Source organism: Bos indicus, chromosome 17 (assembly GCF_029378745.1).
Source record: "Bos indicus isolate NIAB-ARS_2022 breed Sahiwal x Tharparkar chromosome 17, NIAB-ARS_B.indTharparkar_mat_pri_1.0, whole genome shotgun sequence".
Classification (NCBI taxonomy): domain Eukaryota; kingdom Metazoa; phylum Chordata; class Mammalia; order Artiodactyla; family Bovidae; genus Bos; species Bos indicus.
In genome coordinates this window covers 70,407,571-70,471,653 of record NC_091776.1, presented here as the reverse complement: position 1 = coordinate 70,471,653, position 64,083 = coordinate 70,407,571, and the positions used below count along the sequence as shown (strand labels likewise).

At 49.6% G+C, this 64,083-nt stretch overlaps 1 protein-coding gene and 1 long non-coding RNA gene across 2 annotated transcripts; one reads left to right on the top strand and one right to left on the bottom strand.

Moving 5' to 3' along the window:
- Positions 1 to 30,693: 30,693 nt before the first annotated feature.
- YWHAH (tyrosine 3-monooxygenase/tryptophan 5-monooxygenase activation protein eta) lies at positions 30,694 to 40,515 on the bottom strand. The gene is made up of 2 exons (XM_070769905.1): positions 40,224 to 40,515; positions 30,694 to 32,138 (listed from the first exon to the last, which is right to left on the bottom strand). Exons 1-2 carry the CDS (start codon positions 40,308 to 40,310, stop codon positions 31,485 to 31,487), a joined length of 741 nt encoding a protein of 246 aa, XP_070626006.1. The 5' UTR covers positions 40,311 to 40,515; the 3' UTR covers positions 30,694 to 31,484.
- A 141-nt stretch (positions 40,516 to 40,656) lies between these two features.
- LOC139176784 (uncharacterized) lies at positions 40,657 to 53,796 on the top strand. The gene is made up of 2 exons (XR_011561242.1): positions 40,657 to 50,257; positions 51,274 to 53,796. It is a non-coding gene; the product is annotated as an uncharacterized lncRNA (long non-coding RNA).
- Positions 53,797 to 64,083: the final 10,287 nt, after the last annotated feature.

The following is a 64,083-nucleotide window of genomic DNA, read 5'->3' as shown; positions in this document are numbered from 1 at the left end:
GTGTCTCCTGCTTGGCAGGCAGATTCTTTACCACTGAGCCATCTGGGAAGACGACATAATTTTCTAGGGAGCATTTATCATGTGCATATGGCTTTGTAGCCTACTTTTGTTACTTAGTACTCTTTTATAAAGATTTTCCTTGTTATTAAACTTTATTTGAAAATGGGGGAAAAGCACACAACTATTCTTACAGTTTTGGCTCCAAGGTCAGAAGTCTAAAATTAGTTTCCCTGGGCTGAAATTAAGCAGGACTGCACTGCCTCCCCACTCCAGTACTTTTGCCTAGAAAATCCCATGGACAGAGGAGCCTGGTGGGCTGCAGTCCATGGGGTCGCTAGAGTCGGACACGACTGAGCGACTTCACTTTCACTTTTCACTTTCCTGCATTGGAGAAGGAAATGGCAACCCACTCCAGTGTTCTTGCCTGGAGAATCCCGGGGACAGGGAAGCCTGGTGGGCTGCCGTCTATGGAGTCGCACAGAGTCGGACACGACTGAAGCGACTTAGCAGCAGCAGCAGCACTGCCTCCAGGAACTCTAGGAGAGAATCTGTTTGCTTGCCTTTTCCCCTTCTAGAATTACATGCCTGTGGCCCCTTTGTCCACCTTCAAAGTCTTCTGTGTCAAGTCTTCCTCTGTCTCTCTCTTACAAGAACATTTTTGATGACACTGGGCCACATAGGTAAACCACGATAATCTCCCCATCTTAAAATTCTTACATGCACATCTGCAAAATCCCATATAAGGTAACATTGGCAGGCTCTAGGGATTCAGACATGCATGTTCTGAGGGACCACTAATCAGCCTCCCACCACAGGGAATCCCCCACCAGCTGACGAAAGGAGACATGTCTCAAACACACCCAAAGAGGAGGAGGCAGCCAAGCCAGCTGCCAAACTGGAGTCACATCCCACACTCTTCTGAAAAGTCATGAGTTGAAACTCTCGGCCACCATCCAATCTTGTGGGTTTGTGATTTAAATAAATGCTCCCATGGACCCCTACCTCACCACCATATATTTAAAGCACAAACTTGGGGAGCAGAGTCTCAGAGCCTGGAAAACTTTGCTGCCCATTCACTCCTGCAAAGGGCCCACTCCTCCTAGGGTTCCTCACAACACTAACTGGAAACCAACCGTGAAGCCCACCACCCTTGATTTTTTTTTTTTTCCACTGCTTCAAGACTTAGTTACGGCATTCAGGATTTTTTGTTGTGGTGGCATTCGGACTCTCTAGCTGTGAGGTATCATGTGGGATCTTAGTTGCCCTACCAGGAGTCGAACCTGTGCTCCCTGCATTGCAAGGGCAAATTCTTAACCACTGGACCAACAGGGAAGTCCCACCTGCCCTTGATTTTAGACACTTCTCATCTGCCAGAGCTCTCTTGCCTTGCCCACATCATAGCTGACTCTCACCAGGCTGCCCTGAATAACGCCCTACACATAGCTCAGTACCGGGGAGTCCAAAGATAATCAGACACTGTCTTCAAGCTCACTGGAGAGATGCCACTTACATAACTCACTGTTGCTTCCTCAACAGTTTTACTTCTACGCAGTCTGCCCTGCCCTGTAATAATAATATGAACGATAATACTAACACTGCCGTGTTAATATTATGGCAGCTACTCACCATGTACTAGGCACTAGGCTAGGCATTTTTCAATATATTGGCTAGTTTAATTTTCATAAGAATCTGATATAAGGTGAGATCTATTACCAGGTTTCATAGATGAAGAAACTAAGATGCACAGAAGTGAAATAAATGGCCCCAAATCAGAAGTAGTAACAGACAAAGCTGAAATCTGAAATTTATATCTTAGTCTGTGCCTTTGGCATAACCAACCATCATTCAAGTCTTCCATAATTAACCACACCCAGCAACTATTCTACCCTTTCTCTGGCATCTCAAAGCCAGATAATAATAATAAAAAATAACCTGATTTTAAATTTCAGCAAAGGACCCTAAATAGACATTTTTTCTAAAGAAGACACACAAATCACAACCAAGTACATAAAGGTGCTCAACATCACGAATCATCAGAGAGAAGAAAACCAAAACCACAATGGCTATGGAAGACTTCGCCTTCCAATGCAGGAGGTATGGGTTCGATCCCTGGTCAGGGAACTAACGCTCCACATGCCTTGAGGCCAAAAAAACAAAAACACGTAATGGAAGCAATGCTGTAACAAATTCAATAAAAAAATTTTTTTAATGGTCCACATCAAAAAAAAAAAATCTTGAAAAAAAAACTGAATGAGATATCAACTCGCACCTGTTAAGAGGACTGAGTCTAAAGTTTGTAGGGGAACTTCCCTGGTGGTCCAGTGGTTAAGAATCCTCATTGCGGTGCAGAGAATGCAGGTTCATCTCTGATGGGGGAACTAAGATCCCACATGTGACAGCACAACTAAGCCTGTGCGCCACACGGAAAGATCTCACACGATGCAGTGAAAACCCCCTGTGCCACAACTAAGACCGGATGCAGCCAAATAAGTATTTTTAAGAATAAATAAAGTTTGTATGCAGGCAAAAGTCCCAGGACAGACAACACAGTATTGAAGATGAGGAACAAAGTTGGAGGACTGACACTATCCAACTTCAATAGCTATTATAAAGCTACAGTATAAAGACAGCGTGTATTGGCAAAAGAACAGACAAACAGATCAGAAACAGGCCCAGAAAGAGACCACATAAGCATAGTCAACTGATGTTTGACAAAGGAGCAAAGGCAATATAACAGAGAAAAATAGTCTTTTCAACAGAGGCTGGGAGAGCTGGACAGTCATGTGCAAAAAAAAAAAAAGAAAGAAATTAATCAAGACAAAAATCTTACACCCTTCACAAAACTTAACTCAAAATGGATCACAGACCTAAATGTAAAATGCAAAACTATAAAATTTCTACAAGGAAACACAGGAAAAAACCTAGGTAAACTTCAGTATGGGGATGACTTTTTAGATACAACAACGAATGTATAATCCATGGAAGAAATAATTCATAACCTGGACTTCATCAAAATTAAAAACTTTTGCTCTGAGAAAGACACTGTCAAGAGAATAAGGAGACAAGCCACAGACCAGGAGAAAATACTTGCTAAAGACACATCTGATAAAGGGCTGTTATCCAAAATATGCAAAGAATTCATAGAACTCAACAATAAGAAAACGAACAACTCAATTTAAAAATAAGTCAAAGACATGAAAGCACATCTCACTAAAGAAAATGTACAGCTGGAAAATAGCATATGGAAAGATGTCCAACATTGTATATTATTAAGGAATTATACAACTTTTTAATGGTGCTGAAAATAAAAAAGAATGCAGGGTGTCAGCCACCCTGCCCAGAGCTGCTGAAGCAGAAGCTGCATTAACAGATCCCCAAGTGACATGGGCTTCCCAGGTGGCTCAGTGGTAAAGAATCCACCTGCAATGCAGGAGGCCCTGGTTTGATCCCAGGGTTCAGAAGATTCCCAGAGGAGGACATGGCAACCCACTCCATTATTCTTGCCTGGGAAATCCCATGGATAGAGGAGTCTGGTTGGGCTGCAGTCCACGGGATCAGAAAGAGTGGGACACAACTGAAGCGATTGAGCACAAGTAACGTGCATGAGAAGGTCTGGAAAGTATTGAGAGAGAGGAAGGCACAGTTGGGACACTGGTGCTGCTCCCTGCTCATCAGACAAATAAAACTTATTTCTTCTTGACTAAAAAAATTAGGGACTTCCCTGATGATCCAGTGGCTGAGGCTCCATGCTCCCAATGCAGAGGGCCCAGGTTCAATCCCTGATTGGAGAACTAGATCCCTCAAGCTGTGCTTAAGAGTTCACATGTAGCAACAAAAGATCCCTCACGCCACACCTAAAGAACCAGCATGCTGCAATTAAGACCCGGCACAGACAAATAAATAAATGCATATATTTTAATTAAATTTTAAAATAATAAAACAGTGCTGGGAAAATTAGACATCCTTACACACAGGTGAAGTTCAATCTAAACTTCGTACCTTATATAAAAGTTAACTGTCATAGACACAAATGTAAAATGTTAAACTACAAAACTTTAAAACATAGGAGAAAGTCTTCATGATCTAGAGGTAGGCAGAGTTCTTATACTTGACACCTAAAGCACACAGGGCTTCCCTGGTGGCTCAGATGATAAAGAATCTGCCTGTAAGGTGGGAGACTTGGGTTCGATCCCTGGGTTAGGCAACTTCCCTGGAGAAGGGAATGGCTACCCACTCTAGTATTCTTGTCTGCAGAACCCCATGGACAGAGGAGCCTGGCAGGCCACAGTCCATAAGGTCTCAAAGAGTCAGACATGACTGAGCGACTTTCACTAAAGCACAATATCAAGCATCGGACAGGATGTAGGGCAACTGGAACTCTCATATGTTGCTGGCAGGAGCGTAGAATGGTACAGCCACTCTGGAAAACAATTTGTTGTTTTCTTCTAAAGTCAAACATATAATTACATGTGCCCCAGCAATTCCTATTCTTAACTATTTATTCAAATAAAATGAAAACCTACCTTCACACAAAAACCAGTCATGCTAAAAACTGGAAACAATGTCCCTCAACTAGGGAATGGATAAACAAATAATAGTATAGCTATAAAATGGACAATTATTCATGAGTAAAAAGTAACACATTACTGATTCATGCAACAACACTGATGAATCTCAAATGTGTTTTGCAAAACGAAAGAAGTCAGAGTCAAAAGGCTACATGCTGTATTGTTTCATTTATATACATTCCGGAAAACAGAAAACCATAGTAATGGAGAACTGATCACCAGGGCTTAAGAGTGGCGGGGTTTACTACAAATTGACAAAACGTGGGAATCTGTGGGGATGATGGAAATTTTCTGTATCTTTATTGTGGTGGTAGTTCTATGACTCTGCATTTGCCAAAATTCATAGAACTAAACACTCAGAGAGTGAATCTTATTCTATATAAATTTAAATTAAAAATAAAAAACTGCCATGAGGGACTTCCCTGGTGGCCCAGTGGTTAAGATTCCACACTCCCAATGCAGGGGGTTCAATGTGTGGTCGGGGAACTAGATGGCCCAGGCTGCAACCTGACTCAGGCAAATAAATTTAAAAATAAATAAATTTTTTAAAAACTGCAATGAAAGATCTGTGATTTACAATAAAGTGTAAATTAATAAATTACCTTTTTTTTTTCAGTTCGGTTAGGTCACTCAGTCATGTCCCACTCTTTGCAACCCTATAGACTGCAGCACGCCAGGCTTCCCTGTCCATGACCAATTCCCAGAGCTTGCTCAAACTCATCTCCATTGAGTCAGTGATGCCATCCAACCATCTCATCCTCTGTCGTTCCCTTCTCCTCCTGCCTTCAATCTTTCCCAGCATCAGATCTTTTCAAAATGACTCAGTTCTTTGCCTCAGGTGGCCAAAGTATTGGAGCTTCAGTTTCAGCATCAGTCCTTCCAATGAATATTCAGGACTGATTTCCTTTAGGACTGACAACAGTTCAAGGGACTCTCAAGAGTCTTCTCTAACACCACAGTTCAAAATCATCAATTCTTCATCGCTCAGCTTTCTTTACAGCCCAACTCTCACATCCATACATGACTACTGGAAAACCATAGCTTTGACTAGATGGACCTTTGTCGGCAAAGTAATGTCTCTCCTTTTTAATATGCTGTCTAGGTTGGTCATAGCTTTTCTTCCAAAGAGCAAGTGTCTTTTAATTTTATGGTTTCAGTCACCATCTGCAGTGATTTTGGAGTCCAAGAAAATAAAGTCTCTCACTGTTTCCATCGTTTCTCCATCTATTTCCGTGGAGTGATGGGACTGGATGCCATGATCTTTGTTTTTTGAAACTTGAGTTTTAAGCCAGCTTTTTCACTCTCCTCTTTCACTTTCATCAAGAGACTCTTTAGTTCTTTACTTTTTGCCATAAGAGTGGTGTCATCTGCGTATCTGAGGTTATTGATATTTCCATTTTTTATTGATATTTACTGATGACCATTTTTTTATAATGTAATAAAGGAAAAATCCCCCAGATGGTTCCAAAATGGTATCAAGGTTAAGAACCATAGCCCAAGGTAGTTATCTTCCCACATAGGTGTGTACATAGCTCCCCTAGGGCTACCTTTTCTTCCCAGTCTTCTCAAGAGACGTCAAGTCTCCCCTCCCACCCCAGTGGGTCATTAACAAAGACTCACTGAGTTGTAAAAGATGACCCATGAAGGCTTTCAGAATGAAAGTGGAGATTGACTGAACTAGGAATATTTCATCTGGTGAAAAGGAGACTCAAAACACACAAGGTTATTGTCTTTAGGGTGAAGGGTGGGTCACCCAGATAAAGGGTCATCCTTTATCTGAAGGGTGACTGGGTGGAAAGAACAGAAATGCTTAGTGTTTCTAGTGGGAAGCCAGGAAACAATGGGTGGAAAGGGGGCAAAGTCCAAAATAAGGAAGAGATTTCTAACAACCAGTTAATTTGAAAATAGAATGAGATGCCTCGTGCAAGAAGTAAACTCAGCCTCAAGGACTAAACAACAGAAGTGGGTTGACCGCTTATCTAAGATTTCATACAGGGGATTTCATCACTGTATTTAAGATTAGAATCAATGGCATCTTACTTCTAGGTCAATTCTAAAATTCATGAAGTTCCAAGCACTGCACAGCAGAAGCTGAATTCCCCTAGACTCTTTAACTTAGTAAAATCTGAGAAATACTATGAAGTTCTACTGCCCCAAATCTCTCCTCTGCCTGAAATTCCCTCTTACTTCCACAACACTAAATAATGCTCAAGTGGAAGGTAATGTGTGGAAAAAGTGTTGCTAGGGAGATAAACAGAGGAAGAAGATATGGCCCAGTTCCCCAGCTGGCTACCTCATCCCCCAGGAACTCAGATTAACTATCACTTCTAAGGAAGCCTCCCACTGCACCTAAAATCTGGCTTAAATATTCTCCCTACGTGTCTTTAGTTCTGGATACTTCTCATAGCACACATCATACTTTATTTTCCACTCTCTTCATCTGACTGTGAAGTCCATGAGGACAGGGAATAAACAGATGCACAAAATAAACACCCAGAATATCTAAAGAGCTCTTATGTTTACACTCTCTTTCTGGAAAGCTCTCCACAGGCTTTAAGAGCAACCCGAAGACTAAAGCGAAAGTGTTAGTCGCTCAGTCGTGTCCGACTCTTTGTGACCCCACGGACTGTAGCCCACCACGTTCCTCTGTCCATGGAATTCTCCAGGCAAGAATACTGGAGTGGGTAGCCGCTGTTCCCTTCTCCAGGGGATCGTCCTGACCAAGGATCAAACCCAGTCTCCTGTATTGCAGGCCAATTCTTTACCATCTGAGCCACCAGGGACGTCCATAAAAGTGAAAGTGAGAGACTAAGCCCTGCCTTTTCATGTCCCCAAGGCATATACGCTAGTGTCTTTACATAGACTAACTAGCTAATAAAAAGATAGAATGAAAGCAATGTCATCTAAGGAGCAAGAGGGTCCATGGGCTCCTAGAGTTTTGCAAGAAGGAAAGACCAAATTATTGCCTCTTTTTCAGAGAACTTATAAGAAGGAATGTAGCAGAAAGTTCTGGAAAATCCATATGTGTAAGGTGAGAGTTAAGGTTTCAGTTCAGTCACTCAGTCGTGTCCGACTCTTTGCGATCCCATGGACTGCAGGGCACCAGGCTTCCCTGCCCATCCCCAACTCCCAGAGCTTGCTCAAATTCATGTCCATCGAGTCGGTGATGCCATCCAACCATCTCATCCTCTGTTATCCCCTTCTCCTCCTGCCTTCTATCTTGCCCAGCATCAGGGTCTTTTCCAATGTCAGTTTTTCACACCAGGTGGCCAAAGTATTGGAGCTTCAGCTTCAGCATCAGTCCCCCAATGAATATTCAGGAATGAGTTAAGGTTTGGAGACCCTCTCTTTTCTAGTGTAACGCCATTATCTTAAAAGCACAGCAAAGAAACAAATTTATTTGTAACTATCTGAAACCTAATAGAACATGAAATAGGATAGTCGATTAAATTATCTATTTAAATTGTGAAGCCACCCCTTGGTCACAGTTCTATTTGTTGAATGACAGTGTGCAAATTTAGACATTTTCCATCAAGATAGAAACTAAAAGCTAAGAAGGATATAGCGCCATCTTGCAGTGAGACCCAGCATTGCGCTGAGATGGTTCCTCCCCAGCTGTTCTCTGGCTGTATGTTGTCTGGGTGTGGAGTCACTGGAGACAGGTGGGAGTCCTCAGAAGCTACTGCTGCTGCTGCTAAGTCGCTTCAGTCGTGTCCGACTCTGTGCGACCCCATAGACGGCAGCTCACCAGACTCCCCCGTCCCTGGGATTCTCCAGGTAAGAACACTGGAGTAGGTTGCCATTTCCTTCTCCAATGCATGAAAGTGAAAAGTGAAAGTGAAGTCCCTCAGTCGTGTCCGACTCTTAGCGACCCCATGGACTGCAGCCTACCAGGCTTCTCGGTCCATGGGATTTTCCAGGCAAGAGTACTGGAGTGGGGTGCCATTGCCTTTTCCGCCTCAGAAGCTAAGAACTAGAGTAAACAACAGACATGACTAGGAATCAGGAGAACCTGTTCTGGGGTTCCCTTGAAGGAATTGGAGGCCTGGAGGTCTCCCTTCTTCCTAATATACTTCAGGCAAGATCAGGACCACCTAGATTAAGCCTGAAGGTGAATGAAACAGGGGAAGACAGGAAGAATAAATAGTATATTACCACTGATGTTCCCAGGGGGTGAGTGAGCTGGTATTGGATTATCTATGAACCTCAAACCTTCTTGAAAAATAAGTTAACCTTTTGGGACTTCCCTGGTGGTCCAGTGGATAAGATTCTGCACTTCCATTGAGAGGGGCAGGGGCTCAATCCCTAATTGGGGAACTAAGATCCCACATGCCTCGGGGCAACTAAGCCTGAGAACACAACTAGAGAGAAGCCCACGCACCATACAGAAAGAGCCTGCATGCTGCAACCATGACCTGACACTGCCAAGAATAAATAAATATCTTAAAACTTTTTATTTAAAAAAATGATAGGTGCTATGAAAATAGTTGCTCCTTCCAAGCTGGATGATGGCTGCGGACGATGTCATGTGTTGCTTTTTAGTAAACATTAATCTATGTTTCTTCTCTCTGTCACTATTATGGACATACAGACAGATAAATCCTAGTGGTGTACACTTAGAACACGACTAAGTTCACTATTTGCATCTGTGACTTACCAGTTGTATACACTCCTACAAGCTATACCACAAGGCATCCAGACTTTGATGAACGTATAAACCCCTGGAGCATCCAGACTTCAGCACAGCCTCAGCCTCCCAGTGGGAAAGCAGGGAACGCTAAAAGGGTTGCCATGGAGATTAGCTGAAACAATACAATGTAAAGTGCTTAACACAATCTCCAGCACTTGGAGCTCTCACTGAATGGAAGCCAGTATTACTATTCTTTCATTTAGTCTCTGTGCTTCCAAACTTGAGGCATCTGAAGGTTTTACGTGTGTGCGCGTGTGGTTGTTTTGATTTTTGCCATGTGTGCAGAATTGCGTAGATAAGAGCCCTTGCACACAGGGCAAGTTCCTCACAAGACAGTTTCTGTTCCCAAGAGTATGTGGACCAGTGCCCCGAGAGTACGTCCCGATAGCCACGTGTTTGGGTGTCTGCAACTGAGCAGTGCATGCACACATACATATGTATACACATATTGTGTATACATAAAACACTGTTTCCTCTGAAGACTTTTGTTGTCAAGGAACAAATTCAAAAGTCATTTCCTTGTGTTTATCAGCATATCAGCCAAGGTTAGTGGGCGGCCAGACAATTAAAAATTGATTGTTCAAAGGGGCAGATCTTATTTTAATTGAAGCCTCTTAGAGGCTTAGATTGGAGAAGGCAATGGCACCCCACTCCAGTACTCTTGCCTGGAACATCCCATGGACAGAGGAGCCTGGTAGGCTGCAGTCCATGGGGTTGCTAAGAGTCAGACACGACTAAGCGACTTCACTTTCACTTTTCACTTTCATGCATTGGAGAAGGAAATGGCAACCCTCTCCAGTGTTCTTGCCTGGAGAATCCCAGGGACGGGGGAGCCTGGTGGGCTGCCATCTATGGGGTCGCACAGAGTCAGACATGACTGAAATGACTTAGCAGCAGCAGCAACAGCAGAGGCTTAGATATATATAATATATATCTATATCTTAGGTATATAGATACCTAAATATCTCCTAGATAGTGGAGAAAAATGTGATGACTGGTTATAAGCTTTCTGGTCTATATGTTGGTGTGGGTCACCAGGCTGTAGACATCACAAGGCCCTCTGCCCAGGCTTCCCGGTCAGAGTAGGAACCCTATTCTGCGGTGCCCCCTTGTCTTGGGATACCCTTTCTGCTGCCCTTCCACGAGGTCCACTCAGGCTCAGGAAGGCTAAAGTCTAGGAGACAGGATTCCAAGCTCTGATCAGCCTCTGCAGTCAGCTCCTTTGACTGTGCCAGGACTCTGGGGTCACCCCTGCAGAGGGGTTGCTGTGTGATGCGATGGTTTCGTGCACCAACATCAAAGCCAGACAAACCTGGGCTTAACTCCAGTGCCTCCACCTCCCAACTGGTAATTCAGTGATTTTCTCTTCCTAAGCCTCCATTTCATGTTTCAACTATGAAACATGGATTTTTTATATTTTTTTTAATTTGTGTATTTGAAGGTCTTTTTGTGGCACGAGGGATCTTTAGCCTAGTTGTGGCAGGTGCGATCTAGTTCTTCAACCAGGGATGGAACCAAGCCCCCTGCACTGGGGGCAAGGAGTCTTAGCCACTGGAACACCCAGGAAGTCTCTGGATTTTTGGAAAATAAAATTCACCAGGTTATTGAGAAAATTAAGAACTTGAAGTGAAAAATCCTTAATAAAGTGCCTGATGTAAGTTGATGTTAATTTAATTATAGCTAATATTCATTGAATATTTACTCTGTGCCTGTCTACACAGGCATCATTTCACTTAATCTTTACAACAGTGGCAGAGTAGTAGATAAAAGTATTATAATCCCCATTTTACAGGTGAGAAAACTGAGTCACACAAGTAATAAGAGAGAAATCTGAGCCTGGGTAATCTATCTCATACACTGTCCTTTTTAATATTATTATTATCAACAAAAACAAAAATTCAAAAAGGATTCCAGTGCCAACTGTGGCGGGAATTGCTCTGCCATCAGATTCCCCTCAGATTCTTTTAATGTTAACGTTAATGTGCATCCTTTCCCCCTGCTTCTTATCCAGATTTTAGCCACCATTCACTTATTCTCTCAACAGACATTCATTGAGCAGCTCCTATGTGCCAGGCACTGTGCTTGGCTCTGAGGACACAGCACTGACAAAACAGTGAAGGTTCTTGCCCTCAGGGAGCTAGGGGCTGAAGAATGCGAGGAGCCAGTCCTGCAGAAACCAGAGACTCTAAGGTGGGCATGAGTGTGGCTGGCATGAGCTCAGATGGGACAGAAGGGCAGAGTGGCTGGAGCACTGAGCAGGAGGAGATGGCCCCTGCCCCTCCCTGAACTCCAGACCTGCAGTTCACAAGCTGATGGCACACACCTCCCTGGTGGTGCCCAGAGCCCTTGAATACAATATGTCCAAACACAAGTCATTATTTTCTGCAGCCCACCCCCCTCCCCTCCCTGAGCAGCCACTGCTCAACTAAACATCCGGTGGCCCAAGCTAAAGACCTGTTGAACGTCTCTTGAATTTGTCCTTTCTCAATCACCATAATCCTTGGTTTGGTCCAGCCCTCATCATCACTTGCCTGAGCTGCTGGACTGACCCTAACTGCCTCTTCACCTCCAACACCTCCCTCAGACTGCTGCCAGAGTTCTTCCCAAAACAAACATGTGAATATGTAACTCCCCAGGTGTAAAAACCCTGGTGGTTACTTTGTAGTCTCAGGATGAAATCTAAATTCCTTGGCCTGGCAGATTCCTTCATAATGAAGCTTAAGCCACGTTTCAGCCCTATCTCCCACTAGTTGTCCACATGTCTCAGAGCACTAGCCATATCTAATGACTTTCCCATAGCACCAGGAACATGCTGTTCCCTCTGCTTAGAATTCCTCTTCTGTTCCTCTCTCCTGGAAGTACTACTATTCAACCTTTCAGATACAGCTCATCTCCTTGATACAGCCTTCCCTGATGTCTCCAGGAAGAACCATCCAGCTCACACTCCTAGGACCCATCAGCTCAGTTCAGTTCAGTTCAGTCACTGTCGTGTCTGACTCTTTGTGACCCCAAGGACTGCAGTATGCCAGGCTTCCCTGTCCATCACTAACTCCCAGAGATTGCTCAAACTCATGTCCATCGAGCCGGTGATGCCATCCAACCATCTCATCCTCTGTCGTCCCCTTCTTCTCCCACCTTCAATCTTTCCCAGCATCAGGGTCTTTTCCAATGAGTCAGTTCTTTACATCAGGTGGCCAGCGTATTGGAATTTCAGTTTCAGCATCAGTCCTTCCAATGAATATTCAGGACTGATTTCCTTTAGGATGGACTGGTTGGATCTCCTTGCAGTCCAAGGGACACTCAAGAGTCTTCTTCAACACCACAGTTCAAAAGCATCAATTCTTTGGTGCTCAGCTTTCTTTATAGTTCAACTCTCACATCCCTACATGACTACTGGAAAAACCAAAGCTTTAACTAGACTAACTTTTGTTGGAAAAGTAATGTCTCTGTTTTTTAATATGCTGTCTAGGTTGGTCATAACTTTTCTTCCAAGGACCCATAGTACATGATATTTACAAAACAGCTATAGCATTCAACAAATGTGTTCCTGGTTACTTGGCTATACAGCTATCTCCCCACCAGACTGAGCTCAGAAGGGCAGGGACTGTGCCCTGTTGAGCACAATGCCTAGTACACAACAGACGCTCAGTGAGTGTTTAGTGAAAGAATGAATGAAAAAATGATAGGCCCTAGAAAAAAGTCAATGAGTCCCTTAAAACCCAAATTTCCAAACTTGGTCTCATTAGCTGAAATCGAAAGTCTACAAGAAAGCCTGAAGGCTGAGAAATAACCAAAACTAACCTTGTCTTACCACCTGGGAATCACAGACTGTCTGGAATAACCAAAGCCCAGGGAGATACTAAGGTCTCAAGATTAGTAATTTATCCAAGGTCCCCCAGTCAGATGTCATGAGAGCAGAACTGGAAGCCAAGACTCCTACCTCCTAGTGCAGGAAGGGCCTATCCAAGCTAACCTCCATCCACAATTCATAGATGAGGGGAGCAGGGACTTCCCTGGTGGTCCAGTGGCTAAGACTCTGCTCTCCCAATGCAGGGGGTGGAAGGCAGGTTCGATTACTGGTCAAGGAACTAAGATCCTACATGCTACAACTAAGAGGTCAAATGCCACAGCTAAAGATTCCGCATGTTGCAACTAAGACAAAAAAAGATTCTGTACCCCACAACTAAGACATAGTGCAACCAAATAAATAAATAAATAGTTTTAAAACAATAAAAAAAAAAGCCCTCTGTTTAAAACAAACACAAGGGGAGCATTGTTTTGTACAAAGATCATTTTTTACACAGGGCCTCCAAGAAGGTATCCCTAACTCAACAAGTTAGTTCTGCTATTGAGTGAACTGTGTCCCACCAAAATTCGTATATGGAAGTCTTAACCTCCAGTAGCACAGAATGTGACCTTTTTGGAGATGGGGTCTTCACAGAGGCAATCAAGTTAGAATGAGGTCATTGGGGTAGGCCTTAATCCACCAGTATGACCGGTGCCCTTATAAAAAAGGGAATGTTTGGATACAGACACATATACAGGGAGAATGCCATGAAAATATGAAGATGGCCATTTTATATAAAGGACTTGAGCATCACTGGATTTTGGTATCCATTGGGGGAGGAGGAGGAGGTCCCACTGGACCCTGTGGGGCCAGTCTCCCACAGATATGAAGAGACAACTACACTTTGTTATGGCAGCTGGAGCAAATTAACAGAAGCTCTCTAGCAAAGTGGTTCTCAAAGTGCAGTCTTCCAGTGGGAAACAAGGGAAAAATAGAATCAGCACCACCTGGGATTTGTTAGATAGGCAAGACCTACCAACCAGAAACTCTGAGATGGGGACCTAGCATCTATGTCTCAGTAAGCCCTCCAGGTCATTTCTGATGCACACCCAACTTGAGAACCATGGTCAAGAGCTACTACTCTAGCTATGCTGGGTTCTTTTTTTTTTTTTTTTTTTTTGGCTGCACTGGGTCTCGTTGTGGCACTCAGGGCAGAACAGTGTTACCTGTATCTGTGGCCACGAAGTTCTACCAGCAGAATGTTAGCTATCAGTAGCCAAGTAGGAACACAGAGGGAGAAGGCAATGGCACCCCACTCCAGTACTCTTGCCTGGAAAATCCCATGGACAGAGGAGCCTGGTAGGCTGCAGTCCATGGGGTCGCTAATAGTCAGACACGACTGAGCTACTTCACTTTCACTTTTCACTTTCATGCATTGGAGAAGGAAATGGCAACCCACTCCAGTGTTCTTGCCTGGAGAATCCCAGGGACGAGGGAGCCTGCTGGGCTGCCGTCTATGGGGTTGCACAGAGTTGGACACGACTGAAGCAACTTAGCAGCAGGAACACAGAGGGCCTTCTGGTCACCCATGAAATCCCTGGGAACTGCCCATCTTGGTTACATACAGGAGCCTAGCCAGTGTGCAGTGTTAACCTCTACTTCCAGAACAATCAGCAAATACATACAGCTACTCTTACAAGTCAGGATCCACATTTGAGGTTTACCCAACACTAGGCAGAAAGCCTCTGAAAACCAGGCCACTTTTAAGACCCAGTTGATGATGACCAAAACTCAGGGGACCTGAGTTCAAGGTCCTGCTCTGTAACTAACTCCCTGGGAAACCACAGTCCCTCTATTTGTCCTCTCCTGACCTCAGTTTTTGCCTCTGGTAAAGGGTCAGTGTTGGATGAAGTCACTTCCAAGTTTCCCCTCAGCTCCAGTCTGGGCCACTCTGGACCCTCCAGTTGTGTGTGTATGCCTGGGACAGGGTCCAAAGAATTCCTCGAGGGTCAAATGATTAACCATTGTACTGGGTCAGCTCCAGAAAGGACTCAAAAATTAACCTGGTGGCTCCTGCTTTCCCTTCAATCTTTACCATCCATACTCTGGTGAGGTACCATTCCTCTCCTGGCTGCACGGTCCTGGTGCCATCCCCTAACCCTCTATCCAAAGTGCCGCAGTCCCTACACCCCCATTCCCCCTCCTCCTAACTAAACCACATCAATCCTCACCCCTTAAACCCTTTTTGACTTCCCGAGGCCCTGTGACCACAGCTCTCTGTTCACCTCAGTATACTGCACTCTATCCCAGTGGAAAGCATTTAACACAGAGGTTGTAGTGACCACTCCTATGGTTACTTCTTCCTACTTGGTTACTTCTCTTGGGAGTAGAAACTGCACTGTGTTCCACCTTTTATTCTATGTATGGGTTCATTGTTGAGAATGCAGGAATATTTGAAATGCCTTTCACTGAGCTGAGAACAAGGCCTGGCCACGGGGAAATATTCCTCACTCTTCAAAGTACTTGTAAGCTCTCTTAGCTCCTGGGATTCTAATGTGACCTCTGTGAAACAAGTCAACCACTTAACTGGAGTGTGAAGCATGTAACATGGACATGAAGCATCTCCTTAAGGCCACATGGCAAGTTGGTGGTAGAGCCCCAGCATATGCCAGAGTTTTCACCTCCCAGTTCTGGGCTTCAGAGTGTGTGGCACACAGCAAAACCAAAGCCTCACCCTCTTTTTAAGAAATTATAGCTAGCTTCAGCCTCCATACCAACATGTGGATACACATGCACACTTCATGAATACCTCCCTGGAGCAGGGCTCCAGCCTGCTCAGAGCTTCACCTCTTTAGAATCTCAGACTGTTTTCCTCCCCTCTTTTGATGTATTATTTACTTGGCTAGGTCTTGGTTGTGGCACACAGGATTTTCCGTCTTCGCTGGGGCGTGAGGGATCTTTAGTTTCAGCCTGTGAACTCTTAGTTGTGGCATGTGGGATCTTGTTCCCTGACCAGGGATCAAATCCAGGCACCCTGCATTGGGAGGTCAGAGTCTTAGCCGCTGAACCACTAAGGAAGTCCCTGCCCTCTTTCATCATCATCCTTTAAGGGAACAACAGTTCCCAACCAGTACACTTTTTGAAGAGATTACAAGAGGCCAAGAGATGCTGAACTTGGTCCTACTTGCTCTGGTGTGCTCCCCTCAGCCCCTCCTTGTGCACTAAACCGCTTACCAGGGCGAAGAGAAGCATAAAAGCTTTAGACTGTGGGCAAGCACTCCAGCACACACCTGGGAGCTGGGCTTCCCAGTGGAAATATCTTTGCCCTGTCCTGTGTCCATGGAACCATACTGTCTCCTCACAGTCACCACCCTTGCTGTTTAGCAGGGTCATTTGGGAACCTACAGATAAATTCACATGTTCATATATATATGACTTTTAGGTGCCAGTGCTTTTAGACAGGTGCATTTATGTAGTGTGCGTGCAGTATGTAGGTATAATGTAGACATCCATGTGTGGCATCTGCAAGTCCCCCCCTGAAAATGCATATATGTGTAGATGAGTATGCATGGGCATAAGTCACCATTCACCCATCAGTTCAACACAGATGTGTTGTTATTTTAGGCACTGTGCCAGGCTCTGGGCTGAATAAGACACAGTAGATGGGTACACACCAGTGTACAGGTGGAAGGTGTGTTTTTCAGTGCTATGTAAATGTCTGTGAAATCACTGCACACATGTAAGTGTACATTAGGCCCACAGCAAGCTAGGATTGCATATGTGAGGGCACATCTTGTTGATGCTGCTACGCTCTCTCCCCAAGCCCCAAGGATCAGATCTAAACAGCCCTTACCTGAGCCTCGGGCAATAGAAGCATCCTCTGCCCCCTGCTCTGCCAAGGAAGAAGCCTGAAGTGCTTTGTCCCCCTCAACATTCCAGCCATGACACCCTCCCCACCCACAGAGGGGTGAGGCAACATTTCTTGATAACAGGGCACCAAGAGTCCAGGCTGCTGGAAACCACCTGAGCTTCACGTGGTTTTATGGTTTCACAGTTAATGTTTGGCCCTGGGTTATTTCTATCTAGGAGGTAAGCCAGAAAACTCAGAGGAGAGATGGAGGCAGGAGAGATAGGGTGCCAGGTCACTTGCAGGAGGCACCCACCCCAGCAGTCACCTCTGGCACCCCAATACCTGTGGCATTCCAGGCCCTACCAAAGGAGGGAGCCACTCAAGCAGGAGAGAGCAAGGGCTTCTGGGAGCAGGCGTGGAAAAGACAGTCCTTGCAAAACGCACCTCAGGAGGCCAGCATCCCCTCTACAACCTTCAAATGGATCCAGGAAGTCCCTCCACCAACACGTCAGCTGACCTCTGTGTGGTCACCTCCTAGGATACAAGAGCTCACTATCTCCAAGATGCTCTCTTGAGAATTTCTCTTTCATCCTGGGACAAAAATCAACCTCCCAGCAACTTTCATTCATTGGTCCTACTTTCCCTTTCAAAAAAATTATTCTTCCTGGGAAAAATAAATTTGATTAATAAATCTGATTGATGTCTCCAGAAGGTTCCTATTTCAAACGCTAATACATAACCTGGGGAAAATACGGCATTAGTTTAGCAGACTTTCTCTAGTTGCCGAGCACAGGCTCTAGAGCTCATGGGCTCAGTAACTATGGCATGTGGGTCTAGTCACCCTGTAACATGTGGGATCTTAGCCCCCTGACCAGGGATCAGGGCAACTAAGGTTGTAACTGTATATGTTTCCCTTTGGGATGATAAAAATGGTTTGGAACTAGACAGAGGTGATAACTGTATCACATTGTATTTGTACTAAATGCCACTGAATTATACCTTAAAATAGTTTACTTTATGTTGTGTGAATTGCACTTCAATTAAAAAAAAAAAGGAAGAAGACCTGGGCTACCAAAGCCATTTAAATAACTTTGTGGGCACTGCCTTCTCACCAAACTGGACACACTTCTGCTTAACAAAGGCAGGGAACCACAGCTAGGGACCTTTCCAACCCGACAAGCCAGGGAGTCAGGGCTCCCTTCCTTACTCTGTCTCTACCTCAGCTACTCTGTCTCTCACTCTCTGCCTAATGAGGCCACAGTTGCCCCCAGAGCCCTCAGAGGTGTCAAAGCAGGAAATCAGGGCAGAGGGGAGCTCCTGAGCACTGACGATCCTCTAAGCTCACTGTGTGGCTCCTTCACAGTTCCCACAATAATTCAGCAGCTGCCCAAAGCATCAGTCCTGTGAAAGGGGTCTATGCAGGGGCCCAGGTTCTATCCTTGGTCAGAGAACTAAGATCCCCTCAAGCCTTGAGATGCGGCCAAAAAAACAAAACAGTTATAAGACTACTGCTCAAGTCTAGGTCTTCCCCCTCCCAAATGAATGCTTTTAACCATGACATGGCCCCACCTTATTTGCAGGCTGACTAGTCCCAGAAGGGTTCTTTATCTCCCTCCTTTCCCCATACAGCCTCCTGTTTCACACTCTGCCTTGTCCTGTCCTCTGAGCACCAAAAACTCCAGGCAAGTGGCTCCTTCTTCCTAAGTGGTTTCTGTTTCTAAGCACTCTCCTCAATCGTTCCTGACTATCTACAGTCTAAAGCCAAATCTCCTTAACCTGAGAATCAAGGCCTCTCAAGATCTGGCACCAGGTTTCTTTTCCTATCACTCTGCTCCACACACCCAATATTCTAGCCAAGCAATTCTTTCTCTGCCCTTCCCTGAATCATGTCCTTTCTTGATGTACCATGTCCCTGGAAAACCCTCTCTCCCCACCTCCACAGCATAGCCAAATCCTGACCCTTAGCTCTGATCCCACTTGGTATCTTCTTTGAGTTCAAAATTTACACACACATAGACACACACACACAGGCTTTCATTCTTCCTCTAGTTCTCATGGGTCTCTATATAGACCTTTATGCATGTGTCCCTGTGTTAAGGTATTTCAACATATATTCCTTAGAACAGCACAGTCAACAACCCAGAGCACACAGCCCCAGTATTTGGCACACAGTGGTACTCACAAAAATCATGCCCAACTAACTGAAGTGAATTCAACCTCACTCCCTCACTCAATTCAACTCACTCAATCACCTCATTTCTCCTTTCTCCTAATGGCAGTTTTCCTGCCAATTAGAAACACTACAGGCAATTCGAGGAAGGTATTTAGAATGCTAATGAGTGAAAATAACTTGCAGTCACATCTATTTCATATAAATTAATCACTATGAGTTTTACGACCTTGGTTGCCTTGACTGCACAACTGTTGGTGGCATACCCTGCTCAACTCAAGGAGTGGAAGTATTCCCCCACCAGATGATGTCAGCCAGGGGGAATATGAAGGGAATGAGAATTCGACATCCGAGCTATCCGTATCTTCCTGAGCTCACTGAGATCCCTCCTGCCTCTTCCTCAGCTCCACCTGAGAGAACCAAGGAGGTGGGAAGTCCAAAGGCTGCAATTCTGATCTGACAAGGTCCCAGGAAGGCGAGCAAGGAAGGGCCAAGCCAACAATCCTCACCTAGGTGTAATGCAAGGCAGCCCTCAGCAGCAGTGCCCTTCCATTTCCTAACCACCACTGCCCCCTGGTGCCCTGACTGGCCACATCTGACAATGTTTGTGCAGCCCAAACCTCTAGTGCAGCACTGCCCAACAGAAATATAATGCAAGCAAAGATGTAATTTTTTTAATAGCTACTTTTTAAAAGGTAAAAAGAAACAGATGAAATTAAGTCTAATAATATATTTATATAACCCAATATATCCAAACTATTACTACTTCAACATGAAATCAATAGAAAAAATATTAATAAGATAGTCTATGCTCCTTTTGCCATGCTAAATATTCAAAATCTGGTGTGTATTTTATACCTACGGACACCTCAATTCAAAGCCTTTTATGTTAAGTGCCCAACAGTCAAGTGTATCCAGGGGCTACTGTGATGGACAGTTTAGCCCTAGTGCCTTGACCTGCCCTGTCCTTGCTGGCCTAACTAGCATTATCTCGTGTCCCAAGCCAATGGTAACTCTAGATCAATCCTCTCCCCTAAGCTCCAGGCTCAGAAAACTAGCTTCCTTCTTGGCCTCTCCACTTGCCTATCTAACAGAGATATCTGTAAGTTCTCCAAAACGGCATTCTCATTTTCCACTGCCAAAAACTGTCTCAACAGCCCACTCAACTCAATGAAATCACCATCCAGGTGGTTGCTGGAATTAAAATCCAAAAGGTTATCCTTTTCCTTCAACCCTGCCCCACTTCCAAGCAGTCATTGAGTCCTATCCGTTCAGCCCATAGATATGTCTGATTACTTGTCTCTACCTCCACTACCACCACCCCCATTCAGGACAACATCATCATTGCCCTGGACTACTGCACCAGCCTCCAAACTGCTTCCACTCCTACTCTCCCACCCCCTCACTCCACACCCACAAGGAGCACGGAGGTATCAGACTTCTCATATCCCTCACACCGTCCACATCTCTCCATCAGCTTCCCAGTGCCTCTAATAAAATGCAGAGGCTTTCCTGGCAGTCCACTGGTTAAGAGTCTGTGCAACAACTGCAGGGGGCACAGATTTGATCCCTGGGTGGAAAACTAAGATCTCACAAGTCAAGAAGGGCAGCCAGACACACACACACACGAAATCCAAACTCCTCTCCTGGCTTGGCCACTCCCTTCATCACCTGCTCCCTGCACCTAGCTGCCCATCACTAAACTACCAGATATATGCTGCAAACAAAACATGCTAAATTCATTTCCATGTTCCTCTGTCTGGAATATTCTTCCCCCTCCTTGCATGGCTGTCTCCTCATCATTCTAGTTTGAGAAGCCTTCCCTCACCAGCCCATCTGCCATAGCGCCCTCATCTTCAGTCATTTTCTATCCCACAACCTTGTTTTTATTTTCTTGATAGCATTCATCATTCCCTGAAGTTGTCTTCTGTCTCCTCCCGCTAGAACATAAGCTCCATGAGAGAAAGAACTTCCCTTCTACTGTCCACCTTCGTTCTTCTAGCAACTAGAACAGCACCTGACACTCAGTAACCTAGGAATGAGAGCGCGAGTGAGCGAGCGCCATTCCCTCCATTTGGAGCGCGCTCTCCTTTCCATGCCTGGTTCCTTCTCCGGGTCTTAGGTTGAGTGGCACCAGCCCAGGGAAGCCTCCCAAACTGACGTGCTTTATCTTTTTTCTCAGCATCCTCTCTGCAGCTCTCATAGCACAATTTCGACCACAGTCAATTTGTTTACTTCATATTTTGTCTTCTCTGATCTCTCTTACCACCGCTCTATACTCTGCACCCCAGAAACAGGGCAGCATCTGCTCCATTCGCTCTGTCTCTCATAGCCTAGCGCAGAGCTGCACTTGTGGGCGGCGCACAAATCCTAGTTGGATGAACAGCTAACTCCCCTTGGCTCCTCCCAGACCTCCGCCCCCGGGGGTGTCCTGCAGGCCCCGCCCCCTCCAGCTCTGGAGCTGCGGTTCCACCTCTAGGACTCTGGCTCGCACCTGGCAGGAGAGGGTCCCCAGCTTGGAGGAAAGGGGAGGGGCCGGGGCGGAAGGCGGGGAGACCCGCCTCCAGAGGGAGCCGAGTTCAGCAGCCTAACCCTTTCCCCACCTCCCTCTCCGCATAGGTAAAGCCTCCTCCTCGCGAAGGTCTCGGAAGCTCCGCGGGCCACGCTGCGGGGGCCTTCCGCCCGGAGACCCTGCCCAGCCAGGCCCATCCCCAGTCCCCCGCGTGGCTGCTCCAGCGCCCCGGTGGCCTCGGACGATCCTCCTTCCCTCAGTCGCGGGCCGCGAGTCCGGCCGCCCAATCACTGAAGCCCTAGCAGGAGCAAGGACGTGGTCTGGTCAAGCCGCCCCTCCTTCTCTAAGTCCCTCCGTCGACCCTGGGAAGCCACCGAAGCCGGGTGGTGACCCCCACTCCCCCGGCTGCGGCGCCCGCAGAAGCCCCGCCGGGTCCGCCGCCAGGTCAGGGTCCCGCCGCCGAGCTCCTCTCGTCCCCACGGACCCTCGGCCTCGACGACGACAGAGCCCCGAGATGGCACAAGGGCCGACGGGAAAGTGCGGCCGTGTGACCTGACCAACTGACCTACTGACTGGCTGACCGACTGACGGGACCGACAGATTGGCTGACAAACTGGCTGATAGGATGGTTGACAGAAATGACAGGCTGACTGGACTGACAGGCTGGCTGACTGGCTGAAGGAGCTGACAGGTTGACGGACAGAACTGACAGGTGACTGACAGGCTTGCTGGCAGGATTGACAGGCTGAGTGACTGGACTATAGACGGCTGACGACATTGACTGGCAGGTCGGCGGCTGCGGGGGTTGCCATGGCCTCTCAGCCTTGGCCTCCACCTCCCGCTCACTTCATGCCAACTCACCCACCACGAAAGGGTTCCACAGAGCCTGTGGCCGCGACCTTACGCGGTCCGCTGGGTCACCTAGTGGCCTCACTCTGAACGGAGGGGCAGGGTCGAGGGGCGGGGTAAGGGCTGTGGGCGGGGCCATTGGTGGGGGGCGCGGGAGGGCGGGGTCGGTGGTGGGGACGGCGATGGGGGCGGGGCAAGGGCTAAGGGCGGGGCGACGGGTGGATAAGGGGATGTGGTGGGAGGGGTCGGTGGGTGGGCGGGGATAGAGGCTGGACTAAGGCTGGAGAAATTAAAAGACTCTTGCTCCTTTCTGGTGGGCCGCCGTCTATGGGGTCACACAGAGTCGGACACGACTGAAGTGACTTAGCAGCAGCAGCAGCTCCTTGGAAGGAAAGCAGTAACAACGTCGTAGACAGCATATTAAAAAGCTGAGACATCACTTTGCCGACAAAGATCTGTAGAGTCAAAGCTCTGGTCTTTCCAATAGTCATGTACAGATGTGAGAGTTGGACCATAAAGAAGGCTGAGAGCCAAAGAATTGATATTTTCAAATTGTGGTGCTGGAGAAGACTCTCGAGAGTCCCTTGGACTGCAAGGAGATCCAACCAGTCCATCCTAAAGGAAATCAATCCTAAATATTCATTGGAAGGACTGATGCTGAAGCTGAAGCTCCAATACTTTGGCCACCTGATGCAAAGAGCAGACTCACTGGAAAAGATCCTGATACTGGGAAAGATTGAAGGCAGGAGAAGGGGATGACAGAGGATGAGATGGTTGGATAGTATCACAAACTCAATGGACATGAATTTGAACAAAATCCAGGAGATGGTGGAGGACAGAGGAGACTGGCGTGCTACAGTCCATGCGGTCCCAAAGGGTGGACCGGACAGTGACTGACCAGCAACAACAGCAACAGCTGGAGAATGGCGGATTTTCCCTTCACCCCTGGGTCTCCTCCTCCAGAGCAGAACAGGCGCGTCCCCTCAGGAGCCTGAGCCGTGCTGCAGGCCAATCAGGCGACCTGTTGGAGAGAGAGGTTCCAGGCTTCCTTAGAACCCAAGCATCCTGGGCTTCCAGCTTCAGCAGGGGATGGACAGGGCCTCTCAGGGGCAGGCCAGCACAGAGCTCCACAGTGATGGAAACCTCAATATGCCTGGGGCCCCAGAAATCCTGGAGGACTCTTCAGGGACCTGGGGGACCTAAGTGAGCAGGTGGGGACAGGAGCCAGTGGGGTTTTCTTTGTGTCTGTACTGAGCCCACACTGGCCTCCACCTACTCCCTCCCCCCACCCTGCTGGTCCTGGCAGCTTACCCGCCAACTCATCTGCCTTCCCAGGGCCTGTATGGAGCGTAGCGAACTCCGGCGAGCCCCCTAGGTGGCGGCAAAGGACTGAGAAAGTGCTCCCACAATGGCCTCTTGCTTCAGCCCTCAGCCCAGAAAAGTCTGGAAGGATGGAACCACCTCGCAGAGAACCGAAGGCCGGAAATTCAGGATCGCCTCACATCATGCGATTTGAATTCTGGCTTCTGGTCCAGGAGAAGAGACAAAGCGAGAGAGGACAGGCCAACAGGGAGGGGCCGGACACCTGACATCCCAAGGGGTCCTCACCTGTCTGAGGCTGTTTCCTTACCTACAGAATTAGGTACAAGAAGGGCACCTGCTCTTACAGGAAACTTTGGGGATTCACTGATACCTGCATGGAAATCACTTGGTACATTGCCTAACACATGTTAATGCTCAGTAACTACTCACATTAATAAACATAAAGCAGCTTCGCACATGCCTCCCAAAGCATGTCTAGCTACAAGCTGAGTGTGACAGTCTTGTTTACTGTGTCAGCTTGGCCAGGTTACAGTCCCCGGTTATACAATCAAACCCTAATCTTGGTGTCGTGATGAAGGTAGATGCAATTAAGTCAATTGACCTTAAGGGAGATTATCCTGGCTAATCTGGATGGGCCTGATTCAGTCCCATTTGGAAGGACAGAGCTTAAGAACCCGAGCAGAGGCTTCCCTGAGGAAGAAGTTATTCTGCCCTTGGACAGTAGCTCCCGCCCTTGGCAGGAGTTCCAGCCTGAACCTCACGATTTCACACTCACTTCGCCAGCTCCACACTCACATAAGTCAACTCTTTGCAATAAATCTCTTAATGTGCATCTCCTATTGGTACCATTTCTCTGGCTGAACCCTGATGAATATACGCAGAGGAAGCAGGGGTGAGTAAGTATGTCTGTATATGTGTGTGCTGGCATCATAGGGCCCAGTCCTCTTGTTAATTCACTCTTTTTGCAACTCAAGGTGGCCTGTGTCTTTAGGATCCTATCAGTTCAGTTGTTCAGTCGTGTCTGACTCTTTGCGACCCCATGAACCGCAGCACGCCAGGCCTCCCTTTCCATCACCAACTCCCAGAGTTTACCCAAACTCATGTCCTTTGAATTGGTGATGCCATCCAACCATCTCATCCTCTGTCGTCCCCTTCTCCTCCTGCCTTCAGTCTTTCCCAGCATTGCGGTCTTTTCAAATGAGTCAGCTCTTCGGATCAGGTGGCCAAAGTATTGGAGTTTCAGCTTCAGCATCAGTCCTTCCAATAAACACGCAGGACTGATCTCCTTTAGGATGGACTGGTTGGATCTCCTTGCAGTCCAAGGGACTCTCAAGAATCTTCTCCGACACCACAGTTCAAAAGTATCAATTCTGCGCTCAGCTTTCTTTATAGTTCAACTCTCACATCCATACACGACTACTGGAAAAACCATAGCCTTGACTAGACGGAACTTTGTTGGCAAAGTAACGTCTCTGCTTTTTAATATGCTGTCTAGGTTAGTCATAACTTTCCTTCCAAGCAGTAAGCATCTTTTAATTTCATGACTGCAATCACCATCTGCGGTGATTTTGGAGCCCAGAAAAAGAAAGTCAGCCACTGTTGCCACTGTTTCCCCATCTATTTGCCATGAAGTGATGGGACCGGATGCCATGATCTTCATTTTCTGTTTAAGTTGGCTTAAAAGTTTAAGCCAACTTTTCACTCTCCTCTTTCACTTTCATCAAGAGCCATAAGGGTAGTGTCATCTGCACATCTGAGGTTATTGATATTTCTCCCGGCAATGATGGAGGTGAAAGCAAAACCCTGACTGTTTAATAGCAAGGCGTTGGGGTGGGGCGGGGTTGGGGGGGTGGCGGAGTCGACGGGGAGGTGGATGGGGCGGGTGCCTGTGTGCAGAGCTCTTACTCCCTTGCACCACCCCTGCCCCCAGGCTTTAGCCTCATGGGTGTGAACTGCTTGCTTCCAGGCTTTTTCTAAGATGCCCTTTTCCCAAGGGAGGCCAGGCTCATCTTCCTCCACCTGCAGCAGGCGTAGGATTGGAAGGAGGAGTGCAAAATGTGCTGTCTTCCCGGAGGCCAGCTGGTGAGGAGGAGGCTTCTCCCTCGGCCATCAGCCAGTCCTCGTATCCTTGCCCCGCCTCTCCCACCTCTGTCCCACAGGCCGTGTGTCACGCGCACACCCACACTCCCACCCTCCTGCCCTCATCCTGATAGCTGCTGACACCCATCCATCCAGTCTATACTGGAAAACCATTCTGATCGCTTTACTCACTTCATTCAGCCTCAGCACAAATCAGTGGGGTGGGAACGCCTACTGTCATTATCCCCATTTTACAGAAGGGAAGCTGAGGCACAGAGGTCACTCCTCCTGCGGAGAGCAGCCTGGGGAAGGGCCCTAAAGCACAGATGATAGTGGCGAAGATGAAGAAAGTGGCCCTTGGAAATCCTGTCAGCTCCGTCTCCCAAATATATGCTCCTTATCCTCCATCTGCCTGCCATCACCCAGCTCCCCTGCGCCAATCTCCCTCCTGGGCAAACTGCTCCCCTACTCTGCCCCACATTGCAACCAGATTTTGAAGATGCTAACAGGATTGTGTCTCCTGCTCCTCTGAACACATCCACGGGGGTGCCCAGTGCTCTGGCCACCTCTCCACTCTCATTTCCTGCCTGCCCACTCCCTCCTGCCCTGCAGTCTGACACAGCTTCCTTTCCATTCTTGGTGCTCTGCACACTCCCTTTGCAGATGCTGTTCCCTCTGCCGAACAGACTTCTCCCCACCTACGCCATCCCACCCCCCTTACCAAGGCCCCTCCTGCCACAGCTGCTGCAGGCACCCGTGGTGAACCCACCCCTGGGGCTCTGCACCTTCCCTTCTGAGCACTGCATTCAGTCTGCACTGCAGCACTCACCTGGTGACTGCGTGTTACCCCAGCCCCTCACCACACACACACACACACAACTGTGAGTTCTGTTAGGTGGGTTTTGCTCACTGTGGTATACCCCGTGCCTGCACACAGAAGAGCAGAATCGATGCTTGTGGGATGAGCCACAGGTGAGGAAGTAAAGCCAGGCACTAGCCTGACCCGGAGAAGGCAATGGCAGCCCACGCCAGTACTCTTGCCTGGCAAATCCCATGGACCGAGGAGCCTGGTAGGCTGCAGTCCATTGAGTCGCTAAGAGTCGGACACGACTGAGCAACTTCACTTTCACTTTTCACTTTCATGCATTGGAGAAGGAAATGGCAACCCACTCCAGTGTTCTTGCCTGGAGAATCCCAGGGACAGTGGAGCCTGGTGGGCTGCCGTCTATGGGGTCGCACAGAGTCGGACACAACTGAAGCGACTTAGCAGCAGCAGCAGCAGCAGCCTGACCTAGGCGGGAGCCACATGCCCTGGTTTGCTGGGGGAGGCCCAGTTTCCACCTGTCATCCGGTATAACAATCATAGTGCTCTTATTTGCTCCCCAGTGTCCCAATTTGGTGACATATTAAATGGTCAACCTAGTTATTAGAAAGGAGAAGGGCTTTATTCCAGAGCTGCTTTTCCAGCCCCCACATTGGCTTCCCATTTTTTTCCCTACAGGCCCAAAGCTTTTACATCTGGTTCTTGAGATCTTTGTAATAGCTCCCTACCTTGCCCCCCCAAGCCCCCAGAAATACATAAGAATTCTATTTGCCCATTTTACTGCAGAACTATCCTCCTGGAGGGTTGCCATGGTGATTGGATGATGTCACTGCCTTAGAAACTGTTGCCTAGGAGATGAGTGATGTCACTTCCAGGAGATGATTGCCATGGAAACCCTCTTGGTGGAACTAGGGGGTGGCCAGGAAAGCAAAGTGGGGTGTGGAGGGCGGATGCAAAAGGGACAAATGTGAAGGGCGGAAGGAAAAGGGAGGGGGAAAGCAGGAAAAAGGCCAGGAAGAGGATGGGGACCATCCCAGGGCAGTTGAAAATAACAGAATCATAGAATCTCCAAAATGCAAAAGTACCCAGAGACCACCCCAAGCATCCGGCTCGTTTTTAGAGGCTGCTGAGAAGTCAGGACATGCTCAAACCAGTTTATAGGTGATGTTAGAACTAAGCTCAAGGACTCATGACTCTGTTTGGTTTTTCTTTTTTTTTTTTTTGGCTACACCACTAGGCATACAGGATATTAATTTCCTGACCAGGGATCGAATCCGTGCACCTTGCACTGGAAGCATGGAATGTTAACCACCGGACTGCCAGGGAAGTCCCGACCCTCAGTTTCTTAAGTGGCTCATTGGTAGATTTGGGTGTGAAAACGAAGGATTCCTTCTGTTCACTTTTCAAAATTTTGGTCTCAGGTCAGTCATTTACTCATGAAGTCAACAAATTCTTACTCTGAGCTGTGTGCTAGGCCCTGAGAACTTGAGTGTTATCTTTATAGTTATTATATTATGTTTGTATTGTACCCCCCGCCCTAGTTTTAGCCCCACAAGGACAGGTAATTCACCAAGGTATTCACCCCCCCAGCACCCTGACCAGTGCCTACCACATGGTAGGTAACGGGTTGTTGACAAGACAGGTGATAAATGCCGTCATGTGGTGCAGACCCACAGTACAGGAGCCCGGGGGGAGCTAAAGATGAAGGAATCCACTGTCAAGTTCGTTTTCCCACAAGCTGTGAGGCGCTTAAACCATTCCTATCTTCCAGGGTCTCTGTAAAGACTCAGAGACCAGGTACTTAGTGTCTGGAACACAGAAGGTGTTCAAAATGGTTGTGCCCATCAGCCTAACATCTGCGTTTTGTAACAGAAGATGATCTACTCAGTCCCACCCAGCTGTGACTCAGTGCCTGGGCCTGCCCCATAGCTGGGGCTTGGGGGGAGGGGGGGTCCTTCTGAGAACCAAGGACTCCCTTGGCACAGTGGAATGCAGCCTACTTTGCAGAACCAAGCAGCGCCCTGAGCTTCCCAATCCCAAGTGATCTGAGATGGCCAAGTATGTACCCGACAATAGCGCCATTATCAAGAATCCTCCCCTTTCCTCCAAATCAAACAAATGGACCTTTGAGCAGGGTTTGAGGAGTTACTGAAAATCTGAGTATTAGCACCAATACTCTTAGAGATGTTCCTTGCCAAGTGTATTTCGTTGAACTGTAAGTGAAATATTAAAAGCACTGAAAAGTGCCCCAGAACAAGATGTGTGTGACATCCATTTTTTATTCTCAACCCCAAGACTGTAGCCCAGTGAAAAAAAAACCATGAACAAGGATTCCGGGGATCTGAATGCTAACCTCAGTTCTGGCACTAACTTTGCAGTGTGACTCTATTCATTTCTCTGGTCTCATTTCCCCTGTGGTAACACTGAGATGATCCTATTTCATTCCATAAATTTATCTTGACAAGCTTTTTATCATTTTCCTTTGATCTTGACAAGTTTTAAAACATCAGAGCATGCAGAACTGAAAGCCTTTGAGACCACGCAACAGAGATGCTTTCAGCTTTACATCATGTGTAATTTCAGGTCCTCTCAAAGAACCCTGTTTATTACTTGTGGGGTTGACTGGAATTATGTGTCCATACTTCCCCACACCATGTTCCCAGACCCAAGAGGATGCCTTGCACATGGTACTTAAGAGTTGAATTAAAACTTTTATTCCAAATTAGATGAGGGACCTGAACCTAGAAGGTTGTCAGCTGCCTGGGGCCCACCAGGGGCAGTTAGGACTCTGAATCAGAGACTGTGGATGAAGACAGCCTTAGGTCATGGGCAGAGGCTGTCCTATGATTCCAGAGGTCCGCCAGCTCTGCACCTATTTCCTCCCCCTGTAAGGGAACACAATTTTTCATAAGATGGCTGTGAAGTGAAAATGTGAATGCTTTTTCTAAATCCCCTTTTGTGAGGGGCATTCCTAATGTAAGAACTTACATTAGAAACTTCAAATTAGAAAATTTGAAGTATTTTCATCAAAGCCAAGTGCCTTAGCCACATAAAGCTTGTAGCTTTAAAATACCTGACCTACTAATTGAAGCAAAACTCAGTAATGATTTTTGCTAGCAATTAGGTCAACCTGAAATAGCTTCCTGAGGACAACTCATTATCATTGGGTCTATCAGGATGAGAAAACAGGTTAAGTGTCCGTGCTGACGAGTTCTGTGCTCCACAACGTAGGACCAAGGACAGAGACTGGGCATGGCCACCTTCACCAGCCTAGCGTTAAGCTTCAGTCGAGAAGGCCCTAAGGTGCTTAGGGCCTTCGTGTGACTGAACCAACCCGCTTGACAAGCATATCCAGTCCCGAGTACCAGGCTGGCAGTGCCAGAAATCATAAGGGGCTGGAGTTCAAGGGTCTAGTTGGTGACACAGGGCTTCAGGAGCAGCCTGGGGAGGAGGCAGATTGGGCGGGGGGCAGGGGCGGTGCGCGGGGAGTACACTAGGGGCCAGGCCTTTCTTGTTCTTAAAACTCAGATGGAGTTCTGTTACCCTATTTTAAAGAATACTCAGAGCTTTCTTAATAATGATTGCTAAAGATTGTATTGGGTGTCCAAGCTGTGTCCCTAGTTAACATTTTATTCCACATAGTGCAGAAAAAATATTAAGAAAAATGGTGAACACGTACCTACTTTATGTGTTAAAAAGCAACCAACGTTCTGTGGGGTGGCTGGAGCTACATCCTTGAAGTCAGCACACAGACCCACCTTCCAGAGGGGCTGTGCCTCAGAAGATGCACTAGGGTCTTCCGTTTAAAGGAACCAGCAACAGGAAAAGGGGACCAGAGAGGCCACATTAGCTGGGTTCAGAGAAAACTACTTAAAATTCATGAGTCTTATGTGTATGCCGCAAAACCTGTGATGGAATCAGGGGGCACAGACTCCCTATTCCAGAAATGCTTTGGAGTTTGGAGAGATCGAATCAGGGTTCAGAGCAGGGAGCTGCAACAGCTCTTCAAGAGTGAGAGAAATGAAGACCATACACATAGAGGTAATATCCCCAAAGCAGCATTTTTATTTACCCACTGAATTCCAAAACATTTAATTTAGGAGTCTGGCATTTCATAATCACCCATCTTGATTGACATGGGCTGACACACATGGCGCTGTCAGGATACACAAGGACGATAGCCAAAGAGTTACAAAAAATAAATCCATGATTCTTAAACAATTGCAACCAAAAAAAAAAGTTACAGGTATCAAAACTTTAGATGCATTGCATTGAAAAGAAGGTTTGTGCACGTCATAATTTAAAGAGGCGAACAAGGTGCTACTGAAACCTCACGTTAAAGTTAATTATTAAGCTGATGGAAAGGAGCAAGTGGTCTCTCGTCCCAGCTTCCCTTAATGGTTTTCCATTAGCTAAGAAAGAAGAGGGAGGGGTGAATTCACTTTTGCATGCACAGATGTACTGCTTTAACAAAACACTAGCAGCTGGTTTGAAGTGGACCATTTAAATACCAACTGTAGCCTGTGTGGCTAATTCTCCTCTCTAACTTTCTGAGGCTTTCGCCTGCAATTCACCTAGACAGGCAAGCAAACGACAATGCCTCCTTCAGAACGCACCTGTCTGCACGATCCAAAAAGGGAGCTCCTGTGGGCTCAAAGCAACCGTCAGTCCAGCGATGCCCATGAATTAATTTATCTGGAACTGCTTCCCGGGGGCGGACAGCAGGTCTGAGTAGCTGTGCTGCCGTACAGATAGGTTGAGCACTGGATACTTAGTGAGTGTGGCGAGAGGGGACTGGTGGTGATGGGGCGGGGGCGGGGCGGGCCAAGGCGCTCAGTTGCCTTCTCCGGCTTCCTCGTCCTGCTGGTCGCTCGTCCAGAGGGTGAGGTTGTCTCGCAGCAGCTGCATGATGAGCGTGGAGTCCTTATAGGAATCCTCGTTTAGTGTGTCCAGCTCGGCTATGGCGTCGTCGAAGGCTTGTTTGGCTAGGAGGCAGGCCTGCTCAGGCGCATTCTGGATCTCGTAGTAGAACACGGAGAAGTTGAGGGCCAGGCCCAGCCGGATGGGGTGTGTGGGCTGCATGTGCTCCTTGCTGATCTCGAAGGCTTCCTTGTAGGCCGCCTCTGAGGCCTCCACCACACTGTTCTTCTTCTCGCCAGAAGCCACCTCGGCCAGGTAGCGGTAGTAGTCGCCCTTCATCTTCAGGTAGAAGACCTTGCTCTCGTACTGGAAGTCATTGCAGTTCTTGATGAGGAACTTGTCCAGCAGCGCCAGCACGTCGTTGCACACTGTCTCCAGCTCCTTCTCAATCTTCTCCCGGTAGGCCTTCACCTTCTCCAGCTTCTTCTCATTCCCATCAGCCATGGTCTTCTGCTCGATGCTGCTGATGACCCTCCAGGAAGACCGCCGGGCACCAACCACGTTCTTGTAGGCCACGGAGAGGAGGTTTCGGTCTTCGTTGGAGAGAGGTTCATTGAGCTCAGTCACCTGCAACATCCCCAAAAGATAAACACTGAGACCCAAATTCGAAAACCTGGGAGAGAGATCTTCCCTTCAACCCCGTCAACAAGCCTCCTGAAAAACAGGATTATGTGGTACTTCCCTGGTGATCCCATTGTTAAGATTCCATGCTCCCAGTGCAGGGGGCACGGGTTCGATCCCTTGGTCAGGGAACTAAGATGCTACATGCCGCACACTATGGACAAAAAGTATCCAAAATGAAACAGAATTAGAGAAGCCACACAAGAAAAACCAACTGGACAAGGACCCTATAGTCTCAAGGGAGACTACAGTCTAACAGAAGAGGCAGATACCAACTCAAATATATTAGCAGTAAGAACTTTGAGAGATTCATAATTCAGGCCTTGTGCCAAGTTCTTAAAAAGTGAAACAAGCAATTGTCTATCACCACTTCCCTCCTCAATAAATCCCAGACAAAATATAAACACCCTCCCTCTTCTAACTTTCCCTACTTCCCTATCCCCAGGACTCTTCCTCTTCTGCTACAAGACCTTAGCCGGGGATGGTCTTCTCTTCTGCCCAGTCCATCAACCCAACCACACTTCATTCTCCACAGCATCTTCAGCTGCAAGCCGCCCGACATTCCCCAGGAGGCTTGCCCACAAGCTGGGCTCCTCGGTACCATCACAGAGATAGGAGTGGTGTCCACACAGGTCTGAAGTAATCCCCTATTCTCTACTCATCCACATTCCCAGGTCCCTCAAGACCTGGAACCCCACTGGTGTTCTCCAAAGACTGCCTTTAGACACTCACATACTCACATTGCTTTACTGTAAGTATAAAAAGATTTTATATTTTCCTGATAATTTGGCCTTTTATGGAAGCAACCCATATAAATCAAAATTCTATCTCAAATACTATGACAAATCTCAGAATGCCTGAATCCTTTAGAATGACACTTTTCTAGGACAATATTGCATAAAACAAAATGTGAGGCAAGAACAGAATTTGGAAAGCTCCTCAGATCTTCCAGTAAGCAAAGCCCAACTAAGGCCACTTGATATTAAAGTGCAAGTGACATCCATAAGGAGTCACTATATAATATACTTCATCCTGTGACCAATAAAACTGCTTTTGTTGGGCTATTGCAAAGACACCTCAAGATACGTCCCCAGAGTATATCATTAAAATTGAGTGCATACCTGAAATATTTATATATCACACAGTGTTTGTATAAGAGGCAGTATCATTACTCAGAAAAATCCTAAGACATCTGGAGCATAGCCTGAACTAGTTGTGTGACCTTCAACAGAATACAACTTTTCTGGGCATCAAAAGTCAAATCAGTGAAGCCAGCCCAAACAACCTCCAAGGATTTCTTCAGCTCTAAAACCCTAGGACTGTTTCTCCTGAACAGTAACAGGTGCGGTGAAGGCCTGAGGCTGGTGCTGTACCATGGGGGTGCATCTGTGGGTCCCAGGAATCCACAGGTCTGATCCCTTCTCCATCCAGAATAAACCGCCAAAAAAGGCTACTGGGCAATATTTGTAATGACACCTTCACAAGAAACACTAGGGCCTAGGAGTGTCAGTGTTTATGTAACGATCACCTGGTCGCCTGCCAGTCTGAATGAATCACTATCGGCATCAGCTGAGTGTGACTAACAGCTAAACAAGCATTGTTCTCAGAACCCCAGCCAGGGCCTACCTAGGAAACAACTGCATATGTTTAAATATAGTGTTTTTTAATACTCCTGGATTACAACTTGGCTAACAAAAGCAAACTTTTGAGAGGAAGCTAGCTTTATTACTTGATCAGATAACTAAAGAAAATTGGGACTTTTCCCCAGATTGGAAAATTATAGACTGAGGTGAAATCCGATGGCCTGTTGTAAATCAAGATTTATAGCCAGTCTTGGCTGTTGATACTTACTGCAAATAACCTTTGCTAATGTTTGCTAGTGCGAATTCTCAACACTTCAACTTCCAAAATACAGGAGCCAGGATACTTAAAGACAAGTCTGGTCACCCACTAAGAGGGGTAGATCCTGAGGGCAATGCGATGCAGGGCAGGAAAGTAGGAACTGCTTGTCCCAAGCAACCATCAGAGGAGCCTAGCGGGACAGCCACCTGTGGATTCGGCAGAGATGACTTCCTGCATCTCTAGGATCACAAGTTTCCAAAGAGCTAATTAGGAACAGAAAGAGTAGACACGGAATTCTCGAGACAGGAGAGACCTAGACAAGGATTCTCAGCCTTCTTTCTCCTCTGATGTTGGTTCCAACACTCTCATGTCCATCACATGCCAGCTGTGCCCAGAGCAGCACCCCCCCTCCCCCGACACTAAGTCCCCACATGGCCACGCCAGTTTTGAGGGACTCCCCCACCTCTGCTCACTGCCCCTCTGCCATCTGGTTCTCCTGCCCCACTCCCCACCCCAGGTAATCCTACTTAGATGCTTCCTGAAAACCTTAAGACTGTTGAAGCTTTCCCATTTGGGAAGGCTCTCCTCCCACCTCCTCTGATGACTGGCCTCCCTGCCAGTCATTCTGCTCATGTCTGTCCTCACCAGGGAGCCTCTGGCTGCACCAGCTCCCTTCACGCTTCTCTGCTCTGGACCACATGGCATTTCTGAAAGCATCCAATGACCTGGCTAGTTACGAGTTCATTTATCTTCTTGTGACACCATTGGCTTATTCAACAATCCCCAAGGGCCTCCTCCCACTAACTCAAAGGGCAATAAGCTATGTGTTTGTGAGTAAAAATAGACCTGCTGCCAAAAATAGCGCCTGAACTATTTGGGAAAACTTAAAAGTTCTCAATCTGGGAAACATCCAACCTCAAAAGTAACACTGAACAAACAAGTGAAAAAAAAAAAAAATCACCCTTGAGCTGCCAGACCACATGGCTCAAGCTGAGGTTTAGATACTCCTCCTCCCCAAGAAGCCTTCTCATCCTTCATGGCCACATACACTCCTACCACTCATTACAGCCACCCACACCCGCATGCTACCAACAAGCTTGCTTTTGATATAGAAGTTTACAACAGAAAAAAAAAAAAACAAAAAACAACCCTCAAGAACAATTACATAAACATAACTACATGATAGTCTTTAAGCCTCTTTGGCAGAACCCTATATAGATTTTTAAAAAAGAAAAGTGACCTTGAAGAATGAAAGGTTTTTTTTAGGCTGATTCTTTCCCAAGTTAATGCCCCCCAAAGTGAGGATTCTGCCTGGTGCCCCACTGGCAAGGCACCCATCATTGGTCTCCATTTGCCCTGACCTGGAAAGACCACCTTCTGTCCTCACCAGGCAGAAGCTGCAGGTCCTCCAAGGCCGGGAAGGGACCCGGCTTTGAGCTCACAGCAGGTGAGTTCAGCTAGTGACTATTCCCTCTAAGCTCACTATCGGTCAAAATAGCTACCCTTGTATCATTAAGAAACCACTGTTGTCTTGCTCTGGGCTTTAAGTAGACATTTTCATGGGCCGTGACCGGCATTAAATACAACCCCATCCGAACAGGGTTACTGCACACTACTGCCCTGAGGCACCAGGTCTGAAATCTTCAGAAGCTGTGCGGATTCCAACCACAGAAGTGCCAAAACCCACCACTAAGGAGGGGACACCACTGCAGGGTGAGGAGCAGGAGGGGCAGTTTTGACTGGCTTCAAGCTGGACACTTGGGGGAATCTGACCAACCTAAACACTGAAACTTAGGGGGTCTCTAGGACTGTAAAATATACTAAACACAATATGGAGAAACAATCTCTTAAAACTATAATTTAACATAGTCTTGCACTTCTCAAGTCAGAGCAGGAATTCAATTAATACTTTGCTTCCTAAGCTTAAAAAAAAAAAAACAAAACTGGTCTTTAAGAGACCAAGCATAATCCAGTTATGTTCCCCTGCTGTAGCTAAGACCCATAAGAGGCAGATTCTGTTTTTAATTAAACTTGACATAAATGACTTCTACCTAATAGAGGGAATTATTTGTTCAGTAAGCCCACTTATGTGACTAGCTCGGAACTTAAGTGACCAATGATGACAATGGCTAAAGGACCAGAAAGTATACGAGACAGAAACTTGATCCCTCAGCCTCATGGGGCATCATCACTGGGTTAAAGGGAGAGCTCTAAACTTGAGAGCCGAAATCTTCACTTTACAGCTCGACCTTGAGGAAATTTCTCTCTTCAAATCTCGTTTGTAAAATGGAGTTAGTAACAGGATCCATCCAGAGTTGTTCTCAAGAGTAAATAACGTACACATGGAATCAAAGCTACCCTTTACTGAGTGCCTAGTAGGTGAAACGGTAAATTTAATAAACCTGATGAACTGTAACATGGAACACACACTTGGGGTATCACCCCCCCCGTCATTATTTCTGTAAAGTGTGACACTGAAGTCTTATCACTAGTGTTAAGTTCCAGACAAGGACGAGAAAATATATTTTTGTTTTCTTTAAAGGAAAGGTGGGGTTTTTGACAGCGGGAGCTCTTTTGGGGATAATTTAGCAACCCCAAATCCAGATGGGGACAGCTCATGTCAATGCAGCAAAGCTATGTAAACTGCTCACCAAGTGAATGTCTTTTAACTGAGAATATTGCAGGACTAATGCAGAGCCCTCTTTCTTCCTCAGCTGTTAAGACAAAGTGATACTTACATGGGCAACACAGCTTGATGGTTCACGCACATTTCAAATAGTAGTACCAATGTGGCTGTATGATGCCACACTGATCACAGTTCTGGTCCACCTCAAAATCATCCTGTTTCCATATCTGCAACATGGGTTAAGTCCCAGCCTAGGACACTCAGCGGGCTCTAACCTTTCAGAGAGCACTTCCTCACTCCCTACTTCCTGAGATCTTACAGCTACGGCACTGGGCTGGGCCTCAAAAGCTGCAGCTTTGTTGCCTGCACTTAAGATTTCTACAGATAGCCTTCAAGTCCTTCAGGTGTATTTCTCTACATCCTTTGTCAATGACTGTGCAACAATATTAGAACACACCACGCCATGCCAAATAATTTTGACATTTTATAACTTCATGATTGCCACCTCCGTTTCAGTATGACTAAGGGTAGTGACATGACTGAATGATGTCTATCCATGAGTATTCACTAGAAATCTATCTGATCAATTACTCTTTCCTTAGATCACTTAGTTTTATGCATTAATATTTTTATCCCACATTATGGGTTTATCTTATAGTTTTCATGAGAAACTAGGCTCATTTTATGAGGTGATGAACTGTATAAGATCATTCCAAGCCTGGTCTGAAAAGGATTTGTGTTCCCGAATCTTTCACAACTTTTCTTTCCACTGTTTCACTCTATGTAAGCAGCTAGGTGTGAGATGAGCTGGAAGATACACCTTTACTTAACTTCAAAAACATTTCTTGCCTCTTCAAATTAGGGGATGAGACAGGGAACTGCAGCTCTCAACTGATGTGAACAAACACCTTTGTTTTCAACATGCGTGATTTTTTTTAGGCCTTACCGACATCCTCCTCCAGGTGACGCTGGTAGCATAAGGAACATCAGTCACTACAGGCAGGCAATATTATTAGGTATCATTTAGATGATAAAGGAAACAGAAAACAAGTTAGAAAAATGAAAGCTAAAAACTCATTTGACAGGAACACCAACATAACTAGTTTTGCCCTTCAGAGGACCAGGAGACAAGAGATGTGCGCTTCAAGGTCACAGAGTGGCTGCATCAGAGCATTCCCTCACTCAGGTGCCTTACAGCAGTCTACTTACCTGCCCTAAAGAGAACCCCCATAAACCCAGAGAGTTAACAGAATCCCAAATCCTCCCAAAACCTGTATTTCAGGCCTAGGATATTAGTGAAATAGGGACTAAGCCTTCTAAATAACATTAAAAATTTAACGTTCAAACATCAACTTAGGTAAAATGTGAGAAAGTTTTCCACTGACCTTGCTGAGTCCTTTCCAATAAATATATCCATTAATTTAGATAAGACAAAATTTTTCTTTAATAGAAGAAACAGGCATATTGACCAAAAAAGTTCTCGTTTTAGCAGGAGTTACCTTGAGGGACTGGTCTCACAATTCTGAGATGACTAGAGCTTGGATTCAATTTTCAGCAGCCTATCCAACCCACCAATTATTTCTGATACCGATGTTATGTTTCCAATACACGTTTGCAAAATCCTACCTTAACGTCTCATAGAAAATCTGTGGACACAAGTAGGAGGCTACAGGAAAGCATTTTTCAAGCCTGCTTACAAAGAGCAGAAAACCAATTATTTTTTCTCTGCAAACTCTATTCCTTTCCTGTTACATCTCTGCACTCTCCCCTTACTTCTCATTTCAAATTTCCTGTTTCCCACAGCTCCACAACTGCCTTCTAGTCATTTTCCCATAATCTCAATCACTTTGTTTCCAGCTCCTTTTTTAGTCCCCAAAAGGCTTCCAACACTGCAGTCTTCAGGTCCCACTGGCAGGACAGGGGAGGGCCTCACTAAAACGTCCAGAGAGCAGCCTCAACCTGCACAACCCCAGTGCCACTCAGTGACTAGGGAGAAGAGGCGCACTTTAGTGTGGCTTGCTGAGTGGACAGAAGTGGCTTTATCCCAAAGATTAAGCTCAGGACTCCTTGCGAAGAAATGCACTCATAGTCAATCTTATTTCTGTAAAATCTGCTAAATTATTAAATCTTCTTTTTTCTTATGAGACCCTCAGAATTACATAGACTTCAGGTTCCAAACCTACATCGTCCCTGGCGTGGATGAAAAGCTCCTTCTTATCTAGCCCATAACACCCTGCTTGGGCTCAACTGGAGATAACCAATGAGTCAACAAATGGGCGGTGGTGATGGTAGTTTCCAGACACCTGGTTCAAGGTATGATGTGGAGGATATGGAAAAGATAATGCTTCAAATACCCTCCTTATCTGGATAATCCTAAATTTGGACCCCAACAACAGAGTTCGTATTAATAACAAAAGCCTTAAAAGGAGCTTTTCACATGACTCTGAAATTTTAGAGAGCCACTGTATTTGAGGATTTTTCAGTACCAAATCTTCTCCCAAGCCAGGAAAAAAGGGCAAAGGAGCTAAATAACCCAGGACAGTCATTCTTGACCTTAAACCCACTGGCACTTGCCTTGAGGGATGGGTCAAGGGCAGCTCTGAGTCCCACCCCCCGAGTATCTGAGTCTGCAGGTCTAGGGTGGGGCCCCAGAGGATCCGCCCCCGTCTCAGGAGGTTGTGCGCTGGGTGAACAGGGCAGGTTGCCCACTGTGGCTCTAGCCCTGTGACCTTGACGCAGAGAGAAGTAATGTTCATTTAGAGAAGACATGAAATACTACGAGGAGACAGAGCAGTGAGGGGGTCGCTGGAACTCTAGGTCTCAGACACGCAGGTGGTGTCTAATCCAAGGCACTGGCCAGGGTGTGGCCGGCCACGATTCCTTCCCCGGAAACGGAGCTGCAGGCGGGTCTCCGAGGATCTCGAGCGGGCAAAGGCACATGGGTTCGGCTCGCCCAGGAGTCGCAACCCGTTTGGGGTTCCAGGCAGACGGGCATCCGACATGGGAGGGGGCCCCACGCCTTCGCCTGACTGCAGGGTAGGGGTCTCAGCACACAAAGCGGACCCCGGGCGTGGGAGGATGGAACTAGAGTGGTTCCGGCGAGCAGAACGAAAGCGCATCGGGATTACACCGACTTCGGGTCGTGGCAGCGGAAACCAGTGGAGACAGGGCGCCACTCACTAGGTGATTCTTTATTACAAGTTGGGGTGCATGGAGGAAAGCGAGAGGGGGTGCCCCAGCCTGGCGGAACGGACCGGAGGAGGAATGCGGGTCCCCCACGTTCCCTCGGGCACCCTCCCCCATTCGGGGCTCCAAGCTGGGATGCCGCGCCCCCCATCCGCCCGCGGGGTCCCCGCTGCGCCCCCTCCCTGGAGACCCCACCCCGCCCGGCCGCAAGAAATGGCGGGACGAGCGGCGGGCGCGGGAAGCGAGGGCTGCGGGCCGGCGGCCGCGCCCAGCCGGGCGGCGGGCTCGCCCCGGGCCCGAAGGGGCTGCCGCCGGGCCGCCCACCCCTCCCCTACGCCGGGCCCCCGGCCGACCGCCCGGGCTCCCGGCGCGCTCACCGCCTTCATGGCGGAGGCCATGTCGTCGTAGCGCTCCGCCTGCTCGGCCAGCCGCGCCCGCTGCAGCAGCTGCTCGCGGTCCCCCATGTCGCTGAGCCCGGCCTCGCTTCCCGCTCCGCTCGCTCGCCCGCGCGTCCTCTCCGGTCGCCGCGGAGGCCGCCGCCGCGCACGCGCACTGGCTTGCCGGCCGGCCGAGGCTGCAGGCAGCAAGCAGCGCCTCTCGCCCTCTCGCTGGCTCGCCCGGCGCTCTGTGGCTCGCGCCGCGGACGCCGCCGAGGGAGGACAGGCGGCCGCGCGGGGGGGGATGGGAGGACGGGAGGACGCCTGCGCAGTGGGAGCTGCCGGGCCGGGCGGCGCGGAGCGGCGCGAGTGGGAGGGGGGGAAGGGCGGCCCGGCCCTAACGGTCTATTTCAAGGTGACGTCACCTTCTATAAATAGCTGCGGCCACCGCCCCGCCCCAGAGTCGCGCAGGCGCCGTGCGAGTGCTGCATTTTACCGCCGCAGAGGTGGAGGTGCGAGAGGGGAGACCCGGGGTGGGGACTGCGGAGCCGGGGCGCGGGCCGCGGGCCGCGGTAACGGAGGCCTCGCAGGCCGCGCACTGTCACGGCCCCAGCCGGAAAGGCGGCTCGGAGTTCAGGATAGACGTCTGGCTTGAGGAGGGACCCAAAAGCAAATACACTTAGTGCTTGGGAGAGCCAGGAGGCCGCGTGCCCGAGGGGCGGGCGGACAGACTCGCGCCCGCCCAGCCTGGCGGTTGGGCTTCTGTGGACCACACCCTGCGCTTGGGTCCGCGCTGGCCGGGCGGGGTGGGGTCCGGTCTTGGGGACAGCCCCACGCACATTCACTCACGGGGTCCCCGCCCTGGGAGGTGGCCTTATCCCTTCCACCACGGGAGGAGGGACTGAGAGGCCCCGCTGGAACGGGTAACACCACACACCTGCCAGGAGCTGGCCTGGTGGTATAGGCCGTTGCAGGCATATGCTGTTTAATGCTCACAACCCCACCCTCGTGGGCGCTGCTGGCTTCCCCATCTTTCAAAGCCAGAATAGTGACGTGCTGAAGGTTACACCGCCTGTAAGTTGTGGCACGATTCCCCCTGTGGGAAAGAGGAGAGTGGACCAGCTGTTCACTGAGCCCAGTCCTGGCGTTCCACGCTGAGGACCCCTGGTGCCAGGCCCTGGGGAAGGGAGGAAAATCCCAGTGACTGAAGCCTGGCCAGACTTAATAAAACATGCCAAGGGAGGTGCAGGAAAAGGGAGCGGCCTTTTGCTCGCTGAGGATCTTATTGAGTGCCTACTGCATGCTCAGCACTGGGGAAAGGAGTAGCTACAGAGCAGGATACAGTGCCTGCCTCTGAGAATCAGAGACCTAAGTACTCAAGAGCAGGTGGGCCAGACGTTGAAGGAGGTGAGTCAGGGAAAAGGTCTTAGGGAGTGGGGTCCAGCAAGGGCGAGGGCTTGGCAGTGAGGAGAGAGTCCTGGCAGTGGGACCTGAGGTTGAATAGAACAAGATCATGGAGTGTTTTCAATGCCAGACTGAAGATCTGAGGCTTTACCCTTGGGTGATTGAGAAGTACCAGAGACATGGAAGAGAGATTTTGGGTCCAGATTCTTGCTCTGCAGGGTCAGATGCATTAGAATGGAGAGGAAGGGGACTTCCCTGGTGGTCCAATGGTTGGGACACCACACGCCCGTTGCAGGGGCCAGGGTTCCATCCCAGGTCAGAGAACTAGAGCCCCCGTGCCACAACTAAGACCTAGCGCAGCCGATACATACTTTTTAAAAGGTGGGAGGGCCTCCTGGTGGCTCAGTGGTAAGGAACCCATCTGCCAATGCAGGAAACATGGGTTCGCTCCCTGATCCTGGAAGATCCCACAGGCCATAGAGCCAACTAAGCCTGTGTGCCACAACTATTGAGCTCGTGGTCTGGAGCCTGGGAATTGCAACTACTGAGCCCATGTGCCCTAGAGCCTGTGCTCCGAAACAAGAGAAGCCACTGCAATGGGAAGCCACACACTGCAACTGGAGAGTAGCCCCGCTCACCAAAACTGGAGAAAAGCCAGAGCAGCAGCGAAGACCCAAGGCAGTCAAAAATAAATTTTAAAAACTATTTGAAAAGAAGGGAGAGAGAGGGACGGTAGAGGGGTCCTTTTCTGGACCTGTCTACCACCTGTAGAACTAAAACTGTTTAAAGTACTGTAGAGTAGGAGAAATCCTGGAATGTCAGAGCTGGCAGGACCCTTAGATTCACCACTGTCTGACCCCTCATCCTGCATCAGGGGACATTGAAGTCTCGGGGAGGAGGGGTTGGCCCCAGTTTGCACAGCCAGCAGAGCCAGGGCCTCCACACTAGGTCTTCTACTCCTGGGCTGCCTTCTTCCTGCTGTGATGCTGCCGTGAGGACCCATGACACAGCATTTGAGTGTATGTCTGGAAAGAAGCCCCCACCCCAGGTTTCTCCATGCTTTGAAGAGCCACCTTTGCTAACTACAAATGGAATCAAGGTTAACAAACCAGGCTGATCTTTCCCCTAGTGAATATCTTTAAAATGTGTGATGAGTGACTGTTAATTGCTCAGTTGTGCCTGACTCTTTGTGACCCCATGGACTGTAGCTCCCTAGGCTCCTCTGTCCCTGGAATTCTCCAAGCAAGAGTAGTGGAGTGGTTTGCTATTCCCTTCTTCAGGGGATCTTCCCAACCCAGGGATCGAACCTGGTTCTCCTGCATTGCAGGCAGATTCTTTACTGTCTGAGCCACCACGGAATCCCAGAGAGTAATAGATACTAATTTATCATACATCGGGGGCCCCAAGAGGATGGGTTCCTGTGAGAGGTAGGAGGAGGGCAAGCACTGGGCGGTGCTTCCATAGTTCCTTCCAGTCCTTAGACAGATTTGAGCCCTTCTGGCTTCTGATCATGTTGGACTGAGAGCGATTTCAAAACAGTGAAAATCAGGTAGACTGGGGCATTCTAAGTAACTGATGTTGACATTCATACATGTCATATGGGGAACACTGGTTCTCCCATAAGGCTTTTTTCTTTACTTCTCACAAAACATCACTGTCTCCACCTCCCACCCACCCCTCAATCCAGTGTACTCTGGCTCTACACCCACTCCTCCACCTAGTTGGCCCTGGCTGTGGCCACCAGTCCAGGGTCACTGCACAGTCCTCCCCTTCCTGGCCCTCTTTTCTGCACTTGGCACAACTGCTCACCCCTCCTTAGCAGGTTCTCCTCTTAGCTTTCGTGACCTGCCTCTCCTGGCTCCTCTATATTGCTCCAGCCGCCCCTCTTCCGTCTCCTGTGTGGGCTCATCTTCTCAGCCTACACAGAAATGCTAGGGCTTCTCAGAGCTCTGCCCAGGCTCTCTGCCCTATCCCGGGTGACTTCATCCGTGCCTGCTCTTGAAAGGAAGGGAACTTCTACCTCATTGCCAGCACTGGGCCAGGGGCTTTGCAGAGGTGGGCATATCTTTTCCCTCAAGATAGTCCCTGTAAGGTCAGTAGGACCTCCATCCCCATCTAACAGATGAGGAAATTGGCTTGAAGATATTCCATAACTTGAATAAAATCACGCAGCTGGTAGTCAGCAGACCCAGGATTCAAGCTCAAATCTATCCACCTCCTGGGCCTGATGGCCCCACAATGTCTTGAGGTGTAGCTGAGAAGGGGTCAAGGTGTGACTCCCCTTTTAGCGGTCATTCAGATTGTGAAAAGCACACACAAGCCTCCCTCTTGTAGCCTAAACACTTAGCAGCATCCATCTCCTTCACCCTCAGGAGAGAGCTGCCTGCTCCCTAAAGTCTTGTAAACAGAGACCAAGATGACCACCTTAGACAGGTTACCTACTCCTAGAGCTCAAAGTCCCATCAAGCAACGTTGCTTTTGAGCAATTTCCAAGAGGGCCGCTGAACCCGGGGATGGGGGCTGATGATCACGGTCAGACACACTGTGTGGCCCCTCGAGCTCGGAGCAGGTGCCCAGAGCAGGGGCCAAGTACGCTGCATCCTTACCTAGCAGGATCTCACCCGGGGAACAGAGCAACACTCTCCCCACCGCTACGTGTGTGACGGAGATCTGGAGATCTGGGCTTGGGTTTGCTCTCCCGGTTACCAGATGAGCACCCTTGGGAAAGCCACCTGTCAGGAGAACTGACCACCCTGTTTCTTAGGATTGGGGATCAGCAAGAACAAGTTCCCACCCCGCCTGCACCAGCCATCACAGCTGTAGAAAATTCCATGCCGTGCCCCACCCTGAGCCAGTGGTAACGACTGTTTCTCACGCGGGACTGGATTTCCAAAGCATCACCAGAACCCTCCGCCAGAGCCCAGTGAATAGGTGACCCAGAAAAGGCACGCCCTGCTTTTATTTTTTTTCCCCTGCTCTGGGACACTCTGAGCTCCCTGTGAAGTCTGGACACCAAGGGACGTGTTACAAAGAAGCCCTAGTATTGTTCTGGAGAGACGGCGTTCACACTGTCGGCATGGTTACCAGCTTGAGCAGGAGGGGCCGCCTGCCCACAGATTTGTGTCACCTAGATAGAATTTTCAATTTTATTTTTCTCCCAAATGCAAGCCTCCTGCCGCTTGAGTAACCTGGCCGATTACAAGCCAGGGATGATATCACCAGCAGCAGCAGCAGCAGCAGCTCTCGCTGTTAATTGCTGGCTCTCTGCCTACCTTGGGGATAAACACTTGACCCCCCTTGGACCAGCTCCCCAAGTCCTCACATCATATGCATGAGGAAAAGGAGACCTAGAGCAGTGAGGTGTTTGCTCAGTGGTCAAGGCGGTCACCCCCGGCCTCCTTGCCCACACCCACTCTCTGCCAACTGGCCAGGCCCTTTTGCAGATACCAACTTCCACCCGCTGTGTCGAAGGTCAGATTTCAGGATCTGAGCACACAGATTTCAGGATCAGCCAGAGTATCCTGCTGCTCTTTGAAAGCCCTCTTTGGGAGCAGATCGGCTTCCACGGCAGCTTTTGGCATTAAGAAGTGCGAAAATGTCCTGGTAGCCGCAATCTGTGAGCTGGTGGGGAGCTCGGAGCCCCGTTCTCAGCAACCCCCATTCACTCCCCCCGCAAGCTTGTTCAGTGGAGCTTGGCTCTGGGGAAGAAGGCCAACCTGTCGCCTATAGAATCACAGTTAAAATGAGAGCAAAAAAGGCTTCTGCTTCAGTTCCACAGATGGTCAAGGAGCTTGTGTTTCTTAGCCAGAATTTTCTAGATCCTTTGGCTGGAACCATCTGGATAATTGCCTTCTGTGTGGTTCTCAGGAGGTGGGCCCAGGTGGGAGAGGCTGTGGTGGTCCAGGGAAAGCTGGAGTGCGGTGACTTCCCTTCTCAGAGCCTTCGACTTCCTGGCTATGAAATGGGAGGCTTCTGTCTTTTTTCCAGCTCTGAAGGTTTAGGGTGTGACACCACTGGAAGTTCCATAAATGACATGGCAGCTCAAGAGGATGAAGCAGTGATGCCTCAAAGGCCCAGTGTCTGGCCCACATCTACACAGGGAGTGGAAGAGGGTAGCAGGACCTACTCCTCAGCAGGCCATGGGCAGCGAGTGGCCAGTGAGCTCCCACTCAGTCAAGGTAAGGACAGTGTTGTTGTTCAGTCAGTAAGTCGTGTCCGACTCTCTGGGACTCTGTGGACTGCAGCACACCAGGCTCCTATGTCCTCCACTATCTCCTGAAGTTTGCTCAAACTCATGTCCATTGAGTTGGTGATGCTATCTAACCATCTCATCTTCTGCCATCCCCTTCTCCTTTTGCCTTCGATCTTCCCCAGCATCAGGGTCTTTTCCAGCGAGTCAGTTCTTTGCATCAGGTGGCCAAAGTATTGGAGCTTCAGCTTCAGCAACAGTCCTTCCAACGAATATTCAGAGTTCATTTCATTTAGGATTGACTAGTTTGATCTCCTTGCAGTCCAAGAGACTCTCAAGAGTCTTCTCCAGCACGATAATTTGAAAGCATGAATTCTTCGGCGCTGAGCCTTTTTTATGGTTCAGCTCTCACATCCGTACATGACTACTGAAGAAACATGAAGGTTTGGTATTTCCGTTCCAATTTTACAGAGGAAGAAGCTGAGGCCCAGGAGGTTAAGATTGTCCCACCGCAGCACAGGGAACGGGGGGCGGGAACCCGGATCCTGACCCACTCTACCACCATCACCATCCTTCCTGTGCCTGCCCTGACCTTGTGAGCACCTGAAAAGTTCTTTCGGTTGTTGAGCTGCGCACGTAACTATCATTAACTGCTGCTTGAACCATAACCTTGGACGTGAGGGTGAGAGCTGATAAGTTTCTACCAAGGTTCTCTGCCAGGCAACTGTGCTCAAAAACAGCTTTTCCTCCCCAGTATGTTAGTAGGAGGCAAGCAGATTGCTGCAGCCTTCTGTCTGCTTCCAGACGACAGTGGTGGGCTGGCCCCGACTCAGGAGAAAAAGGGATCTAGAATCGCCAAAGCCAGGGGAGAAGCCTGACTCTAGGGGGCTGGTCTCTGCAGATGGCCCTGAGTGGCCACTGGGGTCATAGGTAGGAAGGCCGTCTTCACCCTTAAAAGATGCAAACCCCTCTGCCTGGCCCTTTGTGACCTGGCCCTGGCTCACCTTTCCAAGCCACTACCTACTGTATGGACATCCTAAAACCACTGGGTTCACAGGCCCTGCCTGCAAGTTTCTGCCGACTTTCCCATTCTTTCACCTCTTCCTCTAAGTCTTTAACACTCAGCCGAAAGCTCACCTCCTCTCAAGATCTTTCCCAGGTCTCCACCAAGAAGCACTCTCTCCTTCCACTCACTCCCACCATGACTCTGGTATCCACCACCTGCATGGACTTCTCTTGGTAGGATTGGTATTTCCTGGCCAGCTACTAGGCATCAAGCCCTGTGTTATGCAATTTAATCTTGTTTAATCCTCATGACAACTGTGATGTGGGAGCGTCCTCTTGTACCCATTTAAACAGATGAGGAAACGGAAGCTCTCATACCCAAGGTCATGGAGCTAATGGGGGCAGAGTCAGGATGTGAACCCTTTCGTAGTCAGGCCTTTCTGACTACGAAGTTCACGATTTTTGTCACTTTTACCAGCTGCTTCCTAAAGGAAGTTGGCATTTCCTGCGTAAAAAGTAAACACCAGAGGACAAGCCTGCATTTCATTTCGTTCACCATCTAGGGGTCCAGGGTGCCGCTCTTCATGAATGCTCAATCATACCTGATCACACCTTGTGCCTACTGCAGAAATGCCGCTACAAAGCACTTCCCTGGTGATTCTGGGGGTTGAGAACCACCTTGCAATGCAGGGGACGAGGGATCGATTCCCGGATCGGGAAACTAAAATCCCACATGCCACAGGGCAACTAAGCTCGTGCGCTGCAACTACTGGGCCCACACACTCCAGCTGGGGAGTCTGTGTGCCACGCAACGCGAGGCCCCTGCACCGCAGCTAAGACCTGACACGGCCAGATAAGGAATTTTTTTTTTTTTTTTAAGAAATGCCACCACCAAGATCCCTCTTTGTAAGTGACCAAGGTCTTCCAGGAGGGGAATGTGCTTTATACTGGCTGACAGCTGATTGGCAGCCTCGTGGAAGATAAGACAGGAGGGAGCTGAGGGAGGAAGGCAAGATTGCAGGGCCCAGGAGGGGGCTGCGAAGAGGAGGAGGTGGTCTCCCGGTTGAATTTGGCCACCTTGCAGTATCTTGGGGTATAAGATCCGGAGTTGCCTGACGGGGCCTCAAATCCCAGCTCTTCTGCAGTAGCTGAAGTAGTCTGGACAAATCGTTGCACCTGTCTGAGCTTCAGTTTCCTCGTCTGTAAAGTGGGTTTGTTGCTCACCTGGCCGCTGATGCCAGGAGGAACAAGGATGAGGAAGGGAGTGGGTGCTGCCTGCCTGGCACTTGTGACTGTGCTGTTACCTGCTTTATGTGAGGCATCAGAGGACCAGCCCAAACCGAAATGCCCTCCTCATGAAATCTCCGGGCCCTGCAGGCCTGGGGAGCATACAGAACTCACTGAATCACAGACTCATAATAGCAGTCCAGCAGTTAAGACTCTGAGCTCCCGATACAGGGGGCCCGAACTGTGGTGTGGAGAAGACTCTTGAGAGTCCCCTGGACGGCAAGGAGATGAAACCAGTCAATCCTAAAGGAACTCATCCCTGAATAGTCATTGGAAGGACTGATGCTGAAGCTGAAGCTCCAGTACTTTGGCCACATGATGTGAAGAGCTGACTCACTGGAAAAGACCCTGATGCTGGAAAAGATCGAGGGCAGGAGGAGAAGGGGACGACAGAGGATGAGATGGTTGGATGGCATCACCGACTCAATGGACGTGAGTTTGAGCAAATTCCAGGAGACAGTTAAGGACAGGGAAGCTTGGCATGCTGCAGTCCATGGGGTCGCAAAGAGTCAGACATAACTTGGTGACTGAACAACAACAGGGAACTATATCCTACCTGCTGAAACGATCTGGCATGGCCAAATAAACAAATATTTAAGTTTTCACTATTTTTCCTGACCAGGTATTGAACCTGGGCCCCCTGCATTGGGAGTGCAGAGTCTTAGCCATTGGACTACCAGAGAAGTCCCTAAATAAATGCATATTTTTTTTAAATAATAAGGATCTTAGAGACAACTGAGGTTGGCTTTCCTACTCTGAGACCACACTGCATGATGGGCGGTTAGCCAGCTCTGCCAGCAGATGAACCTGGCTCCAAATCCAGCCCCCACTTGCTCTGTGGCCTGGCTCCTCATCTTTAACAAGAAATTAAAAATAATTCCTTTGCCACAGCTCTGATGTGAGGATCAGAGATCCAGGCTGGTGTTAGTGTTAACTATGGGGAACTGAAGCTCAGAGACGGAAGGAAATTCACTCATAGTCACACAGGAGATTCCCAACAGAGCAAGGCCTAGGCCCTGCCCCCTCTCCCCCCAAAGCCAAAGCCTGGGCTTGTCCTTGGGCAGCTGCAGCCTTAACCTCAAAGAAGGCTGAGGAATTCACACTGAGATCTCTCATGGTATTCTGGGTCTCAATGAGCTGAGACCCCAGCTGGGTTGCCTGTGGCTGGAAAATGTCAGAGAGCCCAAGTCAGAGCCTGGGGTCTTATGTCCAGCTGGGGTCTGATCCGCAATATTACCCAGGGCTTGTGATGTCACCCCTCTGAGCCTCAGTTTCTATGCTCCCCAAATCAGGGTAAGGATCCCTGACAGGGTGAGGAATTCTATGAAGGCACAGAGCTATTTTCATAAGAGCTGCTCCTGAGTTCTCCCTGGGCATCAAACCCTCTGCTATCATTGGCTGTGGCTTCCTGGAGTCCTCGTAGCAGCTGGTACAGTGGAAACCCAGCTGCAGGTAAATGACCAAGGAGGGATAGAACTCGGGTCTGAAATCTGATCCTAGTCCTTCTTGCTAAAATCCTCACCGTCCTCTTTTCAGACCTAATGGGCTCCTTCTTTGGGTTTAGCTTAATCCTACTTTCCTCTGGGAGGATCCCTTGGTCACAGGCAGGCTGGGGTGGGCGCCTGCCCTGGCTCACAGCATGGGTCTACCGTTCTGCATTAAGAGAGTTTCTCCCTCTCCACCACCAGACAAGAATGTCCCGTGATGAAGGACCTCGTCACCCTCATGACTGCCTCCCCAGAGCCTAGACCTGTGCTTGGCATACTTGTTGTTCAGTCACTAAGTTGTGTCCAACTCTTTTGCGACCCCATGGACTGCAGCATGCCAGGCTTCCCTGTCCTTCACCAACTCCTGGAGTCCATTGAGTCAGTGATGCTATCTAACCGTCTCATCTGTTGTACATGCTTGGCATACAGCAGGTGCTCAATAAATATCTAACGAATGACTGAACACATCGTGCCAGCATCAGGATGCCACCAGGGTCCTGAGGGAGCCGGAGAGATGGGAGGAAAGCTCCTGGACTCCTGCCACGTCTTACATTAGCAGCATCTTCTCCAACAGCCTGCCCCCAGGGACACCATCTGAACCAGCTGAATTCCGGGCACTGCTTCACCTTGGAAAGGAGGCCACAGCTCTCTAGAGCAGCCCGGTAATTGACGTCACAGCAGTGCCGGGAGCGGCCCCGTTAATATTTAATGAAGACTCCACTGCGGCAGAGCTGCAGGCTAGGAGGGCTGCGGGGCCATGCTGAGTCCCCACAGGGTCGTGAGGAGGGCACAGATGGTAAAGTTTCCTAAACTGGAAAGCCTCCCCATCAGATGAGCATCACAGCAACAAGTTTTAGTCCCCCGGCTTAACTCAGAAAGAGCCAGGGTATCACGTGCCTGCCATGGGACAAGGAGACTGCTGACCAAGCCCCGGCGATAAATGTAGGGGGATTAGGGGCTCCCGGGGACATTTCCTGGAGATGGTGGGAGGACAGAGCCCTGGCGCCGACCGGTCCCAGACTCCCCCCAGGTCTGCCTTGCACAGCTGGGCAGCAGCTGCACCACTGAGCCTCAGTTCTCTGATCTGTGCAATGGGAATCATGATACCCTCCCCGAGAGGCTTTTGTGAGAATTGACAGAGATGAATGTTGTAGATCGGGAAGTTGCTGGTGGCTCAGTCGGTAAAGAATCCGACAGCAATGCAGGAGACATGGGTTTGATCCTTGGGTCGGAATGATCCTCTGGAGAAGGAAATGGCAACCCACTCCTGTATTCTTGCCTAGAAAATCCCATGGACAGAGGAGCCTGGAGGGCTTACAGTCCAGGAGGTCACTAAGAGTCAGACACAACCAAGAGTCTAAACCACCAGCAGTGATGTAGAGGACCCAGCCCAGCACACAGCAGGACCTCAGCAGACAGGGTGCCTTCTCCCAAACCAGTTGTGGGGGTGTTTCATGCATTCATTGGCTGGAGTGATTTGGGAAGGGAAGAAAGAGCAAGGGGGCGAGGGAGGGGAACTTGGAGCCAGCTGTCTCGGGTTTGGACTTGTCACTGTGGTGGGGCAATGTCCCAGAGAGACGTCAGACGGAGGATGGACAGAGTGCCCAGGGTGGCAGGAACAGAAGGGCCCTTGTGAACCGTCTCTTGTGATTATCTATCTGACCCCTTCACTCGACAGAAGAGGATGCCGAGGGCCCTGGAGGGAGCAGACCAGCCCGGAGGCTCACACTGCAGAGCCGGGGTCTGACCTCGTCTTTAGTCACCCACCTGAGAGCATCAGCTGAGGGATTTACCCAGGGCCACCTGCATGGAGGCAGGTGATGCAACGAGAGGCCCTGTTCCCTGTCCTCTGCGTCTCTGGCCTGGACAAAGCAGGGCCTCATCATCCCACCCCCTTCCCAGTCTCTCGTCAGTGTGTTTTCCCACAAATCCTGGAAGTTTCACAAAATGTAAATCCAACCATGTCATCCCCTGCGTAAAACCCCTCTGTGGGCCCAAACTCAGGGTTTCCAGACAGGATGCAGGAGGCCCCATTAAAACTGAATTTCAAATCAACAAGTAATGGTTTTTAGTATAAGAATGTTCCACATATTGCGTGCCTATAATTATACTTAAAAATGTATTTGTTGTTTATCTGAAATTCAAAGTTAACAGGACAGCCTGTATTTTTTCTTTTTTTTGCTAAACCTAGCAATCCTATGCAGACTACCTTCAGGAAAATGCTGGAGTCTTTTAACTGGCCTCCAAGGCCCACTTTGACCCCATTCGTGCTTAGTCACTCAGTTGTGACTCTTTGAGACCCCATGGACTGTCACCCACCAAGCGCCTCTGTCCGTGGGATTTTCCAGGTCAGAATACTGGCCATTTCCTTCTCCAGGGGATCTCCCTGACCCAGGAATTGAACCAGGGTCTCTTGCATTGCAGGCGGACTCTTCACCAGCTGAGCCACCAGGGAAGCCCTGTAAACTCCTCCTTTCCCCTCTCTGCTTCAGACACAGCTCTTTGCTTTTACCAGACAATCCCCAGCTCTCCCTCCCTCTGGCCTTTGCAGCTGCTGTTCTTCCGCTGGAACCATCTTGGTGTTTTCACGCCTCTGCTGCCCCACTGTGCTTGACCTGACATCCTTCAGGCCTCCAAAGGATCATTGCTTCCTCATGGAAGACTTCCTGGCTCTCCAGGCCTGGGTGGTACTTCCTCTGGGCTCCCACCGCACCTGGGCAGGTCCCCCGTCTGTCCTGGTGCCTTGATGCAGACTAGGGATTCAGCAGACATTTGTTGCATTGGATTGCTAAACCCCACGGCCCCTCACACTTTGCCTATCAATGGTTTCCCCTTTATCCAAGTTCTTTGCACTCAGATATCACCTCCTCAGAGAGGCGTTTCCTGACCATCCTGGCTGAAATAGGAAACACAAACCCCGTGTCCCAGCCAGCCACTCCCTGTCCCATTACCCTGTCTCATCCAGTCCACAAGTCCTCGGTGTTTTTTTTTGGCCGTGACTTGTGGCATGCAGGATCCTAACTCCCTGATCAGGGATCGAACTCACGTCCCCTGCATTGCGAGCACAGAGTCTTAACCACTGGACTGCCAGGGAAATCTGTCGTTCACAACATTTTTTTTTTTTAATTTTTTTTTTTTTTTTTTTTTGGCTGCACCACAGGGCATGTGGGATTTTAGTTCCCTGACCAGGGATTGAACCTACACCTCCTGCATTAGAAGGGCAGAGCCCTAACCACTGGACCACCAGGGAAATCCCCTGTCGTTCACAACATTTACTGCTGTCAGAAATCACGAGTTATTCACTTGTGGTCCATCATCCATCTCCTCCACCAGGCAGCAGCTTCCCTGAGGGCAGGGCTATAGGGACACGTTCCTGTCCATCTCCCTAGCTCCTGTGGGGTGTCTGGCCCAGGGAGGATGCTGCAGACTTACTGATGCCAACTCCTGAGCCTGCCCTTTACTGGTGTGGCACTTGGGGTGCAGAGGGATGGGCGTGAGCTCCCGCCTTCTGTGTCCTCCAAGAGCCTGCCCTTGGGAGGGCAGGAGGGCAGGCCAGGTGGCTGGGCTGGGTTTCAGGGGCAAGAGCTTCAGGGAGCCCAAGCTGAGCAGGAAGGAAAGAAATCTGCCAAAGCATTCATTTTCAGCTGGGGCTGAGATTCCGAGCAAGGACACCACAGGGTTTTTCCTTCCTCCAAGTTGATGACTAAGTACCAGCCACCCAGCACATCCTCCTGAAGGATCACACAAAACTGAGACCCTAGGCCACAGGAGATGGTGTAGGGGGCACTGGGTCGCTCCTCAGGGGCCAAGGATTTCTAAATCCCTAACACAAAGTAGATCCTCTGAGCCTGCCTTCTCCAGCACCGAAAAGATCCAGCCACTGCCTCCACTGTGGAAAATGCAGACGCCAGAGCAACAGCATCTGCTCTCCGATGCCTCATGGAGCTGCCGTTCTGCCTCCTGTGGGGGCAGAGAGCCCGTCACATGTTGAAGTCAGCCCGCTTTAGAGTCGGGTGGCCTCCTGTCGGAAGTGTGGCTGCACCGCCACCTGTGTGACCTTGGCATGCAGGCCAACCTTCCTCGGAGCCAGCCTCTGCATCTGCAAACAGTGGACAATGAAGACCCAAGGCTGCAATGAGGAGTCAGGCAGGCCCTCAGCTCAGATTCAAGTGCAGAGCAACATTAAACTGACTGTAATGTTTGTGCGTGTATCTTCTTGCGTCCATGTAGCAGGGTGGACAGCAAGGTTTGCAGTGAAACAAGGACCTTTCCTGGGAACTGGAGCCGCATTTAAGAATTGCCTGGCAGGGACTGGAGTTTTGATGCGAAACCCTTGGTCCATGTTAGAGACATTGATTCTATTCAGCAACTGTTCTCTAAACAGATGAGAGAACCCCTCGGAGCATCCCTTCAACCCTCCTGGGGGCCCCTGGTATGGATAAGCCAATGGTTTGGGGGTAGACCCTTGACAAGGATTCAAGAGGCCTGGGTTGGAGGGCCAGCCCTGGCATGAATATACTTTGTGACCTTAAAGCAAAGTCTATTAAAAAAAAAAAAAAAAAAGGGACCCCTAGATTTTCTATCAAAGACCCTCTAAAGCCTTTATTTAAGTCAGGAAATATAATGAGGGTTCAAGTCCTAACTTGTAACTTGTGTGACTTTGGGCAAATGAATTAACCGCTGGCACTGCTACAGATTTGATTTTTCCTTCCATGGAGACGGTAGCCCTGGGGCAAGAGGATTGGGAACGTGCTGCAAGATACAGGATAGATGAGAAGAGAAGAAGCTCAGCAGCCTCCCAACGCCCTGGGCAACCAAGAACTGGCCCACCTGACTTTGAGCTTTGGTGGGGCTACCTGTTCCAGTTTGCATCCCCTGCAAACAGCCCTCTGGATCTCAGCCCCACCCCAGGTAGAGAGTGACTCAAATTGTTCTGCAGAGACTGGTCCCTCTGCCCCTGTTGCCATGGCGCTGCAGCACCAGCCTGGCCAATCAGGAAGAAGACGTGTATCTGAGCCTCTGTTGCTAAAGCCAGAGCAGGACACCCAGCCAATGGGAAGGGCGGCAGAGTGGAGCCACCATGGAAACCTCAGCCCTGAGGTTCCAACCGGGTTTTTGTCTCCATATCTTGTATGCGGGGGTTGGGGGGTGGTGAGCGGCTAGGCTGGGTTTACTGAATTCCTTTTTTGCAGAGAGCATCCTGCAGCCTGTGGAGGACACCCAGGAGTCACAGCAGGGGTGCATGACAAGAAGACATCTTCAATGAGTCAGAAAGGACTCCAGCTTAGCAGGACATAGCTTCAGATGTCCCCTTCATCACTCTTCCCCCAGATGCTCAGCATCACCTGTCTGTGATCTTACGTTATCCCCACAGCTCTGCCTAGCCCCAACTGTCCTAAGAAGCAGTGGTAGGCTGCAGAAGACTCCCCACCCCCAAAGTAAGAAGAGGACAGTGGGACTAACCTCAAAGGGTGTTTTTCTGCCCCGTAGCTTTGTGGTTCTATGAAAACTGTTCCCCCTGTTCTGCTACATGTGGGGTCAGGCAGGAGGAGAGAGAAAAGGATCAGTCAGACACAAGCGCTGCCCCTCTGTAAAATCAGAGGATGGGGCAAGCAGGCTCTGCGAGTCCTCTGAGCTCACATGCTAGACTCGATACTGATTTTTTTGTTTTTGTTTTGTGAATATTTATGTATTTGGCTGTGCTGGATCCTAGGTGCGGCATGTGGGCTCAGTATGCAGGATCAGCGTTCGGTGCAAACTCTTAGTTGAGGCATGTGGGATCTTGTTCCCTGGGCAGGGATCGAACCCGGGTCCCCCTGCATTGGGAGCACATAGTCCTAGCCATTGACCACGAGGGAAGTCCCCTTGGTGCTGTTTTAACCTTCAGGCTCTAGATAAAGGGGATCTACAAGGAATAACTTTCCAAGGGGGAGCCTTGTAAATAATGCCAGTGGACACAAGTAAGACTCAGGTTGCTTTATGCCCTTAAAATGCCACATGCCTCAACTAAGAGTTTGCACCGAATGCTGATCCTGTCCATTGCAGAGCCGAAGCTCACAGAGGTGAAGCTGCCCCCTCAGGTCATACAGCTGCCCTGATGCGGAGCCAAGCCTGGAAGGCTAGCTAGCTTCCCAGCCCAGCTCTGCCGCCTGCCACGTGCAGTCTCCTCAAACCAGCCTTCCCACCCCTGAGCAAGCATGCGTGCGTTCAGGGAGGGGTGCACGCCCACACTCCCGACATCCTTATTTTGCAAACACAGACATAATAACAACAGCAAGGGAAAGTGTGTCCCACCCCTTCCCCCGCGCTCTTCTCGCTTTCACTCTGTTGCCTGGCAACAGCTCCATCCAGAAACCTAGGTATCATCCTAGGCAGCTCCCTCGCCCTCATTCTTCCCACCAAACACATCGCCCAGTCACATCCCTTTATCTCCTAAAGGCCTCCTCGCCCACTTGTCCGCTCCCCACCCCTTCCCAGCCCGGGGTTCCATCATGGGTTTCCTGGCTTCTTACAGGTCTCCTGCTGTTACACCTGCCTGTCCCACCCCTACTTCCATTTTCTATAACCACAGCCAGACAGTCTTTACAAAATTTAAATCTGATGCTGATGCTTCCTTAGAACCTTTATGGATGAAAATTTAAATCCTAAACAGGCCCAGGAGGCCCTGCATCAACAGGCTGACACCCCACCCACAACTTTGTCTTGCCCTGGCGTGTGCTCTGCCCTCTTGCCTGGAACATCCCCCAACACACTTCCAATCCTTCTAGTTACTCCAGCTCACCCATGAGTTCTCACTTGCTTGGGGAGACTTTCTGACCTCCCTGAATAGGTCGAATCACTCTGGTTTGGACTCTCCTGGCACCACGAACCCGTCTGACTGTGGCACTTCACAGTTGCAGGTTTATACTTATTCATGTCATTATTTGATTCGGATCTGTAAGCCCTGTCCCACTTGATGTAAGCTTTAAGTGGCTTTTTCTTGCTCTCTGCCTGAAACATACAGATGGAAGAATGGATGTGGGTATTGTTGGATGATGGACAGGTGTATGACTGGATGGAAGAATGCTCTCACTTTCCCCGGGTCACTTAGATCTAGTCATATCTCCCTCTATTCTGAGCCATTCCCATTCATTCAACATGCACCAAGCACCTCTCATGTGCCAGGAATGTGACCGCAGAGCTGTGACAGCCCAGGGAAAGAGAGATTGCTCTGCCCTGGAAACTTAGGTAATAATAGCTACTTGCTAGACCCATACTTGGGCTTCCCTGGTTGTCAGACGATAAAGAATCTGACTGCAATGCAGGAGAACCCAGGTTCCATCCTTGAGTTGGGAAGATCCCCTGGAGAAAAGAATGGCTATCCACTCTAGTATTCTTGCCTGGAGAATTCCATGCACAGAGGAGCCTGGTGGGCTATAGTCTTTGGGGTGGTAAAGAGACATGACTGAGCAAGTAACAACAGACTTAATAGACCACTGTATGCTCTCCTCCTGGGAAGCTGCCCACCCTTTCCTCTCTACTTGTCCAGCCTGGGAAGTGTCTCCAGGTTCAGTTTAAGTGTTACCTCCTCCCCTGATCACCCGTCCTCAGAAACACCCCCGGCTCGGAAGTCTGGGCCACTCTTGCAGGGCTTTGTTGGTAAACTGCTACACACGATCCTTTCTCTGTGAGTCTTCTGCTCTCTGCTGCTGCTGCTGCTAAGTCACTTCAGTTGTGTCCGACTCTGTGTGACCCCATAGAAGGCAGCCCACCAGGCTCCCCCATCCCTGGGATTCTCCAGGCAAGAACACTGGAGTGGGTTGCCATTTCCTTCTCCAATGCATGAAAGTGAAAAGTGAAAGTGAAGTTGCTCAGTCGTGTCTGACTCTTAGCGACCCATGGACTGCAGCCTACCCGGCTCCTCTGTCCATGGGATTTTCCAGGCAAGAGTACTGGAGTGGGGTGCCATTGCCTTCTCCTGCTCTCTACCAGGGTCTAAATAAGCTCCCTGGGGGCAGGATTCACCCTCCTGGAAGGTCTCACTCCTTTTTTGAAACCTCATGGGACCCTGAGGGTGACAATGATTACCCCATTTTAAATAGGAATCAGACTTGCCCAAGGTAACACAGGTAGTAAATGGTGCAACTGGTGCTGAAAGCAGGTCGAATCTAAGACCAAGATTCTTAATTGGTCCCCCCACCCCGGCCCTGGTCAGAATATTTTCTCTACCAGCCCCTAATGGAGCTGCCCCAGCTGTGCCTGGACAACTGTGATGGGGTGACCCGCTCTGTGGTTGAATAATTGCCTGTCAGAAACTATTCTAAGCCCGGGACATGCCCATCTGAAACTGCTCCCCAGTGACCCCAGGATGCAACCAGAACAAGCATGTCTCCCCTTCCACACGGCAGCCCGTCAATAATTCACAGCCGGCTCCTGGGTCTCCCTTGCATTTCATCCTCTCCATGGAGGGGCTGCAGAGTGGAGAGAGCGTTCACCCCCACTCAGCTGCTGTCCACAGACCAGGAAATTTCAAAAGAAAATTAAGTAGGTAATTTGACAAGTGGTGACATTAAGAGGAAAAAAATAAAGAAGGAAAGAAAACCTATCTAAACCTCCATCACCCTTGTTTCATAAAAGAAAGGGCATCTTGACACACAAAAAAAGGAGGGCAGACAATCTGAGAATTAATTTAGCTTTACAAGAACTCCCTGTAGTGTCCCGATTTTTCTCATTTTGGCACATTCTGGCTCAGACTTGGGGTGGGGGGGGACCAGCCCATGGCTGGAGACTGCAAGGACCTCTGGTCCAAGCAATCGAAGGAAACACCATCAGCCAGAAAAACAAGGGCATCAGGACCCCAGAGTCGCCCTGTTTCCAGAGGGAAGGAAGAGCTGGATATCTGGCCATGAGTCGGCCAAGGTCAGGGAGCCAGACGGACTTCCCCATAGAGTCGCTGCTTCATGTCCCATTTCTATCTTGGCCTCGCTGAGCAAAGGCTCTCCCGATGCCTGCGACCTTGTGGGCACCGTGTGGAAGAAGGCAGCCTGCAAGCAGGGGCTGCCCCTGGCCACGCTGTGAGCAAGTGGACCCTCCTGGAAGTCGGGAGGGCTGTTTCTGCTCTGTGGCCGGAGGCTGGTGAGAGAGGCCGGTTGGTTCTGCAAAGGCAGCAGAATTTTCTCTCGGGGCGGTTGCGTGTGCAACCCAAAGGCTGTCTCCCCACTCCTTCACTTAATATTTACCGTGTGCAAACACCGTGAGTGCAAAGGTGACACAGGATGACCGCATCTCTGCTCTCGTGGAACTTAGGGTCTCGTGGGAAAGGCGCACATCCACCCAGGGCAGGCGTGCGTGCCTGCTCGTGGCGAGACATGGGTGGCAGAGAAGTCTCCCCCTGCCAGGGTGGAGGGGTGCAGGAGGGACCCCGTCAGGCGTCTTGGGAGGCTGAAGGGCCATGACCAAGTGAGGAGGCCCCAAGCAGAGGCAAGAGGAGAGAAATGTCATTCCAGGCAGAGTGCCTGGTGTGGGACAAGCAGCAGTTGAACAAAGAACTGACATGAGGGGACTTCCTGGTGGCCCAGTGGCTAAGAATCCACCTTGCAACTCAGGTTCAATCCCTGGTCGGGGAACTAAGATCTCGCATGCCACAGAGCAACTAAGCCAATGCAACACAACTAGGGAGTCTGCATGCCACCACGATACATCCCACATGCTGCAATTAAGCCCCACGCAACCAAATAAATAAATACTTTAAAAAAGAAGAAGAATTAACATGAGGTTGGTGTGATTACAGAGGGTTGAACAAGAGGGAAAGTTGTGCAAGGTGAGGCTGCAGAGGGAGGTGGGCCTGCCAGGCTGCTCCCAGGGGTTTGGTCTCTTCCCAAGTGGAATATGAGGCCCCCGGAGGGTGCCACGCAGGCAAATTGGCCAGATAACTCCAGTTATTACCTGGAGGCAGAGAGGAAACAAGAGTCGTGTCTTTCAAGAATCAAACTGGTGCCAATGGTGGTGAAAATCGCAGTAGAGGTAACAGTGGAGAAGGAAATGGCACCCTACTCTAATATTCTTGCCTGGAAAATTCCATGGACAGAGGAGCCTGGCAGTACAGTCCATGGGGTTGCAAAGAGTCGGACACAACTGAGCACACACGTGCACGCACGCACACACACACACACACACACACATTCACCTATGAGGTGGGCACTGTTACTACTCTCACTTTACAGTCCGCAAAACCGAGGCCCAGAGAGTTAAGTAACTTGTCCAAGGTCACAAAGCTTGTAGAGGGTAGAGCAGGCAGGTAACTGAGCGACCTCTGAGCACCTTAAGAAATGACTGCAGTAAAGAAATCAAAGGACAGGGGAGTGCCGTCTTGCAGGAGAGTCTGGAGACAGCAACTCAGGATGAGCCTGACGTGAAACTCGGGCCCTTGTGTTGGGTTCTGTGATCGGGCACTCATTGAGCACCTACTGCATGCCAGGCACCTTGTTACTGTAAGTACTGAGGCAGGAATGGAAAACAGTCCCCGAACTTACATCCCACTGAGGAGAGGAGACAGCACGAGAAGGGGCCAGTGATACGGGGGATTCCAGTGACGTCAGAGGCTGCAAGGGAGACGATGGGAGCACGATGGGCAGTGGAGGGCAGGGCGAGGGTGTGTCTCTAGACACAGGAGTCAGGGAGGGCGACAGCTGACACCAACAATGAGGAGGCAAGGGAGCCATGATCCTGGGAGGAGGATTCCAAGAAGAGGGGAGAGTCGTGCAAACCCTGAGGCAGGAGGGGAGAGTCATGTAAAGGCCCTGAGACAGGGGCAACCTTGGGGCATCCACGCAGCAGGAAGAGGAGGCACTGCATCTTTCAGAGCGAGGAAGAGTAGGTGAAAGAAATGTTCAGAAGCCCAGGCCCCATATCGCCGTGTGGGTCATGGCAAGGAGTTGGGATTCCATCCCGTTGATGGGATGCAGGAGGACCAGCCAGGGGCTGCTGCTTCAGATAAAGGTGGAGATGGGAAGAAGGGTCACAGTACGTTTTTGCTAATGGATTAGATGTGGGGGTGGAGAGAAGAAACTAAAAGATATCTCCAAGGCTTTCAGCCTGAAAACTGGGCAGATGATGGTTGTTATTGTCATTCAGTTGCTAAGTTGTGTACAACTCTTTGCAACCCCATGGACTGCAGCATGCCACCCTCCTCGGTCCTCCACTATCTCCTGGAGTTTGCTCAAATTCATGTCCATTGAGTCAGTGATGCTATCTAACCATCTCATCCTCTGTCATCCCCTTCTCCTCCTGCCCTCAATCTTTCCCAGCTTCAGGGTCTTTTCCAATGAGTCAACTCTTCCCATCAGGTGGCCCAAGTGTTGGAGCTTCAGCTTCAGCACCAGTCCTTCTAGTGAACATTCAAGGTTGCTTTCCTTCAGGATGGGCTGCAGATGATGGTACAGTGACTAAAACTGGCACGGCTGTGGGAGGAGCAGGTTTAGGAGGTGCAGGGAGGATGCAGCTAAATCAAGACCTGTGTTTTGTTTTTTGGTTGCTTCTTTTTGGGGTCACACTGCATGGTTTGTGGGGCATCCCTGACCAGGGACAGAACCCAGGCCCTTGGCAGTGCAAGCACAGAGTCCTAACCTGGATCAGCAGGGAATTCCGAAGAGCTGTGTTATGGACACATCCAGCTCGTTATGCTCTCGGGTCTCTAGGGAGGGCCAAGAAGGCAGCTGGACAGACAGGCTGGAGTTCAGAGTCAAGGCTAGAGGTCTCAGGTGGAGACTCACAGGCATGCTGATGGTGGTCAGAATTACAGGACCGGGCCACCGGGGGAATGAGACGCAGAAAGGAGGTCGAGGGTGCCTGGGCTGGGATTCTCCAACGGGAAAAGCTTGGACAGCAGCCCAGAGGCCAACAAGGGAGGTCACAAAAGAGACACAAGGGAAGCCCACCCGACCTGGGTCTGCACCAACTACCCTTGTAACCTTGGGCAAGCTGCCCTTCACCTCCAGACCTCGGCTTCCTCTCTGAAACCAGAAAGGGGGGCCCCAGCCCCACCCCCACCCAGCACCGAGGTGCCTCCAGCCCGTGGCCCCTTGCCGGATGAAGAAACCGAAGCTCAACCTTGCCCACCTCGCTTCCAGGCCTCCTACAGTCCGGCTTACGTCAGATGAAATACAAAAATATAGCAAAATCCAGCCCAAAGGGCCACCAGCCAAGGGGCGGGTGCCAAAGCAAGATCGTGGTGACCTGGATTAGAAGCCAGACTCCCCCACTTGTCAGCTGGGTAACCCCGATCCCCAGAGGGTCCTTATCTGTAAAACTGGCCAGTGGTCCCCAGCATGAGGGGGTGTCGCGAGAAAGGAGCCAGGTAGCGAGTAGAGCACCCACATGGCTCCAGGCATGCATGCCTCCGGGCCAGCTCCTTTCCCCCTCTAAGGAGATTCCTTCCCTGAATCAGGAGAGAGGGGTTCCAGGTGCCTCCACCCTTGCAGGATAACGCGGTCCTGCTGCATTCAGGCCCGGGGCTGCGGGCTCAGCGTCACCCCTGCCGCTCACCTGCAGGCACGTGGCTGCCACGGCAGGAATCAGGCGTCTGCAGAGACTGGCTAGTCAGTCATCTGCTGGATCCTGCCTGGGGCGGGCGCCACGGGGACTAGAAGGAGGGAGTGGACATGGGCTCCTGGTCTGGCTGTGGCTGTGGACCAGCACCACTTTGCAGGCATCATTAGCGTGACTGGCAAAGGGCAGTGATGTGACAGCAGGGAAACACTTTAGCAGAGAGCAAGCTGGAGCTCGGGCCAGTGTGTTCAGCCTGATGACGGCTCCTGGCTCGGTGTCTCCTGGAAGCACCCGGGAGGGAGGGCGGGTGGGGGAGGCAGAAACTGCAGCCACTGGAGCCTGGATTCCTGGCCCGGCTCAGTCACAATTAGACTAATGACTCCACTTAGGGGGCACCTCCCCCATGCCAGACGCCGCGCCAGTGCTCTATGTAAGGGCTTGTCAAACCCCTGCAAGGACAATGGACATGTTCCTACTGAAAAGATGAAGAAACTGAGGCAGGGGGAGGAGAAAGACTTGCCCAAGGTCCCCCAGCCCTCAACACACCCCTGGAGGATGCACCAAACAGGTAGAACCTTTGTGAAGCCTGCAAGGTCCTGTGTGATCCAGCCTCTGCGACGACATCATCCCCCACTACCCCTGAAGCTTCCTTCTGTCACAGGGTCCAAGTCTCCTCCAGCCAGGAGCTCCCCTGTTTACCGTCTCTGCCCTTTGCAAGCCCTGCCATCCACCAGGTCTCCACGGAGGAGCCTCCATGAGCCCCATTCTCAGTCAGGTGTCTGTCAGACCTCGCACAGTGGCCTCTCCATGGCCTTTGGAGCATTTTTCCCACCTATTTTTATTTCATAGTCATCACCATATATATTTGTGTGGCCTTTAATCGTGCCCTTCTCCCTCCTGTATCCACTCAAAGCCTGGCACATAGATGGGTCTTAATGTAATGATGGATGGGAAAGTGGAAGCTGAATGTGTTAACAGTGAATGAGCCAACAAACCACACACACCTCCCTCCTGCAGTGATGGGCTGGCTGTGGCTCTGCCCGGAGACCAACCCCCTTAGAGCCTAAATCATAAAACTGGGTAGAAATAGCATCTTCCAGTCACAGGGATGCTGCCCGAGGCAGCGAGCACAGTGGGAGGTGGACCCCAGCTCCCTGTGTGGGTCCCCACACCAGGCCAGCTCCTCTCTGTCGTCCCCCAGTCTCAGACCCCAGCGGTGCAGCCAGGCGCCCGCTCCTGCAGGAGGCAGTGGTGAGGGGGTGGGCTGACTTGCTTCTTGTCTCACAAGGGGAAGTGTGTCCCATTTCACTTCTGCTTTGAGGCAAGACACATCCTTTGTGTTAGACCACCCTGGAGCGTTCTCATCCTCCCAGCACCAATAGCCAACGGCGGCCAGTGCGGTGGCCAGGCCCTGGGGAGCCCGGAACCCAGCCTGCACCCCTGTGTGGGAGTCCAGGCTGGCAGCCCTGTCCTCCCTGCTTCCAGGACGCGGCCGCCCCGCCCTGGAAGCCCCTGTCTGTGGGCTGCTGTCTCCCACGTCTCCACCCTGGGGTGGAGAATCCTGAGTCCAGTCCTTCCTGTGTGTGCGCGCGCGCTCAGTAACCCAGGCAGAGTCCCTCCCGTTCCCTGAGGAGTGGGGGTAGGGGCGGGGGTGCTGTCCTCAGGCCCCAGCACCCGGACAGTGGATGCACACCGGCTTGGAGGGGTCGAGGTTACCTTTCTTCTGCCTTCTTTCCTTCCCTTCCCAACCGGCTGGTGGTAACCTCTGGGCACATTCAAGTCAGAACTTCTGGATGGGCACAACGGCCCTCGCCCAGCTGCCCTGTACAGAACTACGCCCCCTCTTCTATCTGTCGTGCTTTACGCATCTGCTGCCCTCCACCAAGAGCGCAGGGCCACCTTGGTCCAGCTTTGCATAAATGTTGGCTGAACGAATGAATTCAACCCATTCTAAATGAGCACC

Excerpts from the sequence above, each read along its gene's own strand:
- YWHAH (XM_070769905.1), bottom strand. The coding sequence starts at position 40,310 with ATGGGGGACCGCGAGCAGCTGCTGCAGCGGGCGCGGCTGGCCGAGCAG. Across the intron at positions 32,139-40,223 it reads TGGCCTCCGCCATGAAGGCG|GTGACTGAGCTCAATGAACC; the intron begins GTGAGCGCGCCG and ends GGGATGTTGCAG.